At 49.1% G+C, this 70,929-nt stretch overlaps 1 protein-coding gene across 1 annotated transcript; it reads right to left on the minus strand.

Moving 5' to 3' along the window:
• Nucleotides 1-24,901: 24,901 nt before the first annotated feature.
• fars2 (phenylalanyl-tRNA synthetase 2, mitochondrial) lies at nucleotides 24,902-59,853 on the minus strand. The gene is made up of 8 exons (XM_072461778.1): nucleotides 59,547-59,853; nucleotides 52,504-52,590; nucleotides 48,260-48,488; nucleotides 46,971-47,133; nucleotides 45,242-45,373; nucleotides 31,216-31,376; nucleotides 26,368-26,522; nucleotides 24,902-25,689 (listed from the first exon to the last, which is right to left on the minus strand). The coding sequence occupies exons 1-8, from the start codon at nucleotides 59,819-59,821 to the stop codon at nucleotides 25,551-25,553; spliced, it is 1,341 nt and encodes a 446-aa protein (XP_072317879.1). The 5' UTR covers nucleotides 59,822-59,853; the 3' UTR covers nucleotides 24,902-25,550.
• Nucleotides 59,854-70,929: the final 11,076 nt, after the last annotated feature.

Consider the following 70,929-nt stretch of genomic DNA (forward strand, 5'->3'; position numbering starts at 1 on the left):
TAGGCCTGGTTTAGTCCTGCTTTAGTCCTGGTTCAGTCCTGGTTTAGTCCTGCTTTAGTCCTGCTTTAGTCCTGCTTTAGTCCTGGTTCAGTCCTGGTTTAGGCCTGCTTTAGTCCTGCTTTAGTCCTGCTTTAGTCTTGGTTTAGTCCTGGTTTAGTCCTGCTTTAGCCCTGGTTGGTTTAGTCCTGGTTTAGTCCTGGTTTAGTCCTGGTTTAGTCCTGGTTTAGTCCTGGTTTAGTCCGGCTTTAGTCCTGCTTTAGTCCTGGTTTAGTCCTGGTTTAGTCCGGCTTTAGTCCTGCTTTAGTCCTGGTTTAGTCCTGGTTTAGTCCTGGTTTAGTCCTGGTTTAGTCCTGCTTTAGTCCTGCTTTAGTCCTGGTTTAGTCCTGGTTTAGTCCTGGTTTAGTCCTGCTTTAGTCCTGCTTTAGCCCTGGTTGGTTTAGTCCTGGTTTAGTCCTGGTTTAGTCCTGGTTTAGTCCTGGTTTAGTCCGGGTTTAGTCCGGGTTTAGTCCGGGTTTAGTCCTGGTTTAGTCCTGGTTTAGTCCTGCTTTAGTCCTGGTTTGGTCTTGGTTTAGTCCTGCTTTAGTCCTGGTTTAGTCCTGCTTTAGTCCTGGTTTAGTCCTGCTTCAGTCCTGGTTTAGTCCTGGTTTAGTCCTGCTTTAGTCCTGCTTTAGTCCTGGTTTAGTCCTGGTTTAGTCCTGCTTTAGTCCTGCTTTAGCCCTGGTTGGTTTAGTCCTGGTTTAGTCCTGGTTTAGTCCTGGTTTAGTCCGGGTTTAGTCCTGGTTTAGTCCTGGTTTAGTCCTGCTTTAGTCCTGCTTTAGTCCTGCTTTAGTCCTGGTTTAGTCCTGCTTTAGTCCTGGTTTAGTCCTGGTTTAGTCCTGCTTTAGTCCTGCTTTAGTCCTGGTTTAGTCCTGGTTTAGTCCTGCTTTAGTCCTGGTTTAGTCCGGGTTTAGTCCTGGTTTAGTCCTGCTTTAGTCCTGCTTTAGTCCTGGTTTAGTCCTGGTTTGGTCTTGGTTTAGTCCTGCTTTAGTCCTGGTTTAGTCCTGGTTTAGTCCTGGTTTAGTCCTGGTTTAGTCCTGGTTTAGTCTTGGTTTAGTCCTGCTTTAGTCCTGCTTTAGGCCTGGTTTAGTCCTGCTTTAGTCCTGCTTTAGTCCTGGTTTAGTCTTGGTTTAGTCCTGCTTTAGTCCTGGTTGGTTTAGTCCTGGTTTAGTCCTGCTTTAGTCCTGCTTTAGTCCTGATTTAGACCTGCTTTAGTCCTGCTTTAGTCCTGCTTTAGTCCTGGTTTAGTCCTGGTTTAGTCCTGCTTTAGTCCTGCTTTAGCCCTGGTTTAGTCCTGCTTTAGTCCTGGTTTAGTCCTGGTTTAGTCCTGGTTTAGTCCTGGTTTAGTCTTGGTTTAGTCCTGCTTTAGTCCTGCTTTAGGCCTGGTTTAGTCCTGCTTTAGTCCTGCTTTAGTCCTGGTTTAGTCTTGGTTTAGTCCTGCTTTAGTCCTGCTTTAGCCCTGGTTGGTTTAGTCCTGGTTTCGTCCTGGTTTAGTCCTGGTTTAGTCCTGGTTTAGTCCTGGTTCAGTCCTGGTTTAGTCCTGGTTTAGTCCGGGTTTAGTCCTGGTTTAGTCCTGGTTTAGTCCTGCTTTAGTCCTGCTTTAGTCCTGCTTTAGGCCTGGTTTAGTCCTGCTTTAGTCCTGGTTTAGTCCTGGTTTAGTCCGGGTTTAGTCCTGGTTTAGTCCTGGTTTAGTCCTGGTTTAGTCCTGCTTTAGTCCTGCTTTAGTCCTGGTTTGGTCTTGGTTTAGTCCTGGTTTAGTCCTGGTTTAGTCCTGCTTCAGTCCTGGTTTAGTCCTGGTTTAGTCCTGCTTTAGGCCTGGTTTAGTCCTGCTTTAGTCCTGGTTTAGACCTGCTTTAGTCCTGGTTTAGTCCTGCTTTAGTCCTGGTTTAGTCCTGCTTTAGTCCTGGTTTAGACCTGCTTTAGTCCTGGTTTAGTCCTGCTTTAGTCCTGGTTTAGTCCTGCTTTAGTCCTGGTTTAGTCCTGCTTCAGTCCTGGTTTAGTCCTGGTTTAGTCCTGCTTTAGTCCTGGTTTAGTCCTGGTTTAGTCCTGGTTTAGTCCTGCTTTAGTCCTGCTTTAGTCCGGGTTTAGTCCTGGTTTAGTCCTGGTTTAGTCCTGCTTTAGTCCTGGTTTAGTCCTGCTTCAGTCCTGGTTTAGTCCTGGTTTAGTCCTGCTTCAGTCCTGGTTTAGTCCTGGTTTAGTCCTGCTTTAGGCCTGGTTTAGTCCTGCTTTAGTCCTGGTTTAGACCTGCTTTAGTCCTGGTTTAGTCCTGCTTTAGTCCTGGTTTAGTCCTGCTTCAGTCCTGGTTTAGTCCTGGTTTAGTCCTGGTTTAGTCCTGGTTTAGTCCTGGTTTAGTCCTGGTTTAGTCCGGGTTTAGTCCTGGTTTAGTCCTGGTTTAGTCCTGCTTTAGTCCTGCTTTAGTCCTGGTTTGGTCTTGGTTTAGTCCTGCTTTAGTCCTGGTTTAGTCCTGGTTTAGTCCTGGTTTAGTCCTGGTTTAGTCCTGGTTTAGTCTTGGTTTAGTCCTGCTTTAGTCCTGCTTTAGCCCTGGTTGGTTTAGTCCTGGTTCAGTCCTGCTTTAGCCCTGGTTGGTTTAGTCCTGCTTTAGTCCTGGTTTAGTCCTGGTTTAGTCCTGGTTTAGTCCTGCTTTAGTCCTGCTTTAGTCCGGGTTTAGTCCTGGTTTAGTCCTGGTTTAGTCCTGCTTTAGTCCTGGTTTAGTCCTGCTTCAGTCCTGGTTTAGTCCTGGTTTAGTCCTGCTTCAGTCCTGGTTTAGTCCTGGTTTAGTCCTGCTTTAGTCCTGGTTTAGACCTGCTTTAGTCCTGGTTTAGTCCTGCTTTAGTCCTGGTTTAGTCCTGCTTCAGTCCTGGTTTAGTCCTGGTTTAGTCCTGGTTTAGTCCTGGTTTAGTCCTGGTTTAGTCCTGGTTTAGTCCTGGTTTAGTCCGGGTTTAGTCCTGGTTTAGTCCTGGTTTAGTCCTGCTTTAGTCCTGCTTTAGTCCTGGTTTGGTCTTGGTTTAGTCCTGCTTTAGTCCTGGTTTAGTCCTGGTTTAGTCCTGGTTTAGTCCTGGTTTAGTCCTGGTTTAGTCTTGGTTTGGTCCTGCTTTAGTCCTGCTTTAGTCCTGCTTTAGGCCTGGTTTAGTCCTGCTTTAGTCCTGCTTTAGTCCTGGTTTAGTCCGGGTTTAGTCCTGGTTTAGTCCTGGTTTAGTCCTGGTTTAGTCCTGCTTTAGTCCTGGTTTAGTCCTGCTTCAGTCCTGGTTTAGTCCTGCTTTAGTCCTGCTTTAGTCCTGGTTTAGTCCGGGTTTAGTCCTGGTTTAGTCCTGGTTTAGACCTGGTTTAGACCTGCTTTAGTCCTGGTTTAGTCCTGGTTTAGTCTTGGTTTAGTCTTGGTTTAGTCCTGATTTAGTCCTGGTTTAGTCCTGGTTGGTTTAGTCCTGGTTTAGTCCTGGTTTAGTCCGGGTTTAGTCCTGGTTTAGTCCTGGTTTAGTCCTGGTTTAGTCCTGCTTTAGTCCTGGTTTAGTCCTGCTTCAGTCCTGGTTTAGTCCTGCTTTAGTCCTGGTTTAGTCCTAGTTTAGTCCTGGTTTAGTCCTGGTATAGTCCTGCTTTAGACCTGCTTTAGACCTGCTTTAGTCTTGGTTTAGTCCTGCTTTAGTCCTGCTTTAGTCTTGGTTTAGTCTTGGTTTAGTCCTGGTTTAGTCCTGGTTTAGTCCTGCTTTAGTCCTGCTTTAGTCTTGGTTTAGTCTTGGTTTAGTCCTGGTTTAGTCCTGGTTTAGTCCTGGTTTAGTCCTGCTTTAGTCCTGCTTTAGCCCTGGTTGGTTTAGTCCTGGTTTAGTCCTGGTTTAGTCCTGGTTTAGTCCTGCTTCAGTCCTGGTTTAGTCCTGGTTTAGTCCTGCTTTAGTCCTGCTTTAGGCCTGGTTTAGTCCTGCTTTAGTCCTGCTTTAGTCCTGGTTTAGTCCTGGTTTAGTCCTGCTTTAGTCCTGGTTTAGTCCTAGTTTAGTCCTGCTTTAGACCTGCTTTAGTCCTGGTTTAGTCCTGGTTTAGTCCTGGTTTAGTCCTGGTTCAGTCCTGGTTTAGTCCTGGTTTAGTCCTGGTTCAGTCCTGGTTTAGTCCTGGTTTAGTCTTGGTTTAGTCCTGGTTTACTCCTGGTTTAGTCCTGCTTTAGTCCTGGTTTAGTCCTGCTTTAGTCCTGCTTTAGTCCTGGTTTAGCCCTGGTTGGTTTAGTCCAGGTTTAGTCCTGGTTTAGTCCTGGTTTAGTCCTGGTTTAGGCCTGGTTTAGTCCTGGCTTAGTCCTGGTTTAGTCCTGGTTTAATCCTGGTTCAGTCCTGGTTTAGTCCTGGTTTAGTCCTGCTTTAGGCCTGGTTTAGTCCTGGTTTAGTCCTGGTTTAGTCCTGGTTCAGTCCTGGTTCAGTCCTGGTTGGTTTAGTCCTGGTTTAGTCCTGGTTTAGTCTTGCTTTAGGCCTGGTTTAGTCCTGCTTTAGTCCTGGTTTAGTCCTGGTTTAGTCCTCGTTGAATTAGTCCTGGTTTAGTCCTGGTTTAGTCCTGCTTTAGTCCTGGTTTGGTCCTGGTTTAGTCCTGGTTTAGTCCTGCTTTAGTCCTGGTTCAGTCCTGGTTTAGTCCTGGTTGGTTTAGTCCTGGTTTAGTCCTGCTTTAGTCCTGATTTAGTCCTGGTTGGTTTAGTCCTGCTTTAGTCCTGGTTTAGTCCTGCTTTAGTCCTGGTTTAGTCCTGCTTTTGTCCTGGTTTAGTCCTGCTTTAGTCTTGGTTTAGTCCTGGTTTAGTCCTGCTTTAGTCCTGGTTTAGTCCTTGTTTAGTCCTGCTTTAGTCCTGCTTTAGTCCTGGTTTAGTCCTGGTTTAGTCCTGGTTTAGCCCTGGATGGTTTAGTCCTAGTTTAGACCTGGTTTAGTCCTGGTTTAGTCCTGGTTGGTTTAGTCCTGGTTTAGTCCTGGTTTAGTCCTGCTTTAGTCGTGGTTGGTTTAGTCCTGGTTTAGTCCTGGTTTAGTCCTGGTTTAGTCTTGCTTTAGGCCTGCTTTAGTCCTGCTTTAGTCCTGGTTTAGTCCTGCTTTAGTCCTGGTTTAGTCCTGCTTTAGTCCTGCTTTAGTCCTGCTTTAGTCCTGGTTTAGTCCTGGTTTAGTCCTGGTTTAGTCCTAGTTTAGTCCTGCTTTAGTCCTAGTTTAGTCCTGCTTTAGACCTGCTTTAGTCCTGCTTTAGTCCTGGTTTAGTCCTGGTTTAGTCCTGGTTTAGTCCTGGTTTAGTCCTGCTTTAGACCTGCTTTAGTCCTGCTTTAGTCCTGGTTTAGTCCTTGTTTAGTCCTGGTTTAGTCCTGCTTTAGGCTTGGTTTAGTCCTGGTTTAGTCCTGGTTCAGTCCTGGTTTAGTCCTGGTTTAGTCCTGGTTTAGGCCTGGTTTAGTCCTGGTTTAGTCCTGGTTTAGTCTTGCTTTAGGCCTGGTTTAGTCCTGCTTTAGTCCTGGTTTAGTCCTGGTTTAGTCCTGGTTTAGTCCTGGTTTAGTCCTTGTTGAATTAGTCCTGGTTTAGTCCTGGTTTAGTCCTGCTTTAGTCCTGGTTTGGTCCTGGTTTAGTCCTGGTTTAGACCTGCTTTAGTCCTGCTTTAGTCCTGGTTCAGTCCTGGTTTAGTCCTGCTTTAGACCTGGTTTAGTCCTGCTTTAGTCCTGGTTTAGTCCTGCTTTTGTCCTGGTTTAGTCCTGCTTTAGTCCTGGTTTAGTCCTGGTTTAGTCCTGGTTAGTTTAGTCCTGCTTTAGTCTTGGTTTAGTCCTGGTTTAGTCCTGCTTTAGTCCTGGTTTAGTCCTTGTTTAGTCCTGCTTTAGTCCTGCTTTAGTCCTGGTTTAGTCCTGGTTTAGTCCTGGTTTAGCCCTGGTTGGTTTAGTCCTGGTTTAGTCCTGGTTTAGTCCTGCTTTAGTCGTGGTTGGTTTAGTCCTGGTTTAGTCCTGGTTTAGTCCTGCTTTAGTCCTGGTTTAGTCCTGCTTTAGTCGTGCTTTAGTCCTGCTTTAGTCCTGGTTTAGTCCTGGTTTAGTCCTGCTTTAGTCCTGGTTTAGTCCTGGTTTAGTCCTGGTTTAGTCCTGCTTTAGTCCTGCTTCAGTCCTGGTTTAGTCCTGCTTTAGTCCTGGTTTAGACCTGCTTTAGTCCTGGTTTAGTCCTGGTTTAGTCTTGGTTTAGTCTTGGTTTAGTCCTGATTTAGTCCTGGTTTAGTCCTGGTTGGTTTAGTCCTGGTTTAGTCCTGGTTTAGTCCGGGTTTAGTCCTGGTTTAGTCCTGGTTTAGTCCTGGTTTAGTCCTGCTTTAGTCCTGGTTTAGTCCTGCTTCAGTCCTGGTTTAGTCCTGGTTTAGTCCTGCTTTAGTCCTGGTTTAGTCCTAGTTTAGTCCTGGTTTAGTCCTGGTATAGTCCTGCTTTAGACCTGCTTTAGACCTGCTTTAGTCTTGGTTTAGTCCTGCTTTAGTCCTGCTTTAGTCTTGGTTTAGTCTTGGTTTAGTCCTGGTTTAGTCCTGGTTTAGTCCTGCTTTAGTCCTGCTTTAGTCTTGGTTTAGTCTTGGTTTAGTCCTGGTTTAGTCCTGGTTTAGTCCTGGTTTAGTCCTGCTTTAGTCCTGCTTTAGCCCTGGTTGGTTTAGTCCTGGTTTAGTCCTGGTTTAGTCCTGGTTTAGTCCTGCTTCAGTCCTGGTTTAGTCCTGGTTTAGTCCTGCTTTAGTCCTGCTTTAGGCCTGGTTTAGTCCTGCTTTAGTCCTGCTTTAGTCCTGGTTTAGTCCTGGTTTAGTCCTGCTTTAGTCCTGGTTTAGTCCTAGTTTAGTCCTGCTTTAGACCTGCTTTAGTCCTGGTTTAGTCCTGGTTTAGTCCTGGTTTAGTCCTGGTTCAGTCCTGGTTTAGTCCTGGTTTAGTCCTGGTTCAGTCCTGGTTTAGTCCTGGTTTAGTCTTGGTTTAGTCCTGGTTTACTCCTGGTTTAGTCCTGCTTTAGTCCTGGTTTAGTCCTGCTTTAGTCCTGCTTTAGTCCTGGTTTAGCCCTGGTTGGTTTAGTCCAGGTTTAGTCCTGGTTTAGTCCTGGTTTAGTCCTGGTTTAGGCCTGGTTTAGTCCTGGCTTAGTCCTGGTTTAGTCCTGGTTTAATCCTGGTTCAGTCCTGGTTTAGTCCTGGTTTAGTCCTGCTTTAGGCCTGGTTTAGTCCTGGTTTAGTCCTGGTTTAGTCCTGGTTCAGTCCTGGTTCAGTCCTGGTTGGTTTAGTCCTGGTTTAGTCCTGGTTTAGTCTTGCTTTAGGCCTGGTTTAGTCCTGCTTTAGTCCTGGTTTAGTCCTGGTTTAGTCCTCGTTGAATTAGTCCTGGTTTAGTCCTGGTTTAGTCCTGCTTTAGTCCTGGTTTGGTCCTGGTTTAGTCCTGGTTTAGTCCTGCTTTAGTCCTGGTTCAGTCCTGGTTTAGTCCTGGTTGGTTTAGTCCTGGTTTAGTCCTGCTTTAGTCCTGATTTAGTCCTGGTTGGTTTAGTCCTGCTTTAGTCCTGGTTTAGTCCTGCTTTTGTCCTGGTTTAGTCCTGCTTTAGTCTTGGTTTAGTCCTGGTTTAGTCCTGCTTTAGTCCTGGTTTAGTCCTTGTTTAGTCCTGCTTTAGTCCTGCTTTAGTCCTGGTTTAGTCCTGGTTTAGTCCTGGTTTAGCCCTGGATGGTTTAGTCCTAGTTTAGACCTGGTTTAGTCCTGGTTTAGTCCTGGTTGGTTTAGTCCTGGTTTAGTCCTGGTTTAGTCCTGCTTTAGTCGTGGTTGGTTTAGTCCTGGTTTAGTCCTGGTTTAGTCCTGGTTTAGTCTTGCTTTAGGCCTGCTTTAGTCCTGCTTTAGTCCTGGTTTAGACCTGCTTTAGTCCTGGTTTAGTCCTGGTTTAGTCCTGGTTTAGTCCTAGTTTAGTCCTGCTTTAGTCCTAGTTTAGTCCTGCTTTAGACCTGCTTTAGTCCTGCTTTAGTCCTGGTTTAGTCCTGGTTTAGTCCTGGTTTAGTCCTGGTTTAGTCCTGCTTTAGACCTGCTTTAGTCCTGCTTTAGTCCTGGTTTAGTCCTTGTTTAGTCCTGGTTTAGTCCTGCTTTAGGCTTGGTTTAGTCCTGGTTTAGTCCTGGTTCAGTCCTGGTTTAGTCCTGGTTTAGTCCTGGTTTAGCCCAGGTTGGTTTAGTCCTGGTTTAGTCCTGGTTCAGTCCTGGTTCAGTCCTGGTTGGTTTAGTCCTGGTTTAGTCCTGGTTTAGTCTTGCTTTAGGCCTGGTTTAGTCCTGCTTTAGTCCTGGTTTAGTCCTGGTTTAGTCCTGGTTTAGTCCTGGTTTAGTCCTCGTTGAATTAGTCCTGGTTTAGTCCTGGTTTAGTCCTGCTTTAGTCCTGGTTTGGTCCTGGTTTAGTCCTGGTTTAGACCTGCTTTAGTCCTGCTTTAGTCCTGGTTCAGTCCTGGTTTAGTCCTGCTTTAGACCTGGTTTAGTCCTGCTTTAGTCCTGGTTTAGTCCTGCTTTTGTCCTGGTTTAGTCCTGCTTTAGTCCTGGTTTAGTCCTGGTTTAGTCCTGGTTAGTTTAGTCCTGCTTTAGTCTTGGTTTAGTCCTGGTTTAGTCCTGCTTTAGTCCTGGTTTAGTCCTTGTTTAGTCCTGCTTTAGTCCTGCTTTAGTCCTGGTTTAGTCCTGGTTTAGTCCTGGTTTAGCCCTGGTTGGTTTAGTCCTAGTTTAGACCTGGTTTAGTCCTGGTTTAGTCCTGGTTGGTTTAGTCCTGGTTTAGTCCTGGTTTAGTCCTGCTTTAGTCCTGGTTTAGTCCTGCTTTAGTCCTGCTTTAGTCCTGCTTTAGTCCTGGTTTAGTCCTGGTTTAGTCCTGCTTTAGTCCTGGTTTAGTCCTGGTTTAGTCCTGGTTTAGTCCTGGTTTAGTCCTAGTTTAGTCCTGCTTTAGTCCTAGTTTAGTCCTGCTTTAGACCTGCTTTAGTCCTGCTTTAGTCCTGGTTTAGTCCTGGTTTAGTCCTGGTTTAGTCCTAGTTTAGTCCTGCTTTAGACCTGCTTTAGTCCTGGTTTAGTCCTGGTTTAGTCCTGGTTTAGTCCTGGTTTAGTCCTGCTTTAGGCTTGGTTTAGTCCTGGTTTAGTCCTGGTTTAGTCCTGGTTTAGTCCTGGTTTAGTCCTGGTTGGTTTAGTCCTGGTTTATTCCTGGTTCAGTCCTGCTTTAGTCCTGCTTTAGTCCTGCTTTAGTCCTGCTTTAGTCCTGGTTTAGTCCTGGTTTAGCCCTGGTTGGTTTAGTCCAGGTTTAGTCCTGGTTTAGGCCTGGTTTAGTCCTGGCTTAGTCCTGGTTTAGTCCTGGCTTAGTCCTGGTTTAGTCCTGCTTTAGGCGTGGTTTAGTCCTGCTTTAGTCCTGCTTTAGTCCTGCTTTAGCCCTGCTTTAGTCCTGCTTTAGTCCTGCTTTAGGCCTGCTTTAGCCCTGCTTTAGTCCTGGTTCAGGCCAGTCTAACCCTCTGCTCCCCCTTGTGGCAGGTACTGGGATAACTTCCACTCGTGTGCGGCGACCGCTCTCACCGACTGCCAGGAGGGGGCGACAGAGATGTGGGAGAAGCTGAAGAAGGAGTCGCGGACCCTTGAGTTCCGCGGGAGTTTGTTTGAACTGTGCGCCGGGGGCAACGGGGGTCCTGACCGCCGCAGCACGCCGCTCGTGGTCGCCGCCGCCGCCGCCGCCGCCCTGATGCTCGTTTAAACCCACCCACGCCACCACACAGGAGTTACACCACAACAAGTGTCACCCCAAAACATGGCGACGGTCAAACAGGTCAAAGGTCAAAGGGCGGGACTGTGGAGAGGGGGCGGGGCTGTGGAGAGGGGGCGGGGCCATGTTCTACCCAGAAAAGTCGATGTTTGTGGATTATATTTCAAAAACGTGTGAATCTTCAGTGCGACGCTGCGACCGGAAGACAGTCAGGAGACGGTCAAGAGACGGTCAGGAGACAGTCAGGAGACGGTCAGGAGACGGTCAAGAGACAGTCAGGAGACGGTCAGGAGACGGTCAAGAGACGGTCAAGAGACGGTCAGGAGACAGTCAGGAGACGGTCAGGAGACAGTCAGGAGACGGTCAGGAGACGGTCAAGAGACAGTCAGGAGACGGTCAGGAGACGGTCAGGAGACGGTCAGGAGACGGTCAAGAGACGGTCAAGAGACAGTCAAGAGACAGTCAGGAGACGGTCAGGAGACGGTCAGGAGACGGTCAGGAGACGGTCAAGAGACGGTCAAGAGACGGTCAAGAGACGGTCAGGAGACGGTCAGGAGACGGTCAAGAGACGGTCAGGAGACGGTCAAGAGACGGTCAAGAGACAGTCAGGAGACAAGAGACAGTCAGGAGACGGTCAGGAGACGGTCAAGAGACGGTCAAGAGACGGTCAAGAGACAGTCAGGAGACGGTCAGGAGACGGTCAAGAGACGGTCAAGAGACGGTCAAGAGACGGTCAGGAGACGGTCAAGAGACGGTCAAGAGACAGTCAGGAGACAAGAGACAGTCAGGAGACGGTCAGGAGACGGTCAAGAGACGGTCAAGAGACGGTCAAGAGACAGTCAGGAGACGGTCAGGAGACGGTCAAGAGACGGTCAAGAGACAGTCAGGAGACGGTCAGGAGACGGTCAGGAGACGGTCAAGAGACGGTCAGGAGACGGTCAGGAGACGGTCAGGAGACGGTCAAGAGACGGTCAAGAGACAGTCAGGAGACGGTCAAGAGACAGTCAGGAGACGGTCAGGAGACGGTCAAGAGACGGTCAAGAGACAGTCAGGAGACGGTCAGGAGACGGTCAAGAGACGGTCAAGAGACAGTCAGGAGACGGTCAGGAGACGGTCAGGAGACGGTCAAGAGACGGTCAAGAGACAGTCAGGAGACGGTCAGGAGACGGTCAAGAGACGGTCAAGAGACAGTCAGGAGACGGTCAGGAGACGGTCAAGAGACGGTCAAGAGACGGTCAAGAGACGGTCAGGAGACGGTCAACAGACGGTCAAGAGACGGTCAGGAGACGGTCAGGAGACGGTAAAGAGATGATCAGGAGACGGTCAAGAGACGGTCAAGAGACGGTCAGGAGACGGTAAAGAGATGATCAGGAGACGGTCAAGAGACGGTCAAGAGACGGTCAGATTCTTCTTCACGTCCGGCGTCGTTCCAGGTTCAACTTTGGCGACAAAATAGATTTAAATTCATTGTTTTGGAAGAAATTTTAGGTTGAAATTATTTTATTTGTAGATTATTTTTTTACCAAATGTTTTGTCGGGTCAAAGGTCAAAAATATCAGTTTGAAGAAAAGATCCAGAGGATTAAAAACATCTGGATTCAATCGTTAAAAATCAAGGGAAAATTCTACATCGACATTTCTTTGTCCAGAAGGTCCTGGACCTTCAGGACTTTCAGGACCTTGAGGACCTTGAGGACCTTCAGGACCTTCAGGACCTTCAGGACCTTCAGGACCTTGAGGACCTTGAGGACCTTCAGGACCTTCAGGACCTTGAGGACCTTGAGGACCTTGAGGACCTTGAGGACCTTGAGGACCTTCAGGACCTTGAGGACCTTGAGGACCTTCAGGACCTTCAGGACCTTGAGGACCTTGAGGACCTTGAGGACCTTGAGGACCTTCAGGACCTTGAGGACCTTGAGGACCTTGAGGACCTTGAGGACCTTCAGGACCTTCAGGACCTTGAGGACCTTGAGGACCTTGAGGACCTTCAGGACCTTCAGGACCTTGAGGACCTTGAGGACCTTCAGGACCTTGAGGACCTTGAGGACCTGGAGGACCTTCAGGTCCTTCAGGTCCTGGAGGACCTGGAGGACCTTGAGGACCTTGAGGACCTTGAGGACCTTGAGGACCTTCAGGACCTTGAGGACCTTCAGGACCTTGAGGACCTTGAGGACCTTCAGGACCTTGAGGACCTTGAGGACCTTGAGGACCTTCAGGACCTTAAGGTGGAAAAGGTGGAAAAGACTAAAAAAGAGCACAACTGTGAGACCGAGAAGAGGTGGAAACTTTCAGATTTGGTCAGAACTTTTTGCCCGACGTTTTTCAGAGTTCAAGATTCAAACGTCTTCATTTGTGGATTATTTCTTCTCTAAACGAAACACAAACACGAGTCGCCGTGGAAACCTGTGAGAACCTTGAGTCATGAGGAAACACAGGAATGATCCTGTTACGACTGGATCCTCCATGATCCCTCCATGATCCCTCCATGATCCCTCCATGATCCCTCCATGATCCCTCCATGTTCCCTCCATGTTCCCTCCATGTTCCCTCCATGATCCCTCCATGTTCCCTCCATGTTCCCTCCATGTTCCCTCCATGATCCCTCCATGATCCCTCCATGATCCCTCCATGTTCCCTCCATGTTCCCTCCATGATCCCTCCATGTTCCCTCCATGTTTCCTCCATGATCCCTCCATGTTCCCTCCATGTTTCCTCCATGATCCCTCCATGATCCCTCCATGATCCCTCCATGATCCCTCCATGTTCCCTCCATGTTCCCTCCATGTTCCCTCCATGTTCCCTCCATGATCCCTCCATGATCCCTCCATGATCCCTCCATGTTCCCTCCATGTTCCCTCCATGTTCCCTCCATGTTCCCTCCATGATCCCTCCATGTTCCCTCCATGTTCCCTCCATGTTCCCTCCATGTTCCCTCCATGATCCCTCCATGTTCCCTCCATGTTCCCTCCATGATCCCTCCATGATCCCTCCATGATCCCTCCATGATCCCTCCATGATCCCTCCATGTTTCCTCCATGATCCCTCCATGATCCCTCCATGATCCCTCCATGAGATCCTCTGAATTATTGATGAAGAAAAGTCACGTCCCGGACCTTTGTTTTGTAGACCGAGTGTGTTTGGAGGGCGTGGCCACACCAGGTTCTTTATGTTCAGAGTCCAAAAGGTTCTTTATGTTCAGAGTCCAAAAGGTTCTTTATGTTCAGAGTCCAAAAGGTTCTTTATGTTCAGAGTCCAAAAGGTTCTTTATGTTCAGAGTCCAAAAGGTTCTTTATGTTCAGAGTCCAAAAGGTTCTTTATGTTCAGAGTCCAAAAGGTTCTTTATGTTCAGAGTCCAAAAGGTTCGCGGCTGCGACAGGGAAAACGCTGGAAGAACGAAAGCAACGAAATCTGTTCAAATGTCTGCAATAAACATGACTTAGACTAGTTTATTTATGAAACTAAACCAGGACTAAACCAGGACTAAACCAGGACTAAACCAGGACTAAAGCAGGACTAAACCAGGACTAAACCAGGTCTAAACCAGGTCTAAACCAGGAATAAACCAGGTCTAAACCAGGAATAAACCAGGTCTAAACCAGGTCTAAACCAGGTCTAAACCAGGTCTAAACCAGGACTAAACCAGGTCTAAACCAGGACAAAACCAGGTCTAAACCAGGACTAAACCAGGTCTAAACCAGGACTAAACCAGGTCTAAACCAGGTCTAAACCAGGTCTAAACCAGGACTAAACCAGGTCTAAACCAGGTCTAAACCAGGTCTAAACCAGGTCTAAACCAGGACAAAACCAGGTCTAAACCAGGACTAAACCAGGTCTAAACCAGGTCTAAACCAGGTCTAAACCAGGACTAAACCAGGTCTAAACCAGGACTAAACCAGGACTAAACCAGGTCTAAACCAGGTCTAAACCAGGACAAAACCAGGTCTAAACCAGGACTAAACCAGGTCTAAACCAGGTCTAAACCAGGTCTAAACCAGGACTAAACCAGGTCTAAACCAGGACTAAACCAGGACTAAACCAGGACTAAACCAGGTCTAAACCAGGACTAAACCAGGACTAAACCAGGACTAAACCAGGTCTAAACCAGGACTAAACCAGGTCTAAACCAGGACTAAACCAGGTCTAAACCAGGTCTAAACCAGGTCTAAACCAGGACTAAACCAGGTCTAAACCAGGACTAAACCAGGACTAAACCAGGTCTAAACCAGGACTAAACCAGGACTAAACCAGGACTAAACCAGGTCTAAACCAGGACTAAACCAGGACTAAACCAGGTCTAAACCAGGTCTAAACCAGTGCTGTTGTTCTTAGATTATTTGACAAATATATTCAGTAATATTGTTTTTATTGCCAAGGATAAAGTATTCATTAAATGCAATAAGTGAAGTAATTCTGATGTTTGTCAGAATTTCAAAATATTGTAAAGATTTTGAGGCTAAACTTTTATTATTATTATTATATATGATATTCTGCCTCAAAATTGACCCGAAAACTGCACTTTAGAATGTGATTTAGTTCTTTAAAACAAAGTATTACGTGACCTTTTTACATTTTCTTTTGACATTAAAAATGAAATAAAAGCTTCCATATTTAAGCCATAATCGACTGTTCAGAAACGTATTCTTTTGCAATATCGAACCCTGTGGCAGCCCAAGAACAGTGCGACCTTTGACCTCTGACCTCTGCGTGCCGCGCTCGCCGCCGCCGCTTTTTTTTGCGTCCTTCCGTTGTTTTTGCGTTTTGTCTGGTGTGGCCAGGCCTTCGCTGTGGGCGGGATTCTGAGGGCGCGGAGTCAGGGGGCGGAGCTTTCTGAACGCAATGTGTTTAAATGTGGAACCTGCATGAAGTCCGCTCACAGCCTGAACCTACAGACCAACAGAGCTAACAGCGCTAACGCTACAGGTAACCAGGATGAGAGCTAGCCCAGGCGCTAACGCTACAGGTAACCAGGATGAGAGCTAGCCCAGGCGCTAACGCTACAGGTAACCAGGATGAGAGCTAGCCCAGGCGCTAACGCTACAGGTAACCAGGATGAGAGCTAGCCCAGGCGCTAACGCTACAGGTAACCAGGATGAGAGCTAGCCCAGGCGCTAACGCTACAGGTAACCAGGATGAGAGCTAGCCCAGGCGCTAACGCTACAGGTAACCAGGATGAGAGCTAGCCCAGGCGCTAACGCTACAGGTAACCAGGATGAGAGCTAGCCCAGGCGCTAACGCTACAGGTAACCAGGATGAGAGCTAGCCCAGGCGCTAACGCTACAGGTAACCAGGATGAGAGCTAGCCCAGGCGCTAACGCTACAGGTAACCAGGATGAGAGCTAGCCCAGGCGCTAACGCTACAGGTAACCAGGATGAGAGCTAGCCCAGGTGCTAGCGCTACAGGTAACCAGGATGAGAGCTAGCCCAGGCGCTAACGCTACAGGTAACCAGGATGAGAGCTAGCCCAGGCGCTAACGCTACAGGTAACCAGGATGAGAGCTAGCCCAGGCGCTAACGCTACAGGTAACCAGGATGAGAGCTAGCTCAGGCGCTAACGCTACAGGTAACCAGGATGAGAGCTAGCCCAGGCGCTAGCGCTACAGGTAACCAGGATGAGAGCTAGCCCAGGAGCTAACGCTACAGGTAACCAGGATGAGAGCTAGCCCAGGCGCTAACGCTACAGGTAACCAGGATGAGAGCTAGCCCAGGCGCTAGCGCTACAGGTAACCAGGATGAGAGCTAGCCCAGGCGCTAACGCTACAGGTAACCAGGATGAGAGCTAGCCCAGGCGCTAGCGCTACAGGTAACCAGGATGAGAGCTAGCCCAGGCGCTAGCGCTACAGGTAACCAGGATGAGAGCTAGCCCAGGAGCTAACGCTACAGGTAACCAGGATGAGAGCTAGCCCAGGCGCTAACGCTACAGGTAACCAGGATGAGAGCTAGCCCAGGCGCTAGCGCTACAGGTAACCAGGATGAGAGCTAGCCCAGGCGCTAGCGCTACAGGTAACCAGGATGAGAGCTAGCCCGGGCGCTAACGCTACAGGTAACCAGGATGAGAGCTAGCCCAGGCGCTAACGCTACAGGTAACCAGGATGAGAGCTAGCCCAGGCGCTAACGCTACAGGTAAACAGGATGAGAACTAGCCCAGGAGCTAACGCTACAGGTAACCAGGAAGAGAGCTAGCCCAGGCGCTAACGCTACAGAAACATTAAAAGCGTTGGACCCGATTTTTACCGTCTTAAAAAACGTGAAAACAAAACTAGTTCTGTTTGCATTGGTCCAAAGAGCCAGAGCAGAGTTTAGAATGGCAGTGAAGCTAACGACAACAACTAGCATGCTAACAGCCAGAGCAGAGTTTAGCATCGCAGTGAGGCTAACGACAACAACTAGCATGCTAACAGCGAGAGCAGAGTTTAGCATCGCAGTGAAGCTAACGACAACAACTAGCATGCTAACAGCCAGAGCAGAGTTTAGCATCGCAGTGAGGCTAACGACAACAACTAGCATGCTAACAGCGAGAGCAGAGTTTAGCATCGCAGTGAAGCTAACGACAACAACTAGCATGCTAACAGCGAGAGCAGAGTTTAGCATCGCAGTGAAGCTAACGACAACAACTAGCATGCTAACAGCGAGAGCAGAGTTTAGCATGGCAGTGAAGCTAACGACAACAACTAGCATGCTAACAGCGAGAGCAGAGTTTAGCATGGCAGTGAAGGTAACGACAACAACTAGCATGCTAACAGCATTATTAGACAGGGCAGTTTGAAATGGGGGATGAGAGCGGGGCGGACACGCAGTTGACCGTCGGACTTGGGAATCAAACCCGTGACAATGCGGCTGGCCCCGCCCACTCACCCGGCAGTGCTCAGTGGGTGACGCCCCTTTAACACCAAATGTTTGTTGTCAAAAAGTCCAGATGAAAAAAAACAAATACATAAAAATAGATTTAAAGAAGTAGAATATTCCTCACATTTAAAGTCTGTGTGAGCGTTAAGTGGCTTTAGTGGCTTTAGTGGCTTAACATTCGACTAAACAATGATTCTATGACATAAAAGGGAAATCAAAGTCTGACAGAAACGCCAAAGAAAATTAGATCAATTAAGACTAACATTACATTGAAAACAACTAAATGAGCTAGCGCAGTTAGCTAATGCAGTTAGCTAATGCTGTTAGCGAATGCTGTTAGCTAATGCAGTTAGCTAATGCTGTTAGCGAATGCAGAATGCAGTTAGCTAATGCTGTTAGCTGGCGCCACAGATTGGGCAGCACTAAGATGCACTACCTGAGCGTTCTGTGGAACACTTCAGGCAGACGTTCATCCACAGCGACGCTCAGAGGATTTCAACACAATTCATTCAATTATTAAATTACAATTTTAGGGAATTTAGCGGTGAAACACGTGAGTCACGGAGATACTAACCTGTCAGAGACGTTTTCTCGAGCGTCTGCGTCTGATAAACTCGATACAGAACGTGTGCGACTGTAACGACTCAAATCAAACAATAAAAGACAAAAAAAAGCTCAAATCAAACAAAATATGGATTTATTAAGTTCATTTCTAAACCGAGTAATTAATTAAACCTGTGAGTCATAAATCCAGATCTGAACGTGAACTCGCTTTTGTCGTCATTAGCGCCGACGTTAGCAACATTAGCACAACACTGCTAATGGCAGCACAGACAGCAGGGGGCAGTAGAGCTTCAGCTGCTTCTGGGCTCGGCTCATTTGTGTTTCTCTGCAGAAGGTTTTTGTTCAGCTGTGAGCGCCGGACTGAAGGAACATTAGCACAGCCGCTAACGCTAGCTCCCGCTGGCTTTCGTTAGCTCCCGCTGGCTTCCGTTAGCTTCCGTTAGCTCCCGCTGGCTCCCACTGGCTTCCGTTAGCTTCCGTTAGCTCCCGCTGGCTCCCACTGGCTTCCGTTAGCTTCTGTTAGCTTCCGTTAGCTCCTGTTAGCTCCCGTTAGCGCCCCGTCCCAGCCGCCGCATCTGATTTCTCGTTTAGCCGCAAAAATAGATGAAAAACAGCAATACCAAGACTTGACGGCCAGTGTAGCTTCAGAAACAAGAGAAAACAAATGTAAAGAAAATAAAGGCATCTGGAGTTTTAGCGTTTCTTTCATGTAAGAAAACGTGTTCAGTGTTAGCTCGACGTAGCGTCAGAAACACGGGAATCTGTTCAAAAGATGTTGTTTTTTCATTTGATCGAAGAAGAATTTTGAAGAATCGAGACGAGAAATATGTTTTTGGAAAATGTGAATTCATGAATGAGTCGAATATAATGTTTAGACAAAGACAAATTATAGCAGTATTTGTGAAATGTTTGAAAAAATCTGTTTCATATTTCAGAAAAATAGAGCAAATGGGCCAAAAAGAGCTGAAAATAAAGCTTTTTAATTGTTTTTTGTTCACGAGAAAGAGTCAAATGTCTCAATGTTTTAGAATAATTCATCAAATGAAAATGAAGCGTTAATTTTCCAAAAACACTTTTCAAAAGATTAAATTATTGTGATGTTTTTTTTTTAGCTCAAATGTGTTTTGTTTTTAGACAGAAAAACTCAAGAATCAAATGTACAAAGTATTTCAGACTTTACAATAGAAGAGTATAATGATTATAATGATTATAATGATTATGATGATTATCAGAGCAGATGGTTTGAAGTATTGTTAATATAGAGACTTATGGAAATATGAAACTAAAAAAGAGTTTGCCTAAAAGACAATAAAATGTTTCAAAATAAAATGTGTTTTTGTGGTTTATGAGCGTTTGGACCAGGACTAAACCAGGTCTAAACCAGGACTAAATCAGAACTAAACCAGGACTAAACCAGGTCTAAACCAGGACTAAATCAGAACTAAACCAGGACTAAACCAGGTCTAAACCAGGACTAAATCAGAACTAAACCAGGACTAAACCAGGTCTAAACCAGGTCTAAACCAGGTCTAAACCAGGACTAAACCAGGTCTAAACCAGGACTAAACCAGGTCTAAACCAGGTCTAAACCAGGTCTAAACCAGGACTAAACCAGGTCTAAACCAGGTCTAAACCAGGACTAAACCAGGTCTAAACCAGGTCTAAACCAGGTCTAAACCAGGTCTAAACCAGGTCTAAACCAGGTCTAAACCAGGTCTAAACCAGGACTAAACCAGGTCTAAACCAGGTCTAAACCAGGACTAAACCAGGACTAACCAGGTCTAAATCAGAACTAAACCAGGACTAAACCAGGTCTAAACCAGGACTAAATCAGAACTAAACCAGGACTAAACCAGGTCTAAACCAGGACTAAATCAGAACTAAACCAGGACTAAACCAGGTCTAAACCAGGTCTAAACCAGGTCTAAACCAGGACTAAACCAGGTCTAAACCAGGTCTAAACCAGGACTAAACCAGGTCTAAACCAGGTCTAAACCAGGTCTAAACCAGGACTAAACCAGGTCTAAACCAGGTCTAAACCAGGACTAAACCAGGTCTAAACCAGGTCTAAACCAGGTCTAAACCAGGACTAAACCAGGTCTAAACCAGGTCTAAACCAGGTCTAAACCAGGTCTAAACCAGGACTAAACCAGGTCTAAACCAGGACTAAACCAGGACTAACCAGGTCTAAACCAGGACTAAACCAGGTCTAAACCAGGACTAAACCAGGTCTAAACCAGGTCTAAACCAGGTCTAAACCAGGACTAAATCAGAACTAAACCAGGACTAAACCAGGTCTAAACCAGGACTAAATCAGAACTAAACCAGGTCTAAACCAGGTCTAAACCAGGTCTAAACCAGGTCTAAACCAGGTCTAAACCAGGACTAAACCAGGTCTAAACCAGGTCTAAACCAGGACTAAACCAGGACTAACCAGGTCTAAACCAGGACTAAACCAGGTCTAAACCAGGACTAAACCAGGTCTAAACCAGGACTAAACCAGGTCTAAACCAGGTCTAAACCAGGACTAAATCAGAACTAAACCAGGACTAAACCAGGTCTAAACCAGGACTAAATCAGAACTAAACCAGGACTAAACCAGGACTAAACCAGGTCTAAACCAGGTCTAAACCAGGACTAAACCAGGATTAAACCAGGTCTAAACCAGGACTAAACCAGGACTAAACCAGGACTAAACCAGGTCTAAACCAGGTCTAAACCAGGACTAAACCAGGATTAAACCAGGTCTAAACCAGGACTAAACCAGGATTAAACCAGGTCTGATGTGGTCTGGACAAAGATAGTCCAGACCCCTGGGAGGTCTCACTCTGATCGTTTCATTCACACCAGAAATAAGTGTCTCTGTCGACAGGACTCCAGAGACCGGGGCCCGGACACAGGGACCTCAGAGGACAAGCTCAGTTTTAGTCCTGGTTCAGTTCTGATATATTATTAGAGAGTATCAAATATTTAAGGAGGAAATCAGGTCAAATTTGAGGAACTGACCCAAGTCCTGGTTTAGTCCTGGTTTAGACCTGGTTTAGTCCTGGTTTAGACCTGGTTTAGACCTGGTTTAGACCTGGTTTAGACCTGGTTTAGTCCTGGTTTAGACCTGGTTTAGTCCTAGTTTTGTCCTAGTTTTGTCCTGGTTTAGTCCTGGTTTAGTCCTGGTTTAGACCTGGTTTAGACCTGGTTTAGACCTGGTTTAGTCCTGGTTTAGACCTGGTTTAGTCCTAGTTTTGTCCTGGTTTAGTCCTGGTTTAGTCCTGGTTTAGACCTGGTTTAGTCCTGGTTTAGACCTGGTTTAGACCTGGTTTAGACCTGGTTTAGTCCTGGTTTAGACCTAGTTTTGTCCTGGTTTAGTCCTGGTTTAGTCCTGGTTTAGACCTGGTTTAGACCTGGTTTAGACCTGGTTTAGTCCTGGTTTAGACCTGGTTTAGTCCTAGTTTTGTCCTGGTTTAGTCCTGGTTTAGTCCTGGTTTAGACCTGGTTTAGACCTGGTTTAGACCTGGTTTAGTCCTGGTTTAGTCCTGGTTTAGTCCTAGTTTTGTCCTGGTTTAGTCCTGGTTTAGTCCTGGTTTAGACCTGGTTTAGACCTGGTTTAGACCTGGTTTAGACCTGGTTTAGTCCTGGTTTAGACCTGGTTTAGTCCTAGTTTTGTCCTGGTTTAGTCCTGGTTTAGTCCTGGTTTAGACCTGGTTTAGACCTGGTTTAGTCCTGGTTTAGTCCTGGTTTAGACCTGGTTTAGATCTGGTTTGGTCCTGGTTTAGTCCTGGGTAGTCCTGGTTTAGACCTGGTTTGGTCCTGGACTTGTATTAAGTCTCTGACCTTGGTGAGTCCTTGGTCCTGATCCAGCTGGCACCAGTCCTGGATCAATGAGAACTCAACACAACCCCAGAGTCTGAACTAAACCAGGACTAAACCAGGACTAAACCAGGACTAAACCAGGTCTAAACCAGGACCAAACCAGGTCTAAACCAGGTCTAAACCAGGTCTAAACCAGGACCAAACCAGGTCTAAACCAGGACTAAACCAGGTCTAAACCAGGAATAAACCAGGACTAAACCAGGTCTAAACCAGGACCAAACCAGGTCTAAACCAGGACTAAACCAGGTCTAAACCAGGAATAAACCAGGACTAAACCAGGACTAAACCAGGTCTAAACCAGGTCTAAACCAGTTTTAAACCAGTTCTTGGCTGGTGTATTTTAATTTGACTCATTTTAACGGTGCATTTGAAATCTGTCCCTGAATCACTCTCTTTTCTCTCTCTCAAACTGGGGTCCTGTTCATTCTGACTAAATTATAGACCAGGTCCAAAGATCTAGACCAGGTCCAAAGATCTAGACCAGGTCCAAAGATCTAGACCAGGTCCAGAGCTGAAGCGGGTTTGGGGTGCTGCAGAAGCAGTTGTGAATTTGAGAGTCAATAATCCAGCGAAAGCAAAAGGGAGAGACATTGTCAGGGAAAAAATTCTATTTTCCAGGACATCTGGATCTTCCGGGTTGTTCCGGGTTGTCTCGGGTTGTTCCGGGCTGTCTCGGGTTGTTCCAGGTTGTCTCGGGTTGTCTCGGATTGTTCCGGGTTGTCTCGGGTTGTCTCGGGTTGTTCCGGGCTGTCTCGGGTTGTTCCGGGCTGTCTCGGGTTGTTCCGGGTTGTCTCGGGTTGTTCCGGGTTGTCTCGGGCTGTCTCGGGTTGTCCCGGGTTGTTCCGGGTTGTCTCGGATTGTTCCGGGTTGTCTCGGGTTGTTCCAGGTTGTCTCGGGTTGTTCCGGGTTGTCTCGGCTTGTTCCGGGTTGTCTCGGGCTGTCTCGGGTTGTCCCGGGTTGTTCCGGGCTGTCCCGGGTTGTTCCGGGTTGTCTCGGGTTGTCTCGGATTGTTCCGGGTTGTCTCGGGTTGTCTCGGGTTGTTCCGGGCTGTCTCGGGTTGTTCCGGGCTGTCTCGGGTTGTTCCGGGTTGTCTCGGGTTGTTCCGGGTTGTCTCGGGCTGTCTCGGGTTGTCCCGGGTTGTTCCGGGTTGTCTCGGATTGTTCCGGGTTGTCTCGGGTTGTTCCGGGTTGTCTCGGGTTGTTCCGGGTTGTCTCGGGTTGTCTCGGGTTGTTCCGGGCTGTCTCGGGTTGTTCCGGGTTGTCTCGGGCTGTCTCGGGTTGTTCCGGGTTGTTCCGGGCTGTCTCGGGTTGTTCCGGGCTGTCTCGGGTTGTTCCGGGCTGTCTCGGGTTGTTCCGGGTTGTCTCGGGTTGTTCCGGGTTGTCTCGGGCTGTCTCGGGTTGTCCCGGGTTGTTCCGGGTTGTCTCGGATTGTTCCGGGTTGTCTCGGGTTGTTCCGGGTTGTCTCGGGTTGTTCCGGGTTGTCTCGGGTTGTTCCGGGTTGTCCCGGGTTGTCTCGGATTGTTCCGGGTTGTCTCGGGTTGTTCCGGGCTGTCTCGGGTTGTTCCGGGCTGTCTCGGGTTGTTCCGGGTTGTCTCGGGTTGTTCCGGGTTGTCTCGGGCTGTCTCGGGTTGTTCCGGGCTGTCTCGGGTTGTCTCGGGTTGTTCCGGGTTGTCTCGGGTTGTTCCGGGTTGTCTCGGGTTGTTTCGGGTTGTTCCGGGTTGTCCCGGGTTGTTTCGGGTTGTTCCGGGTTGTCTCGGGTTGTCCCAGGTTGTCCCAGGTTGTCCCGGGTTGTTTCGGGTTGTTCCGGGTTGTCTCGGGTTGTCCCAGGTTGTCCCGGGTTGTTTCGGGTTGTCCCAGGTTGTCCCGGGTTGTTCCGGGTTGTCCCGGGTTGTCTCGGGTTGTCCCAGGTTGTCCCAGGTTGTCTCGGGTTGTTTCGGGTTGTCTTGGGTTATTTCGGGTTGTTCCGGGTTGTTCCGGGTTGTTTCGGGTTGTCCCGGGTTGTCTCGGGCTGTCTCGGGTTGTCTCGGGTTGTTTCGGGTTGTCCCGGGTTGTCTCGGGTTGTCCCAGGTTGTCTCGGGTTGTCCCAGGTTGTCTCGGGTTGTCCCGGGTTGTTTCGGGTTGTCCCGGGTTGTCTCGGGTTGTCCCAGGTTGTCCCAGGTTGTCTCGGGTTGTCCCGGGTTGTTCCGGGTTGTTCCGGGTTGTCCCGGGTTGTCTCGGGTTGTTTCGGGTTGTCCCGGGTTGTCTCGGGTTGTCCCAGGTTGTCCCAGGTTGTCTCGGGTTGTCCCAGGTTGTCCCAGGTTGTCTCGGGTTGTCCCGGGTTGTTTCGGGTTGTCCCGGGTTGTCCCGGGTTGTCTCGGGTTGTCCCAGGTTGTCTCGGGTTGTCCCAGGTTGTCCCAGGTTGTCTCGGGTTGTCCCGGGTTGTTCCGGGTTGTTCCGGGTTGTCCCGGGTTGTCCCAGGTTGTCTCGGGTTGTCCCGGGTTGTTCCGGGTTGTCCCGGGTTGTCTCGGGTTGTTTCGGGTTGAGACTTTGCTGAAACACCATCTTTAAATATTTGATTTCACAAAACACTGAGAGTGTTTCCAAAGTGTCTCACATCAACATGACATTCATCACTTCATAAACAGTAACGTTTGTGTACATGGGCGGGGCCATGGGCGGGGCCATGGGCGGGAGATCAGTTTGTGTGTCTTTAAAGCAAAAGCAAATCAATATAACTTTTTATTTGTTTTTCAAATAAAAAAGAAAAACTATTGAAAAATCTAGATCAATATGAGTGAAAAACGTCTATCAACACGTGATTAAGCTCCGCCCTCTTTCCAAATGTTCCAAAACAATAAAGTTTTAGAACTTAAAACGTCACAAATGTTGATCCAGTCGCAGATGTTGTAATCCTGAATCTGCTTTGTGGCATTTTCAGTTCTTGTGTTTGTCCCGTAGTCCTGTTGTCCCGTAGTCCTGCTGTCCCGTAGTCCTGCTGTCCCGTAGTCCTGCTGTCCCGTAGTCCTGCTGTCCCGTAGTCCTGTTGTCCCGTAGTCGTGTTGTCCCGTAGTCCTGTTGTCCCGTAGTCCTGCTGTCCCGTAGTCCTGCTGTCCCGTAGTCCTGTTGTCCCGTAGTCCTGTTGTCCCGTAGTCCTGTTGTCCCGTAGTCCTGTTGTCCCGTAGTCCTGTTGTCCCGTAGTCCTGCTGTCCCGTAGTCCTGTTGTCCCGTAGTCCTGCTGTCCCGTAGTCCTGCTGTCCCGTAGTCCTGTTGTCCCGTAGTCCTGTTGTCCCGTAGTCCTGTTGTCCCGTAGTCCTGTTGTCCCGTAGTCCTGCTGTCCCGTAGTCCTGTTGTCCCGTAGTCCTGTTGTCCCGTAGTCCTGTTGTCCCGTAGTCCTGTTGTCCCGTAGTCCTGCTGTCCCGTAGTCCTGTTGTCCCGTAGTCCTGTTGTCCCGTAGTCCTGCTGTCCCGTAGTCCTGTTGTCCCGTAGTCCTGTTGTCCCGTAGTCCTGTTGTCCCGTAGTCCTGTTGTCCCGTAGTCCTGCTGTCCCGTAGTCCTGTTGTCCCGTAGTCCTGTTGTCCCGTAGTCCTGTTGTTCCGTAGTCGTGTTGTCCCGTAGTCCTGTTGTCCCGTAGTCCTGCTGTCCCGTAGTCCTGCTGTCCTGTAGTCCTGTTGTCCCGTAGTCCTGTTGTCCCGTAGTCCTGTTGTCCCGTAGTCCTGCTGTCCCGTAGTCCTGCTGTCCCGTAGTCCTGCTGTCCCGTAGTCCTGTTGTCCCGTAGTCCTGTTGTCCCGTAGTCCTGTTGTCCCGTAGTCCTGCTGTCCCGTAGTCCTGCTGTCCCGTAGTCGTGTTGTCCCGTAGTCCTGTTGTCCCGTAGTCCTGCTGTCCCGTAGTCCTGCTGTCCCGTAGTCGTGTTGTCCCGTAGTCCTGTTGTCCCGTAGTCCTGCTGTCCCGTAGTCCTGCTGTCCCGTAGTCGTGTTGTCCCGTAGTCCTGTTGTCCCGTAGTCCTGCTGTCCCGTAGTCCTGTTGTCCCGTAGTCGTGTTGTCTCGTAGTCGTGTTGTCCCGTAGTCCTGTTGTCCCGTAGTCCTGTTGTCCCGTAGTCCTGTTGTCGTGTTGTCCCGTTGTCGTGTTGTCCCGTTGTCGTGTTGTCCCGTTGTCGTGTTGTCCTGTTGTCGTGTTGTCCCGTTGTCGTGTTGTCCCGTTGTTGTATTGTCCCGTTGTCCTGTTGTCCCGTTGTCGTGTTGTCCCGTTGTCGTGTTGTCCCGTTGTCCTGTTGTCGTGTTGTCCCGTTGTCCTGTTGTCCCGTTGTCGTGTTGTCCCGTTGTTGTATTGTCCCGTTGTCCTGTTGTCCCGTTGTCGTGTTGTCCCGTTGTCGTGTTGTCCCGTTGTCGTGTTGTCCCGTTGTCCTGTTGTTGTGTTGTCCCGTTGTCCTGTTGTCCCGTTGTCCCGTTGTTGTATTGTCCCGTTGTCCCATTGTCCCGTTGTTGTGTTGTCCCGTTGTCGTGTTGTCCCGTTGTTGTATTGTCCCGTTGTCCTGTTGTCGTATTGTCCCGTTGTCCTGTTGTCCCGTTGTCGTGTTGTCCCGTTGTCGTGTTGTCCCGTCTCAGTATCGTCCTTCCACGTCCAGATCGCGCTCCGCCGTCTTCTCGATCTCGGCGTGCGTCAGTCGGACTTCTTCCTGGGTCAGAGTTCGCTCCATGTGTCGGTAAACGATTCGGTAACACTCACTCCTCCGGCCGGTCCTGAGACACACAGTTATCCCCATCATACACAGTTATCCCCATCATACACAGTTATCCCATCATACACAGTTATCCCATCATACACAGTTATCCCCATCATACACAGTTATCCCATCATACACAGTTATCCCATCATACACAGTTATCCCATCATACACAGTTATCCCCATCATACACAGTTATCCCCATCATACACAGTTATCCCCATCATACACAGTTATCCCATCATACACAGTTATCCCATCATACACAGTTATCCCCATCATACACAGTTATCCCATCATACACAGTTATCCCATCATACACAGTTATCCCCATCATACACAGTTATCCCATCATACACAGTTATCCCATCATACACAGTTATCCCATCATACACAGTTATCCCATCATACACAGTTATCCCATCATACACAGTTATCCCCATCATACACAGTTATCCCCATCATACACAGTTATCCCCATCATACACAGTTATCCCCATCATACACAGTTATCCCATCATACACAGTTATCCCATCATACACAGTTATCCCATCATACACAGTTATCCCCATCATACACAGTTATACATACTATTGTACATAGAAGTATTTATCTTCTTGATTATCTTGATCTGTTGTGAAATGCTTCATCTGGACGTGATCTCGGGGGACACAGGGAGGGCATCTGGCTTACTTTGGGTGTGTGAAGCTGTCGACCAGAGTGACCCGCTCCACCAGGTCTCCGCCCACGCTCCGCACCAGGTCGAAGAAGTCGTTCTGGGAGAAAGAACCCGAGTCCGGCAGCCAAAAGGAGATGTCGTTATGAAGAGGAGGGAACTTACTGAGCGGCTGCAGAGAGAGAGAAACGGGTCAGGAACCGGGACTAAACGGGTCAGGAACCGGGACTAAACGGGTCAGGAACCGGGACTAAACGGGTCAGGAACCGGGACTAAACGGGTCAGGAACCGGGACTAAACGGGTCAGGAACCGGGACTAAACGGGTCAGAATTATGCAGGTCTTATACAGGTGTGAGGGGCGTGGCTAAAGCTAGTTTGTGTGAGGGGTGTGGCTAAAGCTAGTGTGTGAGGGGCGTGGCTAAAGCTAGTGTGTGTGAGGGGTGTGGCTAAAGCTAGTGTGTGAGGGGTGTGGCTAAAGCTAGTGTGTGAGGGGCGTGGCTAAAGCTAGTGTGTGTGAGGGGTGTGGCTAAAGCTAGTGTGTGAGGGGCGTGGCTAAAGCTAGTGTGTGTGAGGGGCGTGGCTAAAGCTAGTATGTGTGAGGGCTGTGGCTAAAGCTAGTGTGTGTGTGAGGGGCGTGGCTAAAGCTAGTGTGTGTGTGAGGGGTGTGGCTAAAGCTAGTGTGTGTGTGAGGGGCGTGGCTAAAGCTAGTGTGTGTGAGGGGTGTGGCTAAAGCTAGTGTGTGAGGGGCGTGGCTAAAATTAGTGTGTGTGAGGGGTGTGGCTAAAGCTAGTGTGTGAGGGGCGTGGCTAAAGCTAGTGTGTGTGAGGGGTGTGGCTAAAGCTAGTGTGTGAGGGGCGTGGCTAAAGCTAGTGTGTGTGAGGGGCGTGGCTAAAGCTAGTGTGTGTGAGGGGCGTGGCTAAAGCTAGTGTTTGTGAGGGGTGTGGCTAAAGCTTGTGTGTGTGAGGGGCGTGGCTAAAGCTAGTGTGTGTGAGAGGTGTGGCTAAAGCTAGTGTGTGTGAGGGGCGTGGCTAAAGCTAGCGTGTGTGAGGGGCGTGGCTAAAGCTAGCGTGTGTGAGGGGCGTGGCTAAAGCTAGTGTGTGTGTGAGGGGCGTGTCTAAAGCTTGTGTGTGTGTGAGGGGCGTGGCTAAAGCTAGTGTTTGTGAGGGGTGTGGCTAAAGCTTGTGTGTGTGAGGGGCGTGGCTAAAGCTAGTGTGTGTGAGAGGTGTGGCTAAAGCTAGTGTGTGTGAGGGGTGTGGCTAAAGCTAGTGTGTGAGGGGCGTGGCTAAAGCTAGTGTGTGTGAGGGGTGTGGCTAAAGCTAGTGTGTGAGGGGCGTGGCTAAAGCTAGTGTGTGTGAGGGGTGTGGCTAAAGCTAGTGTGTGAGGGGCGTGGCTAAAGCTAGTGTGTGTGAGGGGCGTGGCTAAAGCTAGTGTGTGTGAGGGGCTTGGCTAAAGCTAGTATGTGTGAGGGCTGTGGCTAAAGCTAGTGTGTGTGTGAGGGGCGTGGCTAAAGCTAGTGTGTGTGTGAGGGGTGTGGCTAAAGCTAGTGTGTGTGTGAGGGGCGTGGCTAAAGCTAGTGTGTGTGAGGGGTGTGGCTAAAGCTAGTGTGTGAGGGGCGTGGCTAAAATTAGTGTGTGTGAGGGGTGTGGCTAAAGCTAGTGTGTGAGGGGCGTGGCTAAAGCTAGTGTGTGTGAGGGGTGTGGCTAAAGCTAGTGTGTGAGGGGCGTGGCTAAAGCTAGTGTGTGTGAGGGGCGTGGCTAAAGCTAGTGTGTGTGAGGGGCGTGGCTAAAGCTAGTGTTTGTGAGGGGTGTGGCTAAAGCTTGTGTGTGTGAGGGGCGTGGCTAAAGCTAGTGTGTGTGAGAGGTGTGGCTAAAGCTAGTGTGTGTGAGGGGCGTGGCTAAAGCTAGTGTGTGTGAGGGGCGTGGCTAAAGCTAGCGTGTGTGAGGGGCGTGGCTAAAGCTAGTGTGTGTGTGAGGGGCGTGTCTAAAGCTTGTGTGTGTGTGAGGGGCGTGGCTAAAGCTAGTGTGTGTGAGGGGCGTGGCTAAAGCTAGTGTGTGTGAGGGGCGTGTCGAAAGCTTGTGTGTGTGTGAGGGGCGTGGCTAAAGCTAGTGTGTGTGAGGGGTGTGGCTAAAGCTAGTGTGTGTGAGGGGCGTGGCTAAAGCTAGTGTGTGTGAGGGGCGTGGCTAAAGCTAGTGTGTGTGAGGGGCGTGGCTAAAGCTAGTGTGTGTGAGGGGCGTGTCTAAAGCTTGTGTGTGTGTGAGGGGCGTGGCTAAAGCTTGTGTGTGTGTGAGGGGCGTGGCTAAAGCTAGTGTGTGTGTGAGGGGCGTTTGTACCTCTCTTTATGTCATGCTAATGCTAATGCTAACGTCAGACGCTTTATGAGCTGGAAATATCAGATTGTGGCTCTTGACAAAGCGAGTGCCATAAACAGGAAACAGCTGTTGCTAACGTGCTACGCTAGCTTTGTGTTGCTAAGGCTCCACATAGTCGTTAGCATCAGTGGAAACGAGGAGCTTTAGCACGAGATCCGTGTCCGAGTTTGGAGGGATGAAGAGAAAGTGTCACTTTTAGTCACGGTTTGTTGCTTTATTGACGCGTTTCTTTTTCAGATTATTTTTGTCAAATGTTTGTGGCGATCAAATTTGCGTTTGAAGAGAGGAAGAGGAAGTCTGTCATTTAAAGCCTTGTTGTCATTTTATTCACTTTAGTTGCATTTTGTCACTTGTAGTTGTGTGTTTTTGTCACATTTAGTTGCTTTTTAGTCGCTGTTGCTGTTTTCTCGGTCACCTTTAGTCACTTTTACTGTTGAAATGATTACTTTCTTTGGCCCTGTGCTGTTTGCCATCTCGTGTTGGCGTCCACAGCGTCCACAGCGTCCACAGCGTCCTCTCACAGACACATGAACATCAGACAGGTTTGAGCTCGTCCCTCTGGAGCTCCAGGGCCAGAGCGTTAAAGGGGGCGCGGCCCAGGCTCTGCCCAGGAGGAGTGCTCTGACCCTGGGCAGGATCTGAGCGTCGCCTCCGACTCTCTGGAGCTCTGAGCTTCATCAGAGACACGTTCACCTGGAGCTCGTGTTCCCACAGAAATAAGACCCAAATGTCTCATATTTAAATGTGAACAATGGACAGAGCAGTTTAAATGTCTTGACACTGATTTATTATTTAGTTTGTGACTAAACTAGATGAAAATTGGCCAAAACAGCTTAGATTTGTTTTTAAAATGTGATAAAATTAGAGTTCGAATCAGAACAAATTGTTGGTTCTGTCAGAATCTTGTTGAGTCCAAGATTGTTAGAGCTTCAGGCTCTTCATTAGAGCTTCAGGCTCTGCATTAGAGCTTCAGGCTCTGCATTAGAGCTTCAGGCTCTGCATTAGAGCTTCAGGCTCTTCATTAGAGCTTCAGGCTCTGCATTAGAGCTTCAGGCTCTGCATTAGAGCTTCAGGCTCTGCATTAGAGCTTCAGGCTCTGCATTAGAGCTTCAGGCTCTGCATTAGAGCTTCAGGCTCTGCATTAGAGCTTCAGGCTCTGCATTAGAGCTTCAGGCTCTTCATTAGAGCTTCAGGCTCTGCATTAGAGCTTCAGGCTCTGCATTAGAGCTTCAGGCTCTGCATTAGAGCTTCAGGCTCTGCATTAGAGCTTCAGGCTCTGCATTAGAGCTTCAGGCTCTGCATTAGAGCTTCAGGCTCTGCATTAGAGCTTCAGGCTCTTCATTAGAGCTTCAGGCTCTGCATTAGAGCTTCAGGCTCTGCATTAGAGCTTCAGGCTCTGCATTAGAGCTTCAGGCTCTGCATTAGAGCTTCAGGCTCTGCATTAGAGCTTCAGGCTCTTCATTAGAGCTTCAGGCTCTGCATTAGAGCTTCAGGCTCTGCATTAGAGCTTCAGGCTCTGCATTAGAGCTTCAGGCTCTTCATTAGAGCTTCAGGCTCTGCATTAGAGCTTCAGGCTCTGCATTAGAGCTTCAGGCTCTGCATTAGAGCTTCAGGCTCTGCATTAGAGCTGGTGAAAAACCTCCAGACCTTTTGTCCTCCAGACCTTGAGTCTCAGCTCAGTTCTATTTGGTACAAAACCTTTGGTCATAAAACTTAACCAGTTTAAGTTTGTAACATCTGTGTTTAGTTTGTTCTGATCAGCTCCTTCCATGTTGTAAGAACAGATTTGACCCAAGGATTCTTCACTTCCTCCTCATGACTCAAGCGTCTGTCATCTGCAGTAAGAACTGTACAGGAACCTCAGGCACCACATGACTCTCAGTATAAGACCTGTACAGGAACCTCAGGCACCACATGACTCTCAGTATAAGACCTGTACAGGAACCTCAGGCACCACATGACTCTAAGTATAAGACCTGTACAGGAACCTCAGGCACCACATGACTCTAAGTATAAGACCTGTACAGGAACCTCAGGCACCACATGACTCTCAGTATAAGACCTGTACAGGAACCTCAGGCACCACATGACTCTCAGTATAAGAACTGTACAGGAACCCCCGGCACCACATGACTCTCAGTATAAGACCTGTACAGGAACCTCAGGCACCACATGACTCTCAGTATAAGACCTGTACAGGAACCTCAGGCACCACATGACTCTCAGTATAAGACCTGTACAGGAACCTCAGGCACCACATGACTCTCAGTATAAGACCTGTACAGGAACCTCAGGCATCACATGACTCTCAGTATAAGACCTGTACAGGAACCCCCGGGGCGGTAAGCCCCGCCCCTTTTTCTGTTGATAATTGTAGTTTTAAATCAAATTCAAGGTCTTTTCTTGCCTTATAAATCTTGAGATAGTTTTATTACACTCATCAAACAGCTGAAGCTGATTGGCTGTCTCACCTGGAAGCTGATTGGCTGTCTCACCTGGAAGCTGATTGGCTGGTGGAGGTCCTGGACTCTGAACTGTTGGAGGAAACGCTCGTCTCGGCTCCAGAACAGTCGGATGTCGCTGATGTCAAACAGAACCATGGCCAAACGCTCCAGACCCAATCCGAAGGCCCAGCCCAGTTTATGCCCCGCCCCCGCTGTGACGGACAGAGAGAAGAGCCAATCAGAACAGAGAGAAGACCAAGTCCAACTCTTCCAAAAGGCAAGATAAAAGTGTAATCATTTAAACTTTAACTACAGAAGGTGAAATAGATCTGTGACTGTGGAAGTGTCACTGGTGTTTTTATCAAATCTGCAAATGTTTTAGCCTTAAACTTCGATGAAAGAACATGATTCATGATTTATATGGAATAAACAAATTTTTCACAGTTTCACATTTTTATTTTGCAGTTTCAAAAATGGATGGTCTTGGTTTTAATCCCATTTTAGACCTGATTAGTCCTGGTTTAGACCTGGTTTAGTCCTGGTTTAGACCTGGTTTAGACCTGGTTTAGTCCTGGTTTAGTCCTGGTTTAGACCTGGTTTAGACCTGGTTTAGTCCTGGTTTAGTCCTGGTTTAGTCCTGGTTTAGACCTGGTTTAGTCCTGTTTTAGTCCTGGTTTAGTCCTGGTTCAGACCTGGTTTAGTCCTGGTTTAGTCCTGCTTTAGACCTGGTTTAGTCCTGGTTTAGTCCTGGTTCAGACCTGGTTTAGTCCTGGTTTAGTCCTGCTTTAGACCTGGTTTAGACCTGGTTTAGTCCTGGTTTAGTCCTGGTTCAGACCTGGTTTAGTCCTGGTTTAGACCTGGTTCAGACCTGGTTTAGTCCTGGTTTAGTCCTGCTTTAGACCTGGTTTAGTCCTGGTTTAGACCTGGTTTAGTCCTGTTTTAGTCCTGGTTTAGTCCTGGTTTAGTCCTGGTTCAGACCTGGTTTAGTCCTGGTTTAGTCCTGCTTTAGACCTGGTTTAGTCCTGGTTTAGTCCTGGTTCAGACCTGGTTTAGTCCTGGTTTAGTCCTGCTTTAGTCCTGTTTTAGTCCTGGTTTAGTCCTGCTTTAGACCTGGTTTAGTCCTGGTTTAGTCCTGGTTCAGACCTGGTTTAGTCCTGGTTTAGTCCTGCTTTAGACCTGGTTTAGTCCTGGTTTAGACCTGGTTTAGTCCTGTTTTAGTCCTGGTTTAGTCCTGGTTTAGTCCTGGTTCAGACCTGGTTTAGTCCTGGTTTAGTCCTGCTTTAGACCTGGTTTAGTCCTGGTTTAGTCCTGGTTCAGACCTGGTTTAGTCCTGGTTTAGTCCTGGTTTAGTCCTGCTTTAGACCTGGTTTAGTCCTGTTTTAGTCCTGGTTTAGTCCTGGTTTAGTCCTGGTTCAGACCTGGTTTAGTCCTGGTTCAGACCTGGTTTAGTCCTGGTTTAGTCCTGCTTTAGACCTGGTTTAGTCCTGGTTTAGTCCTGGTTCAGACCTGGTTTAGTCCTGGTTTAGTCCTGCTTTAGTCCTGTTTTAGTCCTGGTTTAGTCCTGCTTTAGACCTGGTTTAGTCCTGGTTTAGTCCTGGTTCAGACCTGGTTTAGTCCTGGTTTAGTCCTGCTTTAGACCTGGTTTAGTCCTGGTTTAGACCTGGTTTAGTCCTGTTTTAGTCCTGGTTTAGTCCTGGTTTAGTCCTGGTTCAGACCTGGTTTAGTCCTGGTTTAGTCCTGCTTTAGACCTGGTTTAGTCCTGGTTTAGTCCTGGTTCAGACCTGGTTTAGTCCTGGTTTAGTCCTGCTTTAGACCTGGTTTAGTCCTGGTTTAGTCCTGGTTCAGACCTGGTTTAGTCCTGGTTTAGTCCTGCTTTAGACCTGGTTTAGTCCTGGTTTAGACCTGGTTTTGTCCTGTTTTAGTCCTGGTTTAGTCCTGGTTTAGTCCTGGTTTAGTCCTGCTTTAGACCTGGTTTAGTCCTGGTTTAGTCCTGGTTCAGACCTGGTTTAGTCCTGGTTTAGTCCTGCTTTAGACCTGGTTTAGTCCTGTTTTAGTCCTGGTTTAGTCCTGGTTTAGTCCTGGTTCAGACCTGGTTTAGTCCTGGTTTAGTCCTGCTTTAGACCTGGTTTAGTCCTGGTCGTTGCAGATGTGGACGACTTCATGTTCCACAGCCCGGTGCTGCGATCTGATTGGCTGTGGCCATGAATGCTGTGCTGTGATTGGTCGAAAGGAGGGGCTTGGCTCGGTTCTTCTCCTCTTCTCCTTCCCTCTCTCCCTCTCTTATTTCTCTAACCCTTACTCTTATCTTGCTCCTCTTCCTCCCCTTTCCCTCTTTTTGAATCCCTTTTTCTCCTCTTTATCTAGTTTCCTCCCCCTTTCCCCTCTTTACCCTCTGGTTTATCTCCCTCGTTCCTCTCTGTCTCTTCTCATCTTCTCGTCTGTAGATCTCTCTCTTTTTTCCCTCATCTTCTCGACACTAAATCAATCGTTCTTCCCACTCTCACTTCCTCCAGAGCCTCTCGTAAAGCTCCACTTTCCCCAGGAACGGAGCCTCGATCCTGGGCAACGGCCGAGCCACTGCCCCTTGGGCCTCTGGAGCCCAAAGCAGGCCTAAACCAGGACTAAACCAGGACTAAACCAGGACTAAACCAGGACTAAACCAGGACTAAACCAGGCCTAAACCAGGACTAAACCAGGACTAAACCAGGACTGAACCAGGACTAAACCAGGTCTAAACCAGGACTAAACCAGGACTAAACCAGGACTAAACCAGGACTAAACCAGGTCTAAACCAGGACTAAACCAGGTCTAAACCAGGACTAAACCAGGTCTAAACCAGGTCTTAGATTAGTGTGGACTCTGGGACAGTTGGTTCGATGATGCATCAGATTTGACTCAGGCTCCACAAACACAACTCCACATGAGTAACATTTACACACTGTCCCTGAACGCACCACGACAGGAGCGACAGGAGCGACAGGAGCGACACGTGGAAGTCTTAAACTAATCTCAAATTTCTTCGCTTGTAAGCTTAGAAAACAAAAAACAAGATAAGCAGAATAATGTAATTTTAACAAAACAAGACCAAATACAATCATTAAAAGACTTAAAATAGACTAAATCTCCTGGAGTGACGCGTTCACCTCAGAGTGTTCTAAAGCTCTAAAGACTCTAACTCTTTTACTTTTATCACCTTTGAACTGGTGATACGAGGCCGTCACATCCTGAACACCTGAAGGAGGAGGAGCCACTGACTGTGCCTCATAGAGACTATTTATGTCCTGAACGTGACGTTTATTCACCTCAATTATGTCCAAAAGAACGAAACAAATCCTCCCAAACTGAATCCACAAAGACACAAGACGACATAAGACCATCTTTACACACAATGAGACACACACAAGACGACATAAGACCATCTTTACACACAATGAGACACACACAAGACGACATAAGACCATCTTTGCACACAATGAGACACACACAAGACGACATAAGACCATCTTTACACACAATGAGACACACACAAGACGACATAAGACCATCTTTACACACAATGAGACACACACAAGACGACATAAGACCATCTTTACACACAATGAGACACACACAAGACGACATAAGACCATCTTTACACACAATGAGACACACACAAGACGACATAAGACCATCTTTACACACAATGAGACACACACAAGACGACATAAGACCATCTTTACACACAATGAGACACACACAAGACGACATAAGACCATCTTTACACACAATGAGACACACACAAGACGACATAAGACCATCTTTACACACAATGAGACACACACAAGACGACATAAGACCATCTTTACACACAATGAGACACACACAAGACGACATAAGACCATCTTTACATACAATGAGACACACACAAGACGACATAAGACCATCTTTACACACAATGAGACACACACAAGACGACATAAGACCATCTTTACACACAATGAGACACACACAAGACGACATAAGACCATCTTTACACACAATGAGACACACACAAGAGGACATAAGACCATCTTTACACACAATGAGACACACACAAGACGACATAAGACCATCTTTACACACAATGAGACACACACAAGAGGACATAAGACCATCTTTACACACAATGAGACACACACAAGACGACATAAGACCATCTTTACACACAATGAGACACACACAAGACGACATAAGACCATCTTTACACACAATGAGACACACACAAGACGACATAAGACCATCTTTACACACAATGAGACACACACAAGAGACATAAGACCATCTTTACACACAATGAGACACACACAAGACGACATAAGACCATCTTTACACACAATGAGACACACAAGACGACATAAGACCATCTTTACACACAATGAGACACACAAGACGACATAAGACCATCTTTACACACAATGAGACACACACAAGACGACATAAGACCATCTTTACACACAATGAGACACACACAAGACGACATAAGACCATCTTTACACACAATGAGACACACACAAGACGACAGTTGTCTTATACTGACAGACGCTTGAGTCATGAGGAGGAAGTGAAGAATCCTTGGGTCAAATCTGTTCTTACAACATGGAAGGAGCTGATCAGAACAAACTAAACACAGATGTTACAAACTTAAACTGGTGAAGTTTTATGACCAAAGGTTTTGTACCAAATAGAACTGAGCTGAGACTCAAGGTCTGGAGGACAAAAGGTCTGGAGGACAAAAGGTCTGAAGGACAAAAGGTCTGAAGGACAAAAGGTCTGGAGGACAAAAGGTCTGAAGGTTTTTCACCAGATGTAAAAGAGAATCACATGAAAAGATTTGATGAGTTGAAAGAGAAACGGACTTTTATAGTTTTTACACATAAAGAGTTATTATAACCTCTGACTGAGATGTTTATCAAGGTCATGACCTTTATAGCCTCTGACTGAGATGTTTATCAAGGTCATGACCTTTATGACCTCTGACTGAGATGTTTATCAAGGTCATGACCTTTATGACCTCTGACTGAGATGTTTATCAAGGTCATGACCTTTATAACCTCTGACTGAGATGTTTATCAAGGTCATGACCTTTATAGCCTCTGACTGAGATGTTTATCAAGGTCATGACCTTTATGACCTCTGACTGAGATGTTTATCAAGGTCATGACCTTTATAACCTCTGACTGAGATGTTTATCAAGGTCATGACCTTTATAGCCTCTGACTGAGATGTTTATCAAGGTCATGACCTTTATGACCTCTGACTGAGATGTTTATCAAGGTCATGACCTTTATGACCTCTGACTGAGATGTTTATCAAGGTCATGACCTTTATGACCTCTGACTGAGATGTTTATCAAGGTCATGACCTTTATAACCTCTGACTGAGATGTTTATCAAGGTCATGACCTTTATGACCTCTGACTGAGATGTTTATCAAGGTCATGACCTTTATAACCTCTGACTGAGATGTTTATCAAGGTCATGACCTTTATAGCCTCTGACTGAGATGTTTATCAAGGTCATGACCTTTATAGCCTCTGACTGAGATGTTTATCAAGGTCATGACCTTTATGACCTCTGACTGAGATGTTTATCAAGGTCATGACCTTTATAGCCTCTGACTGAGATGTTTATCAAGGTCATGACCTTTATGACCTCTGACTGAGATGTTTATCAAGGTCATGACCTTTATGACCTCTGACTGAGATGTTTATCAAGGTCATGACCTTTATGACCTCTGACTGAGATGTTTATCAAGGTCATGACCTTTATAACCTCTGACTGAGATGTTTATCAAGGTCATGACCTTTATAGCCTCTGACTGAGATGTTTATCAAGGTCATGACCTTTATAGCCTCTGACTGAGATGTTTATCAAGGTCATGACCTTTATAACCTCTGACTGAGATGTTTATCAAGGTCATGACCTTTATAGCCTCTGACTGAGATGTTTATCAAGGTCATGACCTTTATAGCCTCTGACTGAGATGTTTATCAAGGTCATGACCTTTATAACCTCTGACTGAGATGTTTATCAAGGTCATGACCTTTATAACCTCTGACTGAGATGTTTATCAAGGTCATGACCTTTATAACCTCTGACTGAGATGTTTATCAAGGTCATGACCTTTATAACCTCTGACTGAGATGTTTATCAAGGTCATGACCTTTATAGCCTCTGACTGAGATGTTTATCAAGGATTATGAAGCAGAACTTTCAAGAGGAATAAAACATAAATTATAGAAATACATTTCTAATCTGGACAAATACTAAATATATGAAACACAAATGAAACAGAAGCTCATGTTGTTTTGACAGATGAAGAGTGGGAGGAGCCAGAGGACGCCCTCACATTCATGTACTTATTGGGTCAGATGCGCCAATCATCTTTATATCTCCAGGTCAAAGGTCAAAGGTCTCATTCGTCACAGGGAAATGCAACTGTTGTAGAAACAGCGCCACCAGGAGGCGAACCACTGTCACATGACCTGGGACTGGTACAGCATTTACCCCTGAACTTTACAACTATGAACCTCAGAACTCCTGCCACACAAACATCACCAACGATCAAGGGCTGAGAGAGGGACAGACATCAGGCAAATGGACACAAACATCACCAACGATCAAGGGCTGAGAGAGGGACAGACATCAGGCAAATGGACACAAACATCACCAACGATCAAGGGCTGAGAGAGGGGCAGACATCAGGCAAATGGACACAAACATCACCAACGATCAAGGGCTGAGAGAGGGGCAGACATCAGGCAAATGGACACAAACATCACCAACGATCAAGGGCTGAGAGAGGGGCAGACATCAGGCAAATGGACACAAACATCACCAACGATCAAGGGCTGAGAGAGGGACAGACATCAGGCAAATGGACACAAACATCACCAACGATCAAGGGCTGAGAGAGGGGCAGACATCAGGCAAATGGACACAAACATCACCAACGATCAAGGGCTGAGAGAGGGGCAGACATCAGGCAAATGGACACAAACATCACCAACGATCAAGGGCTGAGAGAGGGGCAGACATCAGGCAAATGGACACAAACATCACCAACGATCAAGGGCTGAGAGAGGGACAGACATCAGGCAAATGGACACAAACATCACCAACGATCAAGGGCTGAGAGAGGGACAGACATCAGGCAAATGGACACAAACATCACCAACGATCAAGGGCTGAGAGAGGGGCAGACATCAGGCAAATGGACACAAACATCACCAACGATCAAGGGCTGAGAGAGGGGCAGACATCAGGCAAATGGACACAAACATCACCAACGATCAAGGGCTGAGAGAGGGACAGACATCAGGCAAATGGACACAAACATCACCAGCGATCAAGGGCTGAGAGAGGGACAGACATCAGGCAAATGGACACAAACATCACCAACGATCAAGGGCTGAGAGAGGGACAGACATCAGGCAAATGGAAAAAATGACTTTCACATTTAATTTGGAAATGGACGAATTTGAAAGACTCTGGACCAAATGAGACTTTTATTTGTGCCATGATTTAGTTTCTTCTGATTCTTTGTGTTGTTCTGGCGCTGGTTCCGCTCAGACAAACGGTGGGTGTAACTCCGTCATACGTCCTGCACCTCTTTAATGTCAGCTTCAGTGAGTCACATTTCCATACGAGCCGTAAACGCCACACGCTGTGTTCAAAGACACTCGTCACGTTTACAGTGAATCAGACGTGATCAAGGAACAGAAACGTAAAGACGACAGCTGTCCATCAGCGTCACTCATGAATATGCAGAGGAACATGGCACTGCAGCCGCCTCGTTTGACCCGGGTTTAGACCTGGTTTAGACCTGGTTTAGTCCTGGTTTAGACCTGGTTTAGACCTGGTTTAGTCCTGGTTTAGGCCTGGTTTAGGCCTGGTCTAAAGCAGGACAGTGTTATTGATAGACTTGCAGAGCGTGATGAGTTATAAATATTAAAGAGAGCAGATAAAAATAGATCTGAGGAAACCCACAGAGTCGTGATCTGCATCCACCAACTGTCTGCATCAGAGTCCTGGTTTAGTCCTGGTTTAGTCCTGGTTTAGTCCTGGTTTAGTCCTGGTTTAGTCCTAGTTTAGTCCTGGTTTAGTCCTGGTTTAGTCCTGGTTTAGTCCTAGTTTAGTCCTGGTTTAGTCCTGGTTTAGTCCTAGTTTTTGTCCTGGTTTAGTCCTAGTTTTAGTCCTGGTTTAGGCCTGGTTTAAACCAAAAGAAGGACATCTGTATTTAGATGTAACCTTGTTTTTTTTAAGTATTGGAACTAAACCCGGTCTAAACCCGGTCTGCAGCAGGTTTCTTCACAAACAGAGTGACAGATTGATTCTTTTGGCTCGTGTCTCGTCTCGGGGGAAATCCTCATTAAAACCAGCTCACACGTCCCCGAGGACCAAAGACCGGACTCACAAAGACCAGACAAGGACCGGGGCTGGACCAGACGAGGTCCTGCAGGTCCTGGGGGAGTCCCAGCCAGGCTGGGGTTCATTAGTTTGAGTCACGTTTGTTTTAATCCTGGTTCAGACGCAGCAGTTCAACAGGATTTTACACACGTTTTATTTATTCATGAAATTAAAATACCACACGTACGGTGAGGCAAGAGGATCTGTGTTTAGACCTGTTTAGACCTGTTTAGACCTGGTTTAGACCTGTTAAGACCTGTTTAGTCCTATTTAGACCTGTTTAGTCCTGGTTTAGACCTGGTTTAGACCTGTTTAGACCTGATTTAGACCTGGTTTAGACCTGTTTAGACCTGGTTTAGACCTGGTTTAGACCTGGTTTAGACCTGTTTAGACCTGATTTAGACCTGGTTTAGACCTGATTTAGACCTGGTTTAGACCTGTTTAGACCTGTTTAGACCTGGTTTAGACCTGGTTCAGACCTGTTTAGACCTGGTTTAGACCTGGTTTAGACCTGGTTTAGACCTGTTTAGACCTGATTTAGACCTGGTTTAGACCTGATTTAGACCTGGTTTAGACCTGTTTAGACCTGTTTAGACCTGATTTAGACCTGGTTTAGACCTGATTTAGACCTGGTTTAGACCTGTTTAGACCTGATTTAGACCTGGTTTAGACCTGATTTAGACCTGGTTTAGACCTGTTTAGACCTGTTTAGACCTGATTTAGACCTGGTTTAGACCTGTTTAGACCTGGTTTAGACCTGGTTTAGACCTGGTTTAGACCTGTTTAGACCTGATTTAGACCTGGTTTAGACCTGATTTAGACCTGGTTTAGACCTGTTTAGACCTGTTTAGACCTGATTTAGACCTGGTTTAGACCTGGTTTAGACCTGTTTAGACCTGGTTTAGACCTGGTTTAGACCTGTTTAGACCTGTTTAGACCTGGTTTAGACCTGGTTCAGACCTGGTTTAGACCTGGTTCAGACCTGGTTTAGACCTGATTTAGACCTGGTTTAGACCTGTTTAGACCTGTTTAGACCTGGTTTAGACCTGGTTCAGACCTGGTTCAGACCTGGTTCAGACCTGGTTCAGACCTGGTTCAGACCTGGTTTAGACCTGTTTAGACCTGTTTAGACCTGGTTTAGACCTGGTTTAGACCTGGTTCAGACCTGGTTCAGACCTGGTTCAGACCTGGTTTAGACCTGGTTTAGACCTGGTTTAGACCTGGTTCAGACCTGGTTCAGACCTGGTTCAGACCTGGTTCAGACCTGGTTCAGACCTGGTTCAGACCTGGTTTAGTCCTGGTTCAGACCTGGTTTAGTCCTGGTTTAGTCTCATTAACAGCTTGTAAAACCCCTCCTTCTCTCAGACCGGGGTTTCCCTCGGGACCAGGATTTCCTCAGGATCTGGACTGGTCTTGGACTGGTTTCAGGGGCTCAGGTGGCGGCTCTGGCTCTAATCCCAGAGCTCATTCATTATTCATAAGCTTGTCTTTAGCTCCGCCCCCTCCCTTTGATCTGTCAGCACAAACTCATTACATATTCACACTAACGAGATTTCTGCTGTAATAAAGGATCAATCACTCACCGCTTCGTCTGCACCAAACACACAGGGTTTAGACCTGGTTTAGACCTGGTTTAGTCCTGGTTTAGTCCTGGTTTAGACCTGGTTTAGACCTGGTTTAGACCTGGTTTAGACCTGGTTTAGACCTGGTTTAGACCTGGTTTAGACCTGGTGTAGTCCTGGTTTAGTCCTGGTTTAGACCTGGTTTAGACCTGGTTTAGACCTGGTTTAGACCTGGTTTAGACCTGGTTTAGACCTGGTTTAGACCTGGTTTAGACCTGGTGTAGTCCTGGTTTAGTCCTGGTTTAGACCTGGTTTAGACCTGGTTTAGACCTGGTTTAGTCCTGGTTTAGTCCTGGTTTAGTCCTGGTTTAGACCTGGTTTAGTCCTGGTTTAGTCCTGGTTTAGTCCTGGTTTAGTCCTGGTTTAGACCTGGTTTAGACCTGGTTTAGACCTGGTTTAGTCCTGGTTTAGTCCTGGTTTAGTCCTGGTTTAGACCTGGTTTAGTCCTGGTTTAGTCCTGGTTTAGACCTGGTTTAGACCTGGTTTGGTCCTGGTTTGGTCCTGGTTTGGTCCTGGTTTGGTCCTGGTTTGGTCCTGGTTTGGTCCTGGTTTGGTCCTGGTTTGGTCCTGGTTTGGTCCTGGTTTAGTCCTGGTTTAGTCCTGGTTTGGTCCTGGTTTAGTCCTGGTTTGGTCCTGGTTTGGTCCTGGTTTGGTCCTGGTTTGGTCCTGGTTTAGTCCTGGTTTGGTCCTGGTTTGGTCCTGGTTTAGTCCTGGTTTGGTCCTGGTTTGGTCCTGGTTTAGTCCTGGTTTAGTCCTGGTTTGGTCCTGGTTTAGTCCTGGTTTGGTCCTGGTTTGGTCCTGGTTTAGTCCTGGTTTGGTCCTGGTTTGGTCCTGGTTTGGTCCTGGTTTGGTCCTGGTTTAGTCCTGGTTTAGTCCTGGTTTGGTCCTGGTTTGGTCCTGGTTTGGTCCTGGTTTGGTCCTGGTTTGGTCCTGGTTTAGTCCTGGTTTGGTCCTGGTTTAGTCCTGGTTTAGTCCTGGTTTGGTCCTGGTTTGGTCCTGGTTTAGTCCTGGTTTGGTCCTGGTTTGGTCCTGGTTTGGTCCTGGTTTGGTCCTGGTTTGGTCCTGGTTTAGTCCTGGTTTAGTCCTGGTTTGGTCCTGGTTTAGTCCTGGTTTGGTCCTGGTTTGGTCCTGGTTTGGTCCTGGTTTGGTCCTGGTTTAGTCCTGGTTTAGTCCTGGTTTAGTCCTGGTTTGGTCCTGGTTTAGTCCTGGTTTGGTCCTGGTTTGGTCCTGGTTTAGTCCTGGTTTAGTCCTGGTTTGGTCCTGGTTTGGTCCTGGTTTGGTCCTGGTTTAGTCCTGGTTTGGTCCTGGTTTAGTCCTGGTTTGGTCCTGGTTTAGTCCTGGTTTGGTCCTGGTTTGGTCCTGGTTTGGTCCTGGTTTGGTCCTGGTTTAGTCCTGGTTTGGTCCTGGTTTGGTCCTGGTTTGGTCCTGGTCTTCTAAATTGACAGATAAGTTGTGGATGAAGGCGTCAGTGGGACAGAGGTCAGAGGTCACAGGACAGTGGGAGAGGTCAGAGGTCAGTGGGAGGGGTCAGAGGTCAGTGGGAGGGGTCAGAGGTCAGTTGGAGGGGTCAGGTGTCAGCGTCATGACGACCTTATCACACTTATCTTCATCTTCGATCTCGTCTTCTTTTCTTTTTAGGTTTTTCTATCATGTTTGTTTAATCGTGTAAATCATCATTTCTGCACAAAATAAACAGACTCCAGGCGACGGAGGGGGGCGTGTCCGTGCAATGCGGTCTCCACGGCGACGGGAGGAGGAGTGTCAAAGCGATGCGGTCTCCACGGTGACGGAGGCTGCCGCAGTGAAGGGAAGCGGGAGGGGGGGAACTCCAGGTTCTCTGGATTACATCAGAGTTTAACAGACGAGGACCACCAGGAAAGACCAGGACCGGGACCAGGACCGGGACCAGGAACCAGGAACCAGGAACCAGGAACCAGGAACCAGGAACCAGGACCAGGACCAGGACCAGGACCAGAACCAGGACCAGGACCAGGAAAGACCAGGACCGGGACCAGGACCGGGACCGGGACCAGGACCAGGACCAGGACCGGGACCGGGACCGGAACCAGGAACCAGGACCAGGACCAGGACCAGGAAAGACCAGGACCAGGACCAGGACCGGGACCAGGACCGGGACCAGGACCGGGACCGGAACCAGAAACCAGGACCAGAACCAGTACCGGGACCAGGACCGGGACCGGAACCAGGAACCAGGACCAGGACCAGGACCAGAACCAGAACCAGAACCAGAACCAGAACCAGAACCAGAACCAGGACCGGGACGTGGACCAGGACCAGGACTAGGACCAGAACCAGAACCAGAACCAGGACCGGGACGTGGACCAGGGTCAAGACCGGGACGTGGACCAGAACCAGGACCGGGACCAGGACCAGGACCAGGACCAGGACCAGGAACAGAACCAGAACCATAACCAGAACCAGAACCAGAACCAAGACCGGGACAGGACCGGGACCAGGACCTGGACCGGGACCAGGACCAGGACTGGGATGTGGACCAGAACCAGGACCAGAACCAGGACCGGGACCAGGACCAGGACCAGGACCAGAACCAGAACCGGGACCAGGACCAGAACCAGAACCAGAACCAGGACCAGGAAAGACCAGGACCAGGACCGGGACCAGGACCGGGACCAGAACCGGGACCGCGGCCGGGACCGGGACCAGGACCAGGACCAGAACCAGAACCAGAACCAGAACCAGGACCGGGACCAGGAAAGACCAGGACCAGGTAGTAGTAGTATTTGCAGTACTTGTACCTGAGTGCAGTAGTAGTAGTATTTGCAGTACTTGTACCTGAGTGCAGTAGTAGTATTTGCAGTACTTGTACCTGAGTGCAGTAGTAGTAGTATTTGCAGTACTTGTACCTGAGTGCAGTAGTAGTAGTAGTATTTGCAGTACTTGTACCCGAGTGCAGTAGTAGTTGTAGTATTTGCAGTACTTGTACCTGAGTGCAGTAGTAGTATTAGCAGTACTTGTACCTGAGTGCAGTAGTAGTATTTGCAGTACTTGTACCTGAGTGCAGTAGTAGTTGTAGTATTTGCAGTACTTGTACCTGAGTGCAGTAGTAGTAGTAGTATTTGCAGTACTTGTACCTGAGTGCAGTAGTAGTATTTGCAGTACTTGTACCTGAGTGCAGTAGTAGTAGTATTTGCAGTACTTGTACCCGAGTGCAGTAGTAGTAGTATTTGCAGTACTTGTACCTGAGTGCAGTAGTAGTAGTATTTGCAGTACTTGTACCTGAGTGCAGTAGTAGTAGTATTTGCAGTACTTGTACCTGAGTGCAGTAGTAGTAGTATTTGCAGTACTTGTACCTGAGTGCAGTAGTATTTGCAGTACTTGTACCTGAGTGCAGTAGTAGTAGTATTTGCAGTACTTGTACCTGAGTGCAGTAGTAGTAGTATTTGCAGTACTTGTACCTGAGTGCAGTAGTAGTAGTATTTGCAGTACTTCTACCCGAGTGCAGTAGTAGTAGTATTTGCAGTACTTCTACCCGAGTGCAGTAGTAGTAGTATTTTCAGTACTTGTACCTGAGTGCAGTAGTAGTAGTATTTGCAGTACTTGTACCTGAGTGCAGTAGTAGTAGTATTTGCAGTACTTCTACCCGAGTGCAGTAGTAGTAGTATTTGCAGTACTTGTACCTGAGTGCAGTAGTAGTAGTATTTGCAGTACTTGTACCTGAGTGCAGTAGTAGTAGTATTTGCAGTACTTGTACCCGAGTGCAGCAGTAGTAGTATTTGCAGTACTTGTACCTGAGTGCAGTAGTAGTAGTATTTGCAGTACTTGTACCTGAGTGCAGTAGTAGTAGTATTTGCAGTACTTGTACCTGAGTGCAGTAGTAGTAGTATTTGCAGTACTTGTACCTGAGTGCAGCAGTAGTAGTATTTGCAGTACTTGTACCTGAGTGCAGTAGTAGTAGTATTTGCAGTACTTGTACCTGAGTGCAGTAGTAGTAGTATTTGCAGTACTTGTACCTGAGTGCAGTAGTAGTAGTATTTGCAGTACTTGTACCTGAGTGCAGTAGTTGTTGCTCCATGACTCCACAGCCGAGGACTTCCAGCCACTGGCCTCGGAATCTCACCTCCAACTCAAAGGACGGATGAGTGAAGGGAAAGTAACAGTCCACCCAGCGCACTTCCACCTCTGAGGAAACACACAGGAAATGAGCAGGAAATGAGCGGGAAATGAGGGGGAAATGTGTAGGAAATATGAAGGAAATGTGAAGGAAATGAGCTGGAAATGTGCAGGAAATGTGCAGGAAATGTGAAGGGAATGAGCAGGAAATGTGAAGGAAATGTGCAGGAAATGTGAAGGGAATGAGCAGGAAATGTGAAGGAAATGAGCAAGAAATGAGCAGGAAATGAGCAGGAAATGTGCAGGAAATGAGCCGGAAATGTGAAGGAAATGTGAAGGAAATGTGAAGGAAATGAGCAGGAAATGTGCAGGAAATGTGAAGGAAATGAGCAGAAATGTGCAGGAAATGAGCAGGAAATGTGAAGGAAATGTGCAGGAAATGAGCCGGAAATGTGCAGGAAATGAGCAAGAAATGTGCAGGAAATGTGATGGAAATGTGCAGGAAATGAGCTGGAAATGTGAAGGAAATGTGAAGGAAATGTGCAGGAAATGTGAAGGAAATAAGCAGGAAAGGTGCAGGAAAAGAGCAGGTAATGTGAAGGAAATGTGCAGGAAATGAGCCGGAAATGTGCAGGAAATGTGCAGGAAATGAGCAGGAAATGTGCAGGAAATGAGCCGGAAATGTGAAGGAAATGTGAAGGAAATGTGAAGGAAATGTGCAGGAAATGTGAAGGAAATAAGCAGGAAAGGTGCAGGAAATGAGCAGGAAATGTGAAGGAAATGTGAAGGAAATGTGCAGGAAATGTGAAGGAAATAAGCAGGAAAGGTGCAGGAAATGAGCAGGAAATGTAAATGAAATGTGCAGGAAATGTGAAGGGAATGAGCAGGAAATGTGAAGGAAATGAGCAGGAAATGTGAAGGAAATGTGCAGGAAATGTGAAGGAAATGAGCAGGAAATGTGATGGAAATGTGAAGGAAATGTGAAGGAAATGTGCAGGAAATGAGTAGGAAATGTGCAGGAAATGTGATGGAAATGTGAAGGAAATGAGCAGGAAATGTGCAGGAAATGAGCAGGAAATGTGAAGGAAATGTGAAGGAAATGTGAAGGAAATGCGAAGGAAATGAGCAGGAAAGGTGCAGGAAATGAGCAGGAAATGTGAAGGAAATGTGCAGGAAATGAGCCGGAAATGTGCAGGAAATGTGCAGGAAATGTGCAGGAAATGTGATGGAAATGTGCAGGAAATTAGCCGGAAATGTGAAGGAAATGTGAAGGAAATGTGCAGGAAATGTGAAGGAAATAAGCAGGAAAGGTGCAGGAAATGAGCAGGAAATGTGAAGGAAATGTGAAGGAAATGTGAAGGAAATGCGAAGGAAATGTGCAGGAAATGAGTAGGAAATGTGCAGGAAATGTGATGGAAATGTGAAGGAAATGTGAAGGAAATGTGCAGGAAATGAGCCGGAAATGTGCAGGAAATGAGTAGGAAATGTGCAGGAAATGTGATGGAAATGTGAAGGAAATGTGAAGGAAATATGGAGGAAATGTGAAGGAAATGTGAAGGAAATATGGAGGAAATGTGAAGGAAAATGTGAAGGAAATATGCAGGAAATATGCAGGAAATGTGCAGGAAATGTGCAGGAAATGAGCAGTGATACTGGTTCTGAATACCTGGTCCGAACAGCTGCAGCACTAGTCGCCTCAGAGTCTCCTTCAGGCTGAACTCCACCAGTTTGACGGCCTCCAGAGAGTGGACCTCCTGCTTCTGAGGAGTCCTGCGTCCAGAAGACTCGAAGAGCGACAGATGGTCTCCTCCATCCACCGAGGAGAAGAGCTGAGGAGAGCAGAGACCATGTAAGACCAGGACCAGGACCAGGACCAGGGAGCAGAGACCATGTAAGACCAGGACCAGGACCAGGACCAGGGAGCAGAGACCATGTAAGACCAGGACCAGGACCAGGACCAGGGAGCAGAGACCATGTAAGACCAGGACCAGGACCAGGACCAGGGAGCAGAGACCATGTTAGACCAGGACCAGGACCAGGGAGCAGAGACCATGTAAGACCAGGACCAGGACCAGGACCAGGGAGCAGAGACCATGTTAGACCAGGACCAGGACCAGGACCAGGAAGCAGAGACCATGTTAGACCAGGACCAGGACCAGGACCAGGACCAGGGAGCAGACCATGTAAGACCAGGACCAGGACCAGGGAGCAGAGACCATGTTAGACCAGGACCAGGACCAGGACCAGGAAGCAGAGACCATGTTAGACCAGGACCAGGACCAGGACCAGGACCAGGACCAGGGAGCAGAGACCATGTTAGACCAGGACCAGGACCAGGACCAGGACCAGGGAGCAGAGACCATGTTAGACCAGGACCAGGACCAGGACCAGGGAGCAGAGACCATGTTAGACCAGGACCAGGACCAGGACCAGGACCAGGGAGCAGACCATGTAAGACCAGGACCAGGACCAGGACCAGGGAGCAGAGACCATGTAATACCAGGACCAGGACTAAAACCAACTAAACCAGGACTAAACCAGGACTAAACCAGGACTAAACCAGGACTAAACCAGGACTAAACCAGGTCTAAACCAGGACTAAACCAGGTCTAAACCAGGACAAAACTAGGTCTAAACCAGGACTAAACTAGGAATAAACCAGGTCTAAACCAGGACTAAACCAGGACTAAACCAGGTCTAAACCAGGACTAAACCAGGACTAAACCAGGTCTAAACCAGGTCTAAACCAGGACTAAACCAGGTCTAAACCAGGACAAAACTAGGACTAAACCAGGACTAAACCAGGTCTAAACCAGGACTAAACTAGGACTAAACCAGGACTAAACCAGGTCTAAACCAGGTCTAAACCAGGAATAAACTAGGACTAAACCTGGTCTAAACTAGGACTAAACCAGGTCTAAACCAGGACTAAATCAGGTCTAAACCAGGTCTCACCTCATGGTCGGAGAAGAGCCTCACTCCTTCCATCTGGTGGAACACTGGAAAGTGGGCGGAGTCGATCTCGTCACGGCGATACACGTCTCCGGCCAATAGGAAGGCGTCAAGGCCGGCGCTCACCAGCTCCCTCTGGTGGGCAGAAGTGTGCGCGCGCAGCATCGAGCTCCTGTTGATGTAATAGTTGTCTCCCTTCTTTCTGCTGGGATGGTCTGGAGGAATCAGCAAACTGAACAAACCCACGCAGGCATTAGAGCCACGCAGGCATTATACCTACGCAGGCATGAGACCCACGCAGGCATTAGACCCACGCAGGCATTAGACCCACGCAGGCATTAGAGCCACGCAGGCATTATACCTACGCAGGCATGAGACCCACGCAGGCATTATACCTACGCAGGCATGAGACCCACGCAGGCATTAGACCCACGCAGGCATTAGACCCACGCAGGCATTAGAGCCACGCAGGCATTATACCTACGCAGGCATGAGACCCACGCAGGCATTAGACCCACGCAGGCATTAGACCCACGCAGGCATTAGACCCACGCAGGCATTAGACCCACGCAGGCATTAGACCCACGCAGGCATTAGAGCCACGCAGGCATTATACCTACGCAGGCATGAGACCCACGCAGGCATTAGACCCACGCAGGCATTAGACCCACGCAGGCATTAGACCCACGCAGGCATTAGACCCACGCAGGCATTAGAGCCACGCAGGCATTATACCTACGCAGGCATGAGACCCACGCAGGCATTAGACCCACGCAGGCATTAGACCCACGCAGGCATTAGACCCACGCAGGCATTAGAGCCACGCAGGCATTATACCTACGCAGGCATGAGACCCACGCAGGCATTAGACCCACGCAGGCATTAGACCCACGCAGGCATTAGAGCCACGCAGGCATTAGAGCCACGCAGGCATTAGAGCCACGCAGGCATGAGACTCACGCAGGCATTAGACCCACGCAGGCATTAGACCCACGCAGGCATGAGACTCACGCAGGCATTAGACCCACGCAGGCATGAGACCCACGCAGGCATGAGACCCACGCAGGCATGAGACCCACGCAGGCATTAGAGCCACGCAGGCATGAGACCCACGCAGGCATTAGACCCACGCAGGCATTAGAGCCACGCAGGCATGAGACCCACGCAGGCATGAGACCCACGCAGGCATTAGAGCCACGCAGGCATGAGACCTACGCAGGCATTAGAGCCACGCAGGCATGAGACCCACGCAGGCATGAGACCCACGCGGGCATGAGACCTACGCAAGCATGAGACCCACGCAGGCATTAGACCCACGCAGGCATTAGACCCACGCAGGCATGAGACTCACGCAGGCATTAGACCCACGCAGGCATGAGACCCACGCAGGCATGAGACCCACGCAGGCATTAGAGCCACGCAGGCATGAGACCTACGCAGGCATTAGAGCCACGCAGGCATTAGAGCCACGCAGGCATGAGACCTACGCAGGCATTAGAGCCACGCAGGCATTAGAGCCACGCAGGCATGAGACCCACGCGGGCATGAGACCTACGCAGGCATGAGACCCACGCAGGCATTAGACCCACGCAGGCATTAGACCCACGCAGGCATGAGACCCACGCAGGCATTAGACCCACGCAGGCATTAGACCCACGCAGGCATGAGACCCACGCAGGCATTAGAGCCACGCAGGCATTATACCTACGCAGGCATGAGACCCACGCAGGCATTAGACCCACGCAGGCATTAGACCCACGCAGGCATTAGACCCACGCAGGCATTAGACCCACGCAGGCATTAGAGCCACGCAGGCATTATACCTACGCAGGCATGAGACCCACGCAGGCATTAGACCCACGCAGGCATTAGACCCACGCAGGCATTAGAGCCACGCAGGCATTAGAGCCACGCAGGCATTAGAGCCACGCAGGCATGAGACTCACGCAGGCATTAGACCCACGCAGGCATGAGACCCACGCAGGCATGAGACCCACGCAGGCATTAGAGCCACGCAGGCATGAGACCCACGCAGGCATTAGACCCACGCAGGCATTAGAGCCACGCAGGCATGAGACCCACGCAGGCATGAGACCCACGCAGGCATTAGAGCCACGCAGGCATGAGACCTACGCAGGCATTAGAGCCACGCAGGCATGAGACCCACGCAGGCATGAGACCCACGCGGGCATGAGACCTACGCAGGCATGAGACCCACGCAGGCATTAGACCCACGCAGGCATTAGACCCACGCAGGCATGAGACTCACGCAGGCATTAGACCCACGCAGGCATGAGACCCACGCAGGCATGAGACCCACGCAGGCATGAGACCCACGCAGGCATTAGAGCCACGCAGGCATGAGACCTACGCAGGCATTAGAGCCACGCAGGCATTAGAGCCACGCAGGCATGAGACCCACGCGGGCATGAGACCTACGCAGGCATGAGACCCACGCAGGCATTAGACCCACGCAGGCATTAGACCCACGCAGGCATGAGACCCACGCAGGCATTAGAGCCACGCAGGCATGAGACCTACGCAGGCATTAGAGCCACACGCAGGCATTAGAGCCACGCAGGCATGAGACCCACGCAGGCATTAGACCCACGCAGGCATTAGAGCCACGCAGGCATGAGACCTATGCAGGCATTAGAGCCACGCAGGCATGAGACCCACGCAGGCATTAGAGCCACGCAGGCATTAGAGCCACGCAGGCATGAGACCCACGCAGGCATTAGAGCCACGCAGGCATGAGACCCACGCAGGCATGAGACCCACGCAGGCATTAGAGCCACGCAGGCATGAGACCCACGCAGGCATCAGACCCACGCAGGCATGAGAGCCACGCAGGCATTAGAGCCACGCAGGCATGAGACCCACACAGGCATTAGAGCCACGCAGGCATGAGACCCACGCAGGCATGAGACCCACGCAGGCATTAGAGCCAACGCAGGCATGAGACCCACGCAGGCATGAGACCCACGCAGGCATTAGAGCCACGCAGGCATGAGACCCACGCAGGCATGAGACCCACGCAGGCATTAGACCCACGCAGGCATTAGACCCACGCAGGCATTAGAGCCACGCAGGCATTAGAGCCACGCAGGCATTAGAGCCACGCAGGCATTAGAGCCACGCAGGCATGAGACCTAAGCAGGCATTAGAGCCACGTAGGAATTAGAGCCACGCAGGCATGAGACCCACGCAGGCATTAGAGCCACGTAGGCATTAGACCCACGCAGGCATGAGACCCACGTAGGCATGAGACCCACGCAGGCATTAGACCCACGCAGGCATGAGACCCACGTAGGCATGAGACCCACGCAGGCATTAGACCCACGCAGGCATCAGACCCACGCAGGCATGAGACCCAGGCAGGCATGAGACCCACGCAGGCATTAGACCCACGCAGGCATGAGACCCACGCAGGCATTAGACCCAGGCAGGCATGAGACCCAGGCAGGCATCAGACCCAGGCAGGCATCAGACCCACGCAGGCATTAAACCCACGCAGGCATGAGACCCACGCAGGCATGAGACCCAGGCAGGCATGAGACCCAGGCAGGCATCAGACCCAGGTAGGCATCAGACCCAGGCAGGCATTAAACCCACGCAGGCATCAGACCCACGCAGGCATCAGACCCACGCAGGCATTAGACCCAGGCAGGCAGGCATTAAACCCACGCAGGCATGAGACCCACGCAGGCATTAGACCCAGGCAGGCAGGCATTAAACCCACGCAGGCATGAGACCCAGGCAGGCATTAGACCCACGCAGGCATCAGACGCAGGCATCAGACCCACGCAGGCATGAGACCCAGGCAGGCATGAGACCCACGCAGGAATTAGACCCATGCAGGCATTAGACCCACGCAGACATTAGACCCACGCAGGCATTAGACCCGTGCAGGCATTAGACCCACGCAGACATTAGACCCACGAAGGCATTAGACCCGTGCAGGCATTAGACCCACGCAGACATTAGACCCATGCAGGCATTAGACCCACGCAGACATTGGACCCACGCAGGCATTAGACCCATGCAGGCATTAGACCCGTGCAGGCATTAGACCCACGCAGACATTAGACCCACGCAGGCATTAGACCCGTGCAGGCATTAGACCCACGCAGACATTAGACCCATGCAGGCATTAGACCCACGCAGACATTGGACCCACGCAGGCATTAGACCCATGCAGGCATTAGACCCACACAGACAAAAGACTCACGCAGACAAACTCTGACCTGTCAAAGTTCTGCTCCACGCTGACGACTGGACTCAGATTGTCGTGGACTGAAAACAGAGGGTTTCCCCAGCGACCGACGTACGAACTGAAACAAACAAAAACGATGTTAAAACACGTTCATATTCTGCTCTTTTTGTTCTTCCCTTTAATTAAAAATAAAACATACAAATATAAAAACATAATCAAAACTAGATCATGTGTAATGGCTGAAGCCATTGCAAGTGTCTGCGTTCTTGCGTAAGAGTACTACATGTGTGTAAGTAGTACTACATGTGTGTAAAAGTACTACATGTGTGTAAGAGTACTACATGCGTGTAAGAGTACTACATGTGTGTAAGAGTACTACATGTGTACTACATGTGTGTAAGAGAACTACATGTGTGTAAGTAGTACTACATGTGTGTAAGAGTACTACATGTGTGTAAGAGTACTACATGTGTGTAAGAGTACTACATGTGTGTAAAAGTACTACATGTGTGTAAGAGTACTACATGTGTATAAAAGTACTACATGTGTGTAAGAGTACTACATGTGTGTAAGAGTACTACACGTGTGTAAGAGTACTACATGTGTGTAAAAGTACTACATGTGTGTAAGAGTACTACATGTGTGTAAAAGTACTACATGTGTGTAAAAGTACTATATGTGTATAAAAGTACTACATGTGTGTAAGAGTACTACATGTGTGTAAGAGTACAACATGTGTACTACATGTGTGTAAGAGAACTACATGTGTGTAAAAGTACTACATGTGTGTAAGAGTACTACATGTGTGTAAGAGTACTACATGTGTATAAAAGTACTACATGTGTGTAAGAGTACTACATGTGTGTAAGAGTACTACATGTGTGTAAGAGTACTACATGTGTGTAAAAGTACTACATGTGTGTAAAAGTACTATATGTGTATAAAAGTACTACATGTGTGTAAGAGTACTACATGTGTGTAAGAGTACTACATGTGTATAAAAGTACTACATGTGTGTACGAGTACTACATGTGTGTAAGAGTACTACATGTGTGTAAGAGTACTACATGTGTACTACATGTGTGTAAGAGTACTACATGTGTGTAAGAGAACTATGTGTATAAAAGTACTACATGTGTGTAAGAGTACTACATGTGTGTAAGAGTACTACATGTGTGTAAAAGTACTACATGTGTGTAAGAGTACTACATGTGTGTAAGAGTACTACATGTGTGTAAAAGTACTACATGTGTGTAAGAGTACTACATGTGTGTAAGAGTACTACATGTGTATAAAAGTACTACATGTGTGTAAGAGTACTACATGTGTGTAAGAGTACTACATGTGTGTAAGAGTACTACATGTGTGTAAAAGTACTACATGTGTATAAAAGTACTACATGTGTGTAAGAGTACTACATGTGTGTAAGAGTACTACATGTGTATAAAAGTACTACATGTGTGTACGAGTACTACATGTGTGTAAGAGTACTACATGTGTACTACATGTGTGTAAGAGAACTACATGTGTGTAAAAGTACTACATGTGTGTAAGAGTACTACATGTGTGTAAGAGAACTATGTGTGTAAGAGAACTATGTGTATAAAAGTACTACATGTGTGTAAGAGTACTACATGTGTGTAAGAGTACTACATGTGTGTAAAAGTACTACATGTGTGTAAGAGTACTACATGTGTGTAAGAGTACTACATGTGTGTAAGAGTACTACATGTGTGTACGAGTACTACATGTGTGTAAGAGTACTACATGTGTGTAAGAGTACTACATGTGTGTAAAAGTACTACATGTGTGTAAGAGTACTACATGTGTGTAAGAGTACTACATGTGTATAAAAGTACTACATGTGTGTAAGAGTACTACATGTGTGTAAGAGTACTACATGTGTGTAAGAGTACTACATGTGTGTAAAAGTACTACATGTGTATAAAAGTACTACATGTGTGTAAGAGTACTACATGTGTGTAAGAGTACTACATGTGTATAAAAGTACTACATGTGTGTAAGAGTACTACATGTGTGTAAGAGTACTACATGTGTGTAAAAGTACTACATGTGTATAAAAGTACTACATGTGTGTAAGAGTACTACATGTGTGTAAGAGTACTACATGTGTATAAAAGTACTACATGTGTGTAAGAGTACTACATGTGTGTAAGAGTACTACATGTGTATAAAAGTACTACATGTGTGTACGAGTACTACATGTGTGTAAGAGTACTACATGTGTACTACATGTGTGTAAGAGAACTACATGTGTGTAAAAGTACTACATGTGTGTAAGAGTACTACATGTGTGTAAGAGAACTATGTGTATAAAAGTACTACATGTGTGTAAGAGTACTACATGTGTGTAAGAGTACTACATGTGTGTAAAAGTACTACATGTGTGTAAGAGTACTACATGTGTGTAAGAGTACTACATGTGTGTAAGAGTACTACATGTGTATAAAAGTACTACATGTGTGTAAGAGTACTACATGTGTGTAAGAGTACTACATGTGTGTAAGAGTACTACATGTGTGTAAAAGTACTACATGTGTGTAAAAGTACTATATGTGTATAAAAGTACTACATGTGTGTAAGAGTACTACATGTGTGTAAGAGTACTACATGTGTACTACATGTGTGTAAGAGAACTATGTGTATAAAAGTACTACATGTGTGTAAGAGTACTACATGTGTGTAAGAGTACTACATGTGTGTAAAAGTACTACATGTGTGTAAGAGTACTACATGTGTGTAAGAGTACTACATGTGTACTACATGTGTGTAAGAGAACTACATGTGTGTAAAAGTACTACATGTGTGTAAAAGTACAACATGTGTGTAAGAGTACTACATGTGTGTAAGAGTACTACATGTGTGTAAAAGTACTACATGTGTGTAAGAGTACTACATGTGTGTAAAAGTACTACATGTGTGTAAGTAGTACTACATGTGTGTAAGAGTACTACATGTGTGTAAGTAGTACTACATGTGTGTAAGTAGTACTACATGTGTGTAAGTAGTACTACATGTGTGTAAGAGTACTACATGTGTGTAAGTAGTACTACATGTGTGTAAGTAGTACTACATGTGTGTAAGGTGTGTAAGTAGTACTACATGTGTGTAAGTAGTACTACATGTGTGTAAAAGTACTACATGTGTGTAAGAGTACTACATGTGTGTAAGTAGTACTACATGTGTGTAAGGTGTGTAAGTAGTACTACATGTGTGTAAGTAGTACTACATGTGTGTAAAAGTACTAAATGTGTGTAAGTAGTACTACATGTGTGTAAGGTGTGTAAGTAGTACTACATGTGTGTAAGTAGTACTACATGTGTGTAAGTAGTACTACATGTGTGTAAGTAGTACTACATGTGTGTAAGTAGTACTACATGTGTGTAAGGTGTGTAAGTAGTACTACATGTGTGTAAGTAGTACTACATGTGTGTAAAAGTACTACATGTGTGTAAGTAGTACTACATGTGTGTAAGTAGTACTACATGTGTGTAAGATAAGATAAGATATTCCTTTATTGTCCCACATGGGGAAATTTCATTGGTGCAACGCAGGTAGATACAGAGATAGATCCAGAAGAACAGATCACTTATAGGAAGTCTGAAAACACTTTCAGTAGAAGATCTCCTATAAATAAATAAAAACTCCCATAGACAAATAAATAAATAAATACCATTGCATGTGATCACGACAGTAATTGCACATGAATATGTGTCACGACAGCACATAGATTGCACATGAATTTCACAGTAATTGCACATGAATTGCACATGAATTCCAACAGTAATTGCACATATGACAGAATTGCACATGGTTAGGTCAGTATTGCGAGTGTTCAGTACTAACAGTTTTTGTTATAAAGTCTGACAGCAGCAGGAAGGAAAGACCTACGGAACCTTTCCTTCACACAGCGAGGGTGGATCAGTCTCTCACTGAAGCTGCTCTCCAGAGCGGACAGAGTGTCCTGCAGGGGACAGAGTGTCCTGCAGGGGACAGAGTGTCCTGCAGGGGACAGAGTGTCCTGCAGGGGGCGACACTCATGGTCCAGCATAGATGTGAATCTAGCCAGGACCCTTCTGTCCCCCACCTCCTGCACCGAGTCCAGAGCACAGCCCAGGACGGAGCTGGAATTCTTGATGACTCTGTCCAGCCTCTTCCTCTCCCTCTCTGTGATGCTGCTGCTCCAGCAGGCCACACCTACAGGAGCTGATGCCACCACAGAGTCGTAGAAGGTCTTCAGGAGTGGCCCTGTCACTCCAAAAGACCTGAGTCTCCTCAGGAGGTGGAGCCGACTCTGGCTCTTCCTTTACAGTCTGTGTTATGAGTCCAGTCCAGTTTGTGGTTCAGATAAACACCCAGGTACTTGTATGAGTCACTCTCTCAATGTCCCGTCCCTGGATGTTCACTGGTGAGGGGGCAGTGGGGTGGCGTCTGCGGAAATCCACCACCATCTCCTTGGTCTTCCCCGCGTTGATGAGGAGGTGGTTCCGCTGACACCAGTCCACAAAGTCCTGCGCCAGTCCCCTGTACTCCGCATCATCATCGTCCGTGATGAGTCCGATGATGGCAGAGTCATCAGAGAACTTCTGCAGGACACAGCTGTCCGTGTCATGTCTGAAGTCTGCAGTGTAAAGGGTGAAGAGAAAGGGCGCGAGGACAGTGCCCTGGGGCACCCCCACACTGCAGGTCTGAGTGTCAGACACACAGTCCCGGGCTCTCACAAACTGGGGTCGGTCTGTGAGGTAGTCCAGGATCCACTCTGCAGGTCATACTCCACACCAGCCGTCTCCAGCTTGTCCCTCAGGAGCAGCGGCTGGATGGTGTTGAAGGCGCTGGAAAGATCGAAGAACAGAATCCTCACAGAACTGCCAGGCTTTTCCAGGTGAGAGAGAGAGCGGTGCAGCAGGGAGATGACGGCATCCTCCACTCCGATGCCAGACCGATATGCAAACTGCAGCGGGTCCATGGCTGAGCTCACGGTGGAGCGGAGGTGGTCCAGGACCAGCCGCTCCAGTGTCTTCATCAGGTGGGACGTGAGAGCCACTGGCCTGAAGCTGTTGAGGTCTTTGGGGCGCGGTGTCTTAGGCACAGGTACCAGACAGGAGGTCTTCCAGACCTGTGGTACCACCCTCAGCTTCAGGCTCATGTTGAAGACATGCTCCATAACTCCACACAGTTCATCTGCGCAGGACTTAAGGAGCCTGGGGCTGATGCCATCAGGTCTTCAGCTCACTCCTCACCTGTGCTGCTGTGACAGTCAGTGGTTGGCAGGGGGACCGTGTGCTGGGGGGATGGGTGAGTCCAGGCGAAGTGGGGAGCTGATGGTCCGGGGCAGAGAAGTGAAGAGGAACAGATGCAGGGCATTGTCCAGCTGTGGAAGAGGGAACATGCAGCTGTGCAGGGGGAGGGGCGGGTGACCGATCAAACCTCAAGAAGTGAGCATTTAAATCATTTACCCACTGTAGATCCCCCTCTGTCTGGGCAGGGGGGATTTTGAAGCCAGAGATGGTTTTCAGGCTCCTCCACACTCCCTGAATGTTCTTCTGCTGCAGCTGCTCCTCCATCCTCCTCTTGTAGCCGGCCTCAGCCTGCCTGATCTTCCTCCTCAGCTCCTTCTGCACAGTCCTCAGCTCCTCCTTGTTCCATGACCTGAAGGCTCTCTTCTTCTCCTTCAGCAGAGCCTTCAGTTCACGGTTAATCCATGGCTTGTTGTTTGGAAAACACCGCACCGTCCGGGAGGGAACAATGTTCTCAAAACAGAAGTTGATGTAGTCCGTGATGCACTCTGTGATGGTGTTGATGTCCTCCCCATGTGGGTCATAAAGCTCAGTCCAGACAGTGGTGCTGAAGCAGTCCCTCAGAGCCTCCTCGCTCTCAGCAGACCACATCCTCACCTCACGGGACACCACAGGCTGCCTGCGCACGATGGGGTCATACACAGGCCTCAGATGTACAAGGTTGTGGTCCGAGCTGCCCAGGGGAGGGAGGGGGGAAGAGGAATAAGCCTCCTTGGTGTTGGCAAAAAACAAGTCCAATGTTCTATTGTCTCTGGTGGGGCAGGTAACATACTGGGTGTATGTTGGTAGAACAGAAGAGGGAGAAGCGTGGTTAAAGTCACCAGAGATGAGGAAGAGAGCCTGTGGATGCTGTGTTTGCAGCCTACAAGTGCAGGAGAGCAGTGCTTCACAAGCATTTTCAGCATTGGCAGACGGGGCCACATAGACTGCGATCAAAATCACATGTGAGAACTCCCGGGGCAGATAATATGGCCTCATGCCAATAGCCAATAGTTCAATATCCTTGTTACATAGCTGCTCCCTCACTGTGCAGTGTTCGGGTTTGGACCAGCTCGTGTTCACATACACCGCCAGACCTCCACCTCTTTTCTTCCCGCATTCTCTCGTTCTGTCTGCCCGCAGCAGATGAAAATTGTCCAAACCTACAATAGAGTCTGGCATTTCTGCTGTTAACCAGGTCTCTGTGAAAATCAAGACGCTGCTGTCCCTATACATCCTCTGGGACCGCATGAGGCTCGCTATTTCCGTCATTTTATTTTGAAGGGACCTCACGTTACCCATGACTACGGCGGGAACCGACTTCCTGTTTTCTCCTCTCTTCTCTCGGAGTTTACGTCCAGCCCGTCTGCTTCGTTGCGTTTTCCTTAGGATGTCCGCCGGGATAACGTGACGATCTCCGGGTAAGACGGAGTAAGTAGTACTACATGTGTGTAAGTAGTACTACATGTGTGTAAGTAGTACTACATGTGTGTAAGTAGTACTACATGACGCTCAGTAATTCACAGTTGATGATTGTGTAGTTTGTGACTCGAATAGTGGTTTGTCCTGACAAATTGCAAGATTAGCATTAGCGTTAGCATTAGCTATTTACTTTTGCAAATACTGAAAAAAAGTACAGTAAGTACAAATGTGAAAAGCAACAATCCTGATATGTGTCTGCTTTATGACGCAGACACTCCATAATCATACTTTAATCAGACCCGGTTCAGGCCCGGTTCAGGCCCGGTTCAGGCCCGGTTCAGGCCCGGTTCAGTACCTGTAGAAGTGCTCTTTGATTCGTTCCTTGATGATCCAGAGCGGATGATGTTGCTGATTGTGTAAATTGACTCCGACTTTCTCCAGGATTTTGTTGGTGACGTTGGTGAAGTCGTCTCGAGGGAAGCTCCGCCCCTGCACTTGCACATCCTGGCCAATCAGGGGTCTGGGGGTGGGGCCATCAGACAGGCAAGCTGACGGCTGGTTGAAGGAGGCGGGACGGCACAGGAGGGGGCGGGGCTTCAGGAAGTGCGGGAAAATGCGACGTAACCTCATCGTGAGGCGTCCATCAATCTGAGACACAAGCAGAGACATTCAAACTCACGTGTCTGTACCTGATGGTCAAGCGTCTGTACCTGATGGTCAAGTGTCTGTACCTGATGGTCAAGCGTCTGTACCTGATGGTCAAGCGTCTGTACCTGATGGTCAAGTGTCTGTACCTGATGGTCTAGTGTCTGTACCTGATGGTCAAGCGTCTGTACCTGATGGTCAAGCGTCTGTACCTGATGGTCAAGCGTCTGTACCTGATGGTCTAGTGCCTGTACCTGATGGTCAAGCGTCTGTACCTGATGGTCAAGTGTCTGTACCTGATGGTCTAGTGTCTGTACCTGATGGTCAAGCGTCTGTACCTGATGGTCAAGCGTCTGTACCTGATGGTCAAGCGTCTGTACCTGATGGTCTAGTGCCTGTACCTGATGGTCAAGCGTCTGTACCTGATGGTCAAGCGTCTGTACCTGATGGTCTAGTGTCTGTACCTGATGGTCTAGTGTCTGTACCTGATGGTCAAGTGTCTGTACCTGATGGTCTAGTGTCTGTACCTGATGGTCAAGCGTCTGTACCTGATGGTCAAGCGTCTGTACCTGATGGTCAAGTGTCTGTACCTGATGGTCTAGTGTCTGTACCTGATGGTCAAGCGTCTGTACCTGATGGTCAAGCGTCTGTACCTGATGGTCAAGCGTCTGTATCTGATGGTCAAGCGTCTGTACCTGATGGTCAAGCGTCTTTACCTGATGGTCTAGTGCCTGTACCTGATGGTCAAGCGTCTGTACCTGATGGTCAAGCGTCTGTACCTGATGGTCTAGTGTCTGTACCTGATGGTCTAGTGTCTGTACCTGATGGTCTAGTGTCTGTACCTGATGGTCTAGTGCAGGGGTGTCCAAACTTTTTTCACCAAGGGCCGCATTTTGAAACTTAAACGGGGCAAAGAGCCACAAACAACTTGACAATGTCAAATTTGTTGAATGACAAAGTGAATCATTCAAAATTTGGCATTTGACGTAATTGCGACGAGCCTCCACACCTTTAATTAGACCTAGAACACTAATATTAGGTTGGTATGACATCAATATGCCTGAATTTTCCCAATTTCACCGTAAAAAGTACTAGTTTTTGCTGTTTGGGCCGACATAGTAGGAAGCTGGAGGGTCAACAAAAATTGGTTTGAGGGCCGCATTTGGCCCCCGGGCCCTAGTTTGGACATGCCTGGTCTAGTGTCTGTACCTGATGGTCTAGTGTCTGTACCTGATGGTCTAGTGTCTGTACCTGATGGTCAAGCGTCTGTACCTGATGGTCTAGTGTCTGTACCTGATGGTCTAGTGTCTGTACCTGATGGTCAAGCGTCTGTACCTGATGGTCAAGCGTCTGTACCTGATGGTCAAGTGTCTGTACCTGATGGTCAAGCGTCTGTACCTGATTGTCTAGTGTCTGTACCTGATGGTCAAGCGTCTGTACCTGATGGTCTAGTGTCTGTACCTGATGGTCAAGCGTCTGTACCTGATGGTCTAGTGTCTGTACCTGATGGTCAAGCGTCTGTACCTGATGGTCAAGCGTCTGTACCTGATGGTCAAGTGTCTGTACCTGATGGTCAAGCGTCTGTACCTGATTGTCTAGTGTCTGTACCTGATGGTCAAGCGTCTGTACCTGATGGTCTAGTGTCTGTACCTGATGGTCAAGCGTCTGTACCTGATGGTCTAGTGTCTGTACCTGATGGTCTAGTGTCTGTACCTGATGGTCAAGCGTCTGTACCTGATGGTCTAGTGTCTGTACCTAATGGTCAAGCGTCTGTACCTGATGGTCTAGTGTCTGTACCTGATGGTCAAGCGTCTGTACCTGATGGTCTAGTGTCTGTACCTGATGGTCTAGTGTCTGTACCTGATGGTCAAGCGTCTGTACCTGATGGTCTAGTGTCTGTACCTGATGGTCTAGTGTCTGTACCTGATGGTCAAGCGTCTGTACCTTATGGTCTAGTGTCTGTACCTGATGGTCTAGTGTCTGTACCTGATGGTCAAGTGTCTGTACCTGATGGTCAAGCGTCTGTACCTGATGGTCTAGTGTCTGTACCTGATGGTCTAGTGTCTGTACCTGATGGTCTAGTGTCTGTACCTGATGGTCAAGCGTCTGTACCTGATGGTCAAACGTCTGTACCTGATGGTCTAGTGTCTGTACCTGATGGTCTAGTGTCTGTACCTGATGGTCTAGTGTCTGTACCTGATGGTCTAGTGTCTGTACCTGATGGTCAAGTGTCTGTACCTGATGGTCTAGTGTCTGTACCTGATGGTCTAGTGTCTGTACCTGATGGTCTAGTGTCTGTACCTGATGGTCTAGTGTCTGTACCTGATGGTCTAGTGTCTGTACCTGATGGTCTAGTGTCTGTACCTGATGGTCTAGTGTCTGTACCTGATGGTCAAGTGTCTGTACCTGATGGTCTAGTGTCTGTACCTGATGGTCTAGTGTCTGTACCTGATGGTCTAGTGTCTGTACCTCTGTATCACGTGAATCACAACAGAAACAAAATAAATCAGTCATAAAGTGAGGACCACCATCATCTACAGCAGCTCATGATGCTAACGCTAACGCTAAAGAAAGTCATGTCTAAAATCTGATCATTTCCAACTGTTGTTACAGTTACAGCTCCGTCTGAGCGGCTCCGTCTGAGCGGCTCCGTCTGAGCGGCTCCGTCTGAGCGGCTCCGTCTGAGCGGCTCCGTCTGAGCGGCTCCGTCTGAGCGGCTCCGTCTGAGCGGCTCCTTTGGGACGCTGGACACATCTGGAATTTCTGTCACATTTTATGTTGAGATGTTTTGAAAAGTGAATTATAAATCATTCTGACACATGTTCACTTTGTGTAAAGGTCAGACAGAAAAGAACCTCTGTCCTTCAGAGTGACAAATCCACTGCAGGAGTCGAACCCACCACCTCCTCATGAGAGACAGACAGCAGAACAATGCAGGAGTCGAACCCACCACCTCCTCATGAGAGACAGACAGCAGAACCACTGCAGGAGTCGAACCCACCACCTCCTCATGAGAGACAGACAGCAGAACAATGCAGGAGTCGAACCCACCACCTCCTCATGAGAGACAGACAGCAGAACAATGCAGGAGTCGAACCCACCACCTCCTCATGAGAGACAGACAGCAGAACCACTGCAGGAGTCGAACCCACCACCTCCTCATGAGAGACAGACAGCAGAACAATGCAGGAGTCGAACCCACCACCTCCTCATGAGAGACAGACAGCAGAACAATGCAGGAGTCGAACCCACCACCTCCTCATGAGAGACAGACAGCAGAACCACTGCAGGAGTCGAACCCACCACCTCCTCATGAGAGACAGACAGCAGAACAATGCAGGAGTCGATCCCACCACCTCCTCATGAGAGACAGACAGCAGAACAATGCAGGAGTCGATCCCACCACCTCCTCATGAGAGACAGACAGCAGAACCACTGCAGGAGTCGAACCCACCACCTCCTCATGAGAGACAGACAACAGAACCACTGCAGGAGTCGAACCCACCACCTCCTCATGAGAGACAGACAGCAGAACCACTGCAGGAGTCGAACCCACCACCTCCTCATGAGAGACAGACAGCAGAACCACTGCAGGAGTCGAACCCACCACCTCCTCATGAGAGACAGACAGCAGAACCACTGCAGGAGTCGAACCCACCACCTCCTCATGAGAGACAGACAGCAGAACCACTGCAGGAGTCGAACCCACCACCTCCTCATGAGAGACAGACAGCAGAATCACTGCAGGAGTCGAACCCACCAACTCCTCATGAGAGACAGACAGCAGAACCACTGCAGGAGTCGAACCCACCACCTCCTCATGAGAGACAGACAGCAGAACCACTGCAGGAGTCGAACCCACCACCTCCTCATGAGAGACAGACAGCAGAACCACTGCAGGAGTCGAACCCACCACCTCCTCATGAGATACAGACAGCAGAACCACTGCAGGAGTCGAACCCACCACCTCCTCATGAGAGACAGACAGCAGAACAATGCAGGAGTCGAACCCACCACCTCCTCATGAGAGACAGACAGCAGAACCACTGCAGGAGTCGAACCCACCACCTCCTCATGAGAGACAGACAGCAGAACCACTGCAGGAGTCGAACCCACCACCTCCTCATGAGAGACAGACAGCAGAACAATGCAGGAGTCGAACCCACCACCTCCTCATGAGAGACAGACAGCAGAATCACTGCAGGAGTCGAACCCACCACCTCCTCATGAGAGACAGACAGCAGAACCACTGCAGGAGTCGAACCCACCACCTCCTCATGAGAGACAGACAGCAGAACAATGCAGGAGTCGATCCCACCACCTCCTCATGAGAGACAGACAGCAGAACAATGCAGGAGTCGAACCCACCACCTCCTCATGAGAGACAGACAGCAGAACAATGCAGGAGTCGAACCCACCACCTCCTCATGAGAGACAGACAGCAGAACCACTACAGGAGTCGAACCCACCACCTCCTCATGAGAGACAGACAGCAGAACCACTGCAGGAGTCGAACCCACCACCTCCTCATGAGAGACAGACAGCAGAACCACTGCAGGAGTCGAACCCACCACCTCCTCATGAGAGACAGACAGCAGAACAATGCAGGAGTCGAACCCACCACCTCCTCATGAGAGACAGACAGCAGAACCACTACAGGAGTCGAACCCACCACCTCCTCATGAGAGACAGACAGCAGAACCACTGCAGGAGTCGAACCCACCACCTCCTCATGAGAGACAGACAGCAGAACCACTGCAGGAGTCGAACCCACCACCTCCTCATGAGAGACAGACAGCAGAACCACTGCAGGAGTCGAACCCACCAACTCCTCATGAGAGACAGACAGCAGAACCACTGCAGGAGTCGAACCCACCACCTCCTCATGAGAGACAGACAGCAGAACCACTGCAGGAGTCGAACCCACCACCTCCTCATGAGAGACAGACAGCAGAACCACTGCAGGAGTCGAACCCACCACCTCCTCATGAGAGACAGACAGCAGAACCACTGCAGGAGTCGAACCCACCACCTCCTCATGAGAGACAGACAGCAGAATCACTGCAGGAGTCGAACCCACCACCTCCTCATGAGAGACAGACAGCAGAACCACTGCAGGAGTCGAACCCACCACCTCCTCATGAGAGACAGACAGCAGAACCACTGCAGGAGTCGAACCCACCACCTCCTCATGAGAGACAGACAGCAGAACCACTGCAGGAGTCGAACCCACCACCTCCTCATGAGATACAGACAGCAGAACCACTGCAGGAGTCGAACCCACCACCTCCTCATGAGAGACAGACAGCAGAACAATGCAGGAGTCGAACCCACCACCTCCTCATGAGAGACAGACAGCAGAACCACTGCAGGAGTCGAACCCACCACCTCCTCATGAGAGACAGACAGCAGAACCACTGCAGGAGTCGAACCCACCACCTCCTCATGAGAGACAGACAGCAGAACAATGCAGGAGTCGAACCCACCACCTCCTCATGAGAGACAGACAGCAGAATCACTGCAGGAGTCGAACCCACCACCTCCTCATGAGAGACAGACAGCAGAACCACTGCAGGAGTCGAACCCACCACCTCCTCATGAGAGACAGACAGCAGAACAATGCAGGAGTCGATCCCACCACCTCCTCATGAGAGACAGACAGCAGAACAATGCAGGAGTCGAACCCACCACCTCCTCATGAGAGACAGACAGCAGAACAATGCAGGAGTCGAACCCACCACCTCCTCATGAGAGACAGACAGCAGAACCACTACAGGAGTCGAACCCACCACCTCCTCATGAGAGACAGACAGCAGAACCACTGCAGGAGTCGAACCCACCACCTCCTCATGAGAGACAGACAGCAGAACAATGCAGGAGTCGAACCCAGCACCTCCTCATGAGAGACAGACAGCAGAACCACTGCAGGAGTCGAACCCACCACCTCCTCATGAGAGACAGACAGCAGAACCACTGCAGGAGTCGAACCCACCACCTCCTCATGAGAGACAGACAGCAGAACAATGCAGGAGTCGATCCCACCACCTCCTCATGAGAGACAGACAGCAGAACAATGCAGGAGTCGATCCCACCACCTCCTCATGAGAGACAGACAGCAGAACCACTGCAGGAGTCGAACCCACCACCTCCTCATGAGAGACAGACAACAGAACCACTGCAGGAGTCGAACCCACCACCTCCTCATGAGAGACAGACAGCAGAACCACTGCAGGAGTCGAACCCACCACCTCCTCATGAGAGACAGACAGCAGAACCACTGCAGGAGTCGAACCCACCACCTCCTCATGAGAGACAGACAGCAGAACCACTGCAGGAGTCGAACCCACCACCTCCTCATGAGAGACAGACAGCAGAACCACTGCAGGAGTCGAACCCACCACCTCCTCATGAGAGACAGACAGCAGAATCACTGCAGGAGTCGAACCCACCACCTCCTCATGAGAGACAGACAGCAGAACCACTGCAGGAGTCGAACCCACCACCTCCTCATGAGAGACAGACAGCAGAACCACTGCAGGAGTCGAACCCACCACCTCCTCATGAGAGACAGACAGCAGAACCACTGCAGGAGTCGAACCCACCACCTCCTCATGAGATACAGACAGCAGAACCACTGCAGGAGTCGAACCCACCACCTCCTCATGAGAGACAGACAGCAGAACAATGCAGGAGTCGAACCCACCACCTCCTCATGAGAGACAGACAGCAGAACCACTGCAGGAGTCGAACCCACCACCTCCTCATGAGAGACAGACAGCAGAACCACTGCAGGAGTCGAACCCACCACCTCCTCATGAGAGACAGACAGCAGAACAATGCAGGAGTCGAACCCACCACCTCCTCATGAGAGACAGACAGCAGAATCACTGCAGGAGTCGAACCCACCACCTCCTCATGAGAGACAGACAGCAGAACCACTGCAGGAGTCGAACCCACCACCTCCTCATGAGAGACAGACAGCAGAACAATGCAGGAGTCGATCCCACCACCTCCTCATGAGAGACAGACAGCAGAACAATGCAGGAGTCGAACCCACCACCTCCTCATGAGAGACAGACAGCAGAACAATGCAGGAGTCGAACCCACCACCTCCTCATGAGAGACAGACAGCAGAACCACTACAGGAGTCGAACCCACCACCTCCTCATGAGAGACAGACAGCAGAACCACTGCAGGAGTCGAACCCACCACCTCCTCATGAGAGACAGACAGCAGAACCACTGCAGGAGTCGAACCCACCACCTCCTCATGAGAGACAGACAGCAGAACAATGCAGGAGTCGAACCCACCACCTCCTCATGAGAGACAGACAGCAGAACCACTACAGGAGTCGAACCCACCACCTCCTCATGAGAGACAGACAGCAGAACCACTGCAGGAGTCGAACCCACCACCTCCTCATGAGAGACAGACAGCAGAACCACTGCAGGAGTCGAACCCACCACCTCCTCATGAGAGACAGACAGCAGAACCACTGCAGGAGTCGAACCCACCACCTCCTCATGAGAGACAGACAGCAGAACCACTGCAGGAGTCGAACCCACCACCTCCTCATGAGAGACAGACAGCAGAACCACTGCAGGAGTCGAACCCACCACCTCCTCATGAGAGACAGACAGCAGAACCACTGCAGGAGTCGAACCCACCACCTCCTCATGAGAGACAGACAGCAGAACCACTGCAGGAGTCGAACCCACCACCTCCTCATGAGAGACAGACAGCAGAATCACTGCAGGAGTCGAACCCACCACCTCCTCATGAGAGACAGACAGCAGAACCACTGCAGGAGTCGAACCCACCACCTCCTCATGAGAGACAGACAGCAGAACCACTGCAGGAGTCGAACCCACCACCTCCTCATGAGAGACAGACAGCAGAACCACTGCAGGAGTCGAACCCACCACCTCCTCATGAGATACAGACAGCAGAACCACTGCAGGAGTCGAACCCACCACCTCCTCATGAGAGACAGACAGCAGAACAATGCAGGAGTCGAACCCACCACCTCCTCATGAGAGACAGACAGCAGAACCACTGCAGGAGTCGAACCCACCACCTCCTCATGAGAGACAGACAGCAGAACCACTGCAGGAGTCGAACCCACCACCTCCTCATGAGAGACAGACAGCAGAACAATGCAGGAGTCGAACCCACCACCTCCTCATGAGAGACAGACAGCAGAATCACTGCAGGAGTCGAACCCACCACCTCCTCATGAGAGACAGACAGCAGAACCACTGCAGGAGTCGAACCCACCACCTCCTCATGAGAGACAGACAGCAGAACAATGCAGGAGTCGATCCCACCACCTCCTCATGAGAGACAGACAGCAGAACAATGCAGGAGTCGAACCCACCACCTCCTCATGAGAGACAGACAGCAGAACAATGCAGGAGTCGAACCCACCACCTCCTCATGAGAGACAGACAGCAGAACCACTACAGGAGTCGAACCCACCACCTCCTCATGAGAGACAGACAGCAGAACCACTGCAGGAGTCGAACCCACCACCTCCTCATGAGAGACAGACAGCAGAACAATGCAGGAGTCGAACCCACCACCTCCTCATGAGAGACAGACAGCAGAACCACTGCAGGAGTCGAACCCACCACCTCCTCATGAGAGACAGACAGCAGAACAATGCAGGAGTCGAACCCACCACCTCCTCATGAGAGACAGACAGCAGAACAATGCAGGAGTCGAACCCACCACCTCCTCATGAGAGACAGACAGCAGAACCACTGCAGGAGTCGAACCCACCACCTCCTCATGAGAGACAGACAGCAGAACCACTGCAGGAGTCGAACCCACCACCTCCTCATGAGAGACAGGAGACGCTGCAGTGTTTTGTCTCTGAGACATTTGTCAAATTCACACAAAAATCTGCAGCAGATTTTTACTGCAGCGACAGAGGACACTGCACCACAGGACCGGGACCAGGACCAGGACCAGGACCAGGACCAGGACCAGGACCAGGACCGGGACCAGGACCGGGAGGACCGGGACCGGGACCAGGACCAGGACCGGGACCAGGACCAGGACCGGGACCGGGACCGGGACCAGGACCAGGACCAGGACCAGGACCGGGACCAGGACCGGGAGGACCGGGACCGGGACCAGGACCAGGACCGGGACCAGGACCGGGACCGGGACCAGGACCGGGAGGACCGGGACCGGGACCGGGAGGACCGGGACCGGGACCAGGACCGGGACCGGGACCAGGACCGGGACCGGGACCGGGACCAGGACCGGGACCGGGACCAGGACCGGGAGGACCGGGACCGGGACCGGGACCAGGAGGACCGGGACCGGGACCGGGACCAGGACCGGGAGAGTTTGTTGTAATAAACAGCTGTAAATAACTCTTAAACACAGGAGTAAATCTGTGACTGAAGCTTCTAAAGTGTTTTAAGGATTGAAATAAGAAATACTCTAAATATTGATGATGTCTTTGTTCTAAAAGCTCTTTGTGTTTAGAGTCGGTTTAGTCCAGACAAACATGAACATCAGAGAAAAAGACTAAAAACAGGTCAAGGATTTCCCTGGACCAGAAAAGCCTCTGACACCCACAGAGAGGACCATCTGCTGAAGGACAGAGCCAGGAACACAACAGACCAGGTTTAGACCTGGTTTAGACCTGGTTTAGACCTGGTTTAGACCTGGTTTAGTCCTGGTTTAGTCCTGGTTTAGACCTGGTTTAGACCTGGTTTAGTCCTGGTTTAGATCTGGTTTAGTCCTGGTTTAGATCTGGTTTAGTCCTGGTTTAGTCCTGGTTTAGTCCTGGTTTAGACCTGGTTTAGACCTGGTTTAGTCCTGGTTTAGATCATGACGACATTATGGACAAATGACCCGATGACCAACAGAATCGTTAGCATCAGCGGCGTAAACGAGGTTAAAATGATAATCATCACTTTTGTTGGATAGAGCTCCCCCTGCTGCTCTCCTGTGGCATGACACTGTCAGAGAACACACTTTCACCATCATGAGTCAGAATAATCACATTTCACGTTTCCAGATATAAAAGAGCAAGTGTTTCTTCAGGTCTGAGGGTGCCTTTCCTCTCCGGGACAGCAGGGGGCGATGATGGGACAGCAGGGGGCGATGATGGGACAGCAGAGGGCTATGATGGGACAGCAGGGGGCGATGACGGGACAGCAGGGGGCGATGACGGGACAGCAGGGGGCGATGACGGGACAGCAGGGGGCGATGACGGGACAGCAGGGGGCGATGATGGGACAGCAGAGGGCGATGATGGGACAGCAGGGGGCGATGATGGGACAGCAGAGGGCGATGATGGGACAGCAGAGGGCGATGATGGGACAGCAGGGGGCTATGATGGGACAGCAGAGGGCGATGATGGGACAGCAGGGGGCGATGATGGGACAGCAGGGGGCGATGATGGGACAGTAGGGGGCTATGATGGGACAGCAGAGGGCGATGATGGGACAGCAGGGGGCGATGATGGGACAGCAGGGGGCGATGATGGGACAGCAGGGGGCGATGACGGGACAGCAGAGGGCGATGATGGGACAGCAGGGGGCGATGATGGGACAGCAGGGGGCGATGATGGGACAGCAGAGGGCGATGATGGGACAGCAGGGGGCGATGATGGGACAGCAGGGGGCGATGATGGGACAGCAGGGGGCGATGATGGGACAGCAGAGGGTGATGATGGGACAGCAGGGGGCGATGATGGGACAGCAGAGGGCGATGATGGGACAGCAGGGGGCGATGACGGGACAGCAGGGGGCGATGATGGGACAGCAGGGGGCGATGATGGGACAGCAGGGGGCGATGATGGGACAGCAGAGGGCGATGATGGGACAGCAGGGGGCGATGATGGGACAGCAGAGGGCGATGATGGGACAGCAGGGGGCGATGACGGGACAGCAGAGGGCGATGATGGGACAGCAGGGGGCGATGACGGGACAGCAGGGGGCGATGATGGGACAGCAGGGGGCGATGATGGGACAGCAGGGGGCGATGATGGGACAGCAGAGGGCGATGATGGGACAGCAGGGGGCGATGACGGGACAGCAGAGGGCGATGACGGGACAGCAGGGGGCGATGAT

This window comes from Eucyclogobius newberryi, unplaced genomic scaffold (genome assembly GCF_026437365.1).
Source record: "Eucyclogobius newberryi isolate DKJ021-1_F unplaced genomic scaffold, fEucNew1.0.hap1 SCAF_312, whole genome shotgun sequence".
Classification (NCBI taxonomy): Eukaryota; Metazoa; Chordata; class Actinopteri; order Gobiiformes; family Gobiidae; genus Eucyclogobius; species Eucyclogobius newberryi.

Coding starts and splice junctions, on each gene's coding strand:
- fars2 (XM_072461778.1), bottom strand. CDS start 59,821: ATGAGGTTACGTCGCATTTTCCCGCACTTCCTGAAGCCCCGCCCCCTC. Junction 31,377..45,241: donor GCAACAACTACTGCACTCAG/GTACAAGTACTG, acceptor TGTCCGTCACAG/CGGGGGCGGGGCATAAACTG. Junction 25,690..26,367: donor GACAGCTTCACACACCCAAA/GTAAGCCAGATG, acceptor TGTGTGTCTCAG/GACCGGCCGGAGGAGTGAGT.